This window comes from Pezoporus flaviventris, unplaced genomic scaffold (assembly GCF_033815535.1).
Source record: "Pezoporus flaviventris isolate CSIRO_AGI_PZ_B2104156 unplaced genomic scaffold, CSIRO_AGI_Pfla_v1 ptg000002l, whole genome shotgun sequence".
In the NCBI taxonomy this organism is placed as follows: Eukaryota; Metazoa; Chordata; class Aves; order Psittaciformes; family Psittacidae; genus Pezoporus; species Pezoporus flaviventris.
In genome coordinates, this window is record NW_026892550.1 from 60,442,764 (window position 1) to 60,514,852 (window position 72,089).

Sequence of the window (72,089 nt, forward strand, 5' to 3'; positions counted from 1 at the left end):
AAAGAGAGAAACAACACAGTTTCTTGGCTGAGGCTGGCATACTCCTGCCCTAAATCAGTGGGCAGGCAGAGGCTGCCCACCCTGGTGCTGCAGGTTCCACCTGGCTCCTGCCCTTCAGTGCTCACCACCATTCCCAGAGATCCTGTCTGCAGCATGCCTGTGCCATGAGCCGGCCCACACAGGAGCAAATAAGGATGCCTTGTGATTCCCTACATCCCGTTGTTTTCCTCTGTGTTTGTTCAGCTGTGAGTATATTTGGAAATGTATTGGGTGGTGGATGGGTTGCTTTGACACTACAAAAGGAAGAGTGTGGTAAAGGCACTGTGTTTTCCACATTATCTGATTGATACCATTCTTTTTTCCTCTTAATAGAAACAATCCACTATGACTTTGAAATTGCCTTAACGACATATGCCAAGAAAAAAAAACAACAACCACAACAAAAATAAAAAAGAAAAAATGTTCCATTTTGGTTTGCTATATCTAAACAGAAATCGTATTTTCAGTGGAGTTAATCAGGCAAAGGTAAATATAATGTATATTGCTTCAGAAGAAATATCATTCCTGTACTTTTTAGATTTCTATCAAGAACTATTTTTGTGTGGAAAATCTGTGATTTTGCATACTCTTTACCCAAGGGGAAAGGAGTAAAATAACTTGAGAAAACAGTGATGTTTTCTACCACAATGAAATTAATACCTTGCATAGAAAAAGTATCTGAATGCTTGTAGAAATGAGCTTTTCATTTTCCATTTTAAATAACAGTTCAATATAGTTCACTTTTTGTTATATTTGAAGAACGGGAGGCACAGCAATGGAAGCTGGGAGGATATTTTCCTGTTTTTAAAACTTGAAGCCATGTTCTGCTATGTGGGCTTAAAAGAGATGCCTTACAAAGATTGTATATTGCAGTGAGAGCAAGGGAGGACCATGTCTTAATCTTATTTTTACAAAGCACCAGTGGCTCTTTTATGTAATCCTCTGGGTTGTCCCTCTGAGTTCAATGTCATTGAGGTTAAGCAATGGATAATGGATGGAAAGTAGGATCTGCAGAGCTATATTTTCTGTGAGTTCATTATCCTTCAGATGTGAAAATTGAATTGGGAACTCTGCTTCTCAGGTTGCAAGGTAGGGTGGTTGCATATGGACCCTGGCACCAGGGTGTGACAGCCACTCATGAAGGCCAAGCAGACAATGAGGAGCACCCTGGCCCATACAGGACGGCGAAGCACCAGCCTCTATTCTTACACACTTACCCAAACTATACATTTGTAAGTGAAACCAGGATGAGATACTGGTGCTCCAGCAACTACTACACTGACGCAGCAGTGTATATTGTACCTTGTTTGTTAGGCAGAATATACCTATATATCCTCTCGCTCTTAGCTTGGGAAGGAAGTAATGGTACCTTCTCTGTCCTGGGCTTCAAGCAAAAAGTGGAAATTAAAGCATGTATAACACATTTATTATTTGTTTGCTAGGTTCTGGCAATCTGCTTACAGCACTGCAATACAGAAATGTGAATTATGACCTGGAACATTTTCATTTTATGGTCCAGACCTCAACTTGAGTATCTGCACAGGTCCAAGTGAGTTTTAATGACATGTGTGGGGAATCTCCTGTGAGTGAGTCTGTGCATATTGCTCTCTCTGAGAGATCAGAGAGGATGGAATTATACATGGTATTTTACTTCTATTTGCTCTTTCTTTTTCATTTACTTGTTATTCAATTATGATTTTTAAACAGTTACAAACAATGAGATTCAAATACAGAGTCCAACTGTTTTTAACATCAACCAGATACCTGATATCTTCTTGGCAATCTGGGATCCCGAAATCAATGAATAAATTGCCATCATCCAGTGAATAAAATAGTCATCTGAGTAAGTGCAGCACAGATGTGCCCTTTCACTAAACTAACATGTACTATATGCAGGATACCTTAAACATGATGCAATGTCATGTTTCATAATACATGGGTTTTTTTGTGCAGCATATGTCTTCAGTTGTGACCGCCTGAAGGTACTGCTATAAACTTGATGGCTGTTATTGTCTGTATATTGTCTGTTGCGGTTGGCTAGTCATTCTAGAAACCATTTTTTTCTCTGCTAGTAGAAAAGATCACTTTAATATAAATTAGCTCAATAAAAATATTTATTAAAACAACAGTCAACAATCTGCTCCTCCTAGCACGCACCTTCTATGGTATTAGGTAAAAGCACATATTATCATGTTGCTAAAAGGAAAACTACTGAAATAAAAAGATTTATAAAAGAATAACAGTAAACAATCTGCTCAATCAGACATCCTAACTACTTAGGTGAGTAATTATAGAAATGACACAATGTTTCTGCAAGTGTCTTCAGAGTAACAATAAAGTGCAATGTGTTTTCTACCAAGGAAGATTTACTTAAGCAAATACATTATAAGCTGAGCAGGGCTACTCACATGACAATAGAGGAGTATACAGGGAGAAGCATTCCCTAATGCACAGTCAAAAGGGCATGAAGGCAAGGCTATAGAATATGAAGTTTCATTAGCATCTGAAAGGTTAGTTCTCAGTTCCATTTTTCTTTCACCCTGTTTCAAGTATTTGTGCAGAAGTGGTGGGCAACGTAAACAGACCTTAAAGCTGTGACACTCAAGCCACTCCACCGTGCCAGGTGAATAAGAAGTTGTAAAGCTGGGAGGATGCCAGTTCGCATTTAGTGCTTTTGTGTGTCTTGTTTTATTACTGTCTCTGTTCCACTTTTTATATCTCGCTTGCTCGTGGTCCAAGAAAGCAAGCTAACCTCTATGTCTTACTTCTAGATATCTCTCCTAGTCACTCAACTTCTAGAGCAAATTCATCCTCTTTGCATCAAAATTGTACTCTTTATCTACCTATTTCATCTCTAATCTTCCCACTGTGACAGCAAAATTTGCCCTGCAGCAGTGCCTTATGATGTCAGAGTGAAAGGCTTCTGGCTGGATGAGCAAAGGAGTATTTAAAAGGTAATTTTAAATGTACAAATTCTGACTGCATAGTCATCACTGGCCTCAAAAGAGAAGGAAAAGGTCTCTCTATCTCGACCTACAGTTTTCCTTCTGCAGCTTCTAATAATAGAGAGTAGAAAATACTGCTGATTTGAAGGTGGGCCTTCTGCACCTATTCTGCACAAGAGTTCATGATGGCAGAGCATCAGTCCTTCCAACCCCAGTCAGGTCCTCATTGTTTGTGACCAGCCCGTTTTCTGCAGCATTTGAGCAGATCTGAAAATGGCCAATTGCTTTAATATCATAGTCAAAATAATTAGTCATGGTATTTGGATCACATCAGTAGCCTGTTCCCAGTCCAGTTATTTCCCTGCAGTACTATGGCCTGTTTAACACTCCTATCTGAAGTGGGGTCTTTGGTGTTTTTACAGCTGAAAAACCACTCTTTTAGGATTCTGGTCAGCAGGATGCAGGAGAAACAGCATATCACTCTAACATTTTGGCTGCATCCCACTCATAACAGACTACTCACTGGTAGACATTACCTTAAACCTTTATCGGGCATGGGGCAAGGTGACATCCTAACAGTGCTAGTAAAACTGAATTGGGATACCTCAAAGGTGCACAGAGATTTTGGCCACTTTTGCTGTAGGTGGAAGTGGAAAATGGGATCTAGGGTCAGTAATCTGGGTTAAAAGCTCCAAAGTCTTGGGTTCATCTTCTACAGTGGTGTGATAAGACAAATGGGCAGCAGCACTTGCTGCTGTGGGGAACAGCGTTTCTCATCTTACATAGGCAGTTAGCCTCTTCCAGGTTCTTCTCAGGTCTGACTCAGAGTGTTCTGCAGATCACAACTTGTTTGAGATTTTCCAAACAGGATTTTGGTTTTTGATTTCGGTTTTCTTTTTTCAATGTATTATTTGTATTATGTTATGGTATCAGATATGTAGGAATATTTTTGGCTCTGGCTTGAGGTAATTTCCTGGTTGTGTGCCCTGGGTTCAGCAGTAGCAGTCATTTTTCTCCTCCTTGGTAGCTGGTGCAGTGCAGTGTTTTGAATTTCAGCTCAGGAACAGAGCTGATAACAAGGATGTTTTGGTTTGGCCAAGGACTTTGTGAGCCTCACGCTCTGCCAGGGAGGAGGGGAAGCCGGGAGGAAGCAGAGACAGGACACCTGACCCAAACTGACCAAAGAGGTATTCCATACCACAGCACGTCATGCCCAGGAGGTAACTGGGAGTTAGCCGGAAGGGCTGGGGGACTGCGGGGTTGGAGGAGGTATGGGTCGGTGCTTGGTCGGGGCTGGGGGGGGCGAGTTATCTGTTGGTTGGTGGTGAGGTGATGTATTCTCTTCCCTTGTTATTTCCTTTATCGTTATTATTATTGGTGGTAGCAGTAGTGATTTGTGTTATACCTTAGTTACTAAACTGTTCTTATCTCAACCCGTGGGAGTTGCATTCTTTTGATTGTCCTCTCCATCCCTCCGGGAGTAGGGGGAGGGAAGGAAGGGGGGGAGTGAGTGAACGAGTTGCCTGACTGGGTTTAAACCACGACATTGTGGTAGAGTCTCTAACCCCTAAAGAGCCTGGAAAGTAACTCTGGTTCAAAGGAAGAGGATGGGAAGCTTAGTAGTGATTTTTAAAAACTAAGGCTTTTGGTTTTATCTTGGATAGTTTCCCATCAATTGTTTTCTTTTGCCCTTAAATAAACCTGATTTACTCCCACTTTTTGTAGCATTCCTCATGTTGCCCTAATGTTTCCAAAGGAGATCCTGGAAACATCAGCACTGTGTTTGCTTTAAGTTGTACAAGGGATTTAACACTCAGAAATAATCCAGGTTTGAACACAAGTACTATGAATGACTAGAAATATTTGTAAATCCATGCAGAACAGGGTTACTAAGGCACTTGATGTGAACAGTCAACTGCTCTTCACCCTCTGCTCACTGAGCTCAAAAGGGAAAGAAAACTCCAAACAGCCATTAATCAAAGAAGAGCTAGAAAGCAACACCTGTAGGTACAAATCCATGCTGAGAAGGACAAGCTCAGCAGCTAAGGGAGGATGCTGTTTCAATAACTAGTAATGAATCAAGGCATTCCTGGACAGGGACAGGGCTGTGTGCATCAAAATTAGCAAGATCCAGCAAACCAGCTGCTGGTTTAACATTCAGAGACACTGCCCCTACCAGCAAAGGTATCCCTCCAAAACACAGAGTATGTATCACACTTTAATATCCTTGTTTCAGATTGGTACATGTCACATCCTGATTGTATGGTTGCACCATGTTGTTGGGCCAGTTACTGGGGGGCCATGATTTTCTCCAAAGCAGGCTTGACTGGAGTGCTGGTCCCCAGGGGAGAAAGGCTTTCAAAGCTGACTATTTTTGCATTCAGGAGCTGGAGATGAGCAGTACAGAGGTCTGCATGATAGTGCTAATCAAACTGGGGCCCTCAGTGAGCCTTGTGAAGGTGTGAACCTGCAGTGTTGGTACAGCTAGGCAGTGCCAGCTTATGCAGTGCTGCAGTGGACCAGGAGCCTCTGGGTGCTCAACCAGCATTTGGCCAAGCTGGAGTCCTCCCAGGTGAACTAAGGGAAAGTTGAATGACTTTGTGAGCACTTAAGGAGGCTGTGGAAAAGTGTTGGAGGGCTGTCAGACTTGCATGACTTGCATAAATCCTCTCAGCAGAGTGAATGCTTGGTCTGAGGGGAAATCTTGCCTGTAGCTGTGTGCAAGCCAACTAACTTAGTCTGAAAGGACCAAATTAACCTTGGATAAGAGGTTTTTGTGCATGGATGGTTAGTGGATTAAAGGAGACGTCCAAGTGAAAGCCCAAGCTAAGCAAGGGGAAAGAGCAGCCCTGGCTGAAGAAATTCCCTCTCAGGGATTTTCTTGTCTACAAGAAAAACCTTGAGGTGCTGGAGCATATCCAGAGAAGGACAACAAAGCTGGTGAAGGGTCTAGAGAATAAGTCTTATAAGGAGTGGCTGAGGGAGCTGGGGCTGTTTAGCCTGGATAAGAGGAGGCTCATGGGAGAACTTGCTGTTTTCTACAACCACCTGAAAGAAGGTTGCAGCAAGGTGGATTTCAGTCTTTTCTACCGAGTGAAAAGCAATAGGACAAGAGGGAATGGGCTCATGTATTACTAGGGGAAGTTTAGGTTTGATAGTATGAAAAACTTCTTCACTGAGAGGGTTATCAAGCATTAGAACAGGCTGCCCAGGGAAGCGATTGAGTTGCCTTTCCTGTAGGTAGTTAAAAGAAGTGTAGATACTGCACTTAGGGCCATGGTTTAATGGTGGACTAGTCAGTGCTAGGTTAAGGTTGGACTCAGATTGTAAAGATCTTTTCCAACCTAAACAGGGCTGCTGGTGAAGCTCAACACAAAACTTGAGCCCAGAGTTCATAGTGTATTTACTGAGTCAGTAACTGCTTTTGGGGATTTCTTTAGGCCCAGCGCCCCTCAGTTGACAGGCTCCCCAGCACACGGGCACCTCTGCTGCACCTCACCAGGCTGCAGGCCCAAATTCCCACCTGCATTTGGAGAGCACAGATCAATTCAAGGAAAAAGGGTGGCACTGCGTCTGGGGGCCCCATACAGTCACCCTGTCATGCCTTGTTTTAAAAATCATTGTACCTTGGAAAGCAAATACTGCATGTTACTTTTGCAAGGGAGAAAAATTACATCTATAATTTAATCTCTTTTTAACAGTGTTCAGTCATTATGTTTTACATGGGAGCTGGCTGCTCATTTGACATCAGAAAGCGATGCATCATCAAGCTGGGTACAATTGCTTTATCTTTTTCAGAGTGAAAAACTTGCCATCAGGCCCCAGCTCTAGCATGATGACTGCACTGGGAGTTCATGAGTGCAGCAACCCTCCACTCATGGACACTGTCGTCTGCTTTCAGTGAGCAGCAGGACTAGTGTGAGACCCGCTTTGCTGTCTCTGGTCTGGGTGATACGTTCCAGCCATACCACACTCACTGTGGGGAGAATAAAAATGGCTTATGGTAGCTGGTGGCATTTGCAGGATGTATAGAGGTTGCTGCATATCAGCTTCATGGTCAGTGACTGCCTGACAGATTGAGATAAGACAATTTCTTGTCAAGATGATTCCAGGCTACTGAGAATGCAAAATCAAAAGCTGCCCAGAAACCCTGCTCAGTGCTGTTAGTATCTTGGAAAATGCCATGCACAGAAAAAGGACAACAGCCAGCATGCATATTCAGAGCAGGAACTGCAGGCAGGACAACTAAATCACTAGGTCTTTAAGACTCAAAATAACCTAGGAGCTACCTTAAACCACTTCTTTCAGGGTTCCTTTTGTGTACCTATGGAAAAGAGGGAGTAGCTGACTTGCTGTTGTACTGCACACTCTCCTGCTGCGCAAGAATGGTCTTCTTGCAGTCAAAGTCATACAGTAACAGTGTTGGATGTCTTTTAAGTTGAAATTTAGGTCCAGCCTGCTGTGTAATGAGCAAAGATCAGGGAATCACAAAGATGCTTATGACCATCTTTTGATTCTCTGAATTTGACTGGAGACTAAATGGATTAGTCCAGGATCTCCAGTCTACCCTCATTATTACACTAAAATATTTTACTTGTACATGGCAAGCTTGACATAATATCCACCCTATTACATTTAAGTTTTAAGTTTTCCTTATAAACAAACCTGTTACTTGCTATACTATAGAACTAACGCAATGCAAGGTTTTAAGGCAATTACAGTGATCTTATATATCAAGCAGCAACATGAATATAAAATATATGTATTTATGTTCTTTAACTAGTGGCTGGAGTTACTAATAATTGAAATTTGGAGTTAATTATAGCTGAAACTTGATCTATTCATTTAGGACAACCTCCCTGAGGTTTCTGTGACCAGGATTTTATAGCCAGAGACAAGAAATTTCACCACCATCACCACTGGAAACATGCAGATTTCTATCAAGTCAGTTATAGAAGAAAAATTATCATCTTGCAGGAACATATCCAGATAAACCCAAAAGGTATGATAAAGTTAGTAATGGAAAATCTTCTCTCTCCTAACTCCTATATATTACAGATAGTGGGAATCACTAGGAAAACTTGAAATTTTCAGAGACAGCAAATACAAAATAAATGATTACATTTATTAAAACCTACCTAGTTACAATTAGCATCCAGCAAATCAAGGAAATGCATGAACTAATTCTGGAGAGCTGGAATTTCACTAGCCTGGGTTTGGGCCGGTGGGGAATAAGTTTTTTTCATCCTGCAGAATTTAAGATTTGTGTTCTCCTTCCCAATCCTTTCACCAGAATCCAAAATTTACAAAGGCTTTTTGTGAAGGGTGAAGGTCATCCCTGGCAGGTAGGTCCATGGAGGATCTTCCCAGACTTAACGGAGCCTGGGTTGGAGTGGCTGTGCGTCATTTTCTGCTTCTCAGGTGGGAGAAGCTTCTGTAGTTGGACCCTTCTACTCTCTCTTTGGCAAAAATTACACACTGGACAAGAGAGATTATACAGGTTATATTTCAGTGGAAAATACTCTTGTGAAGCATTTTTGATGAAAAAGCATATCCTTTTTCTTCAATAAAAAGAAAACATGACCGCCACCCTGTAATAGCTCTGGTTTGCATGCAAGCAAACACAATTCCCACCAACAATAGCTCCTCTATTTTGCGTGCAAGTGTACACACATTTCCCTTTGTTATTGTTTGTAGAGTACTTTGAATAGGAAATTGTATTTGGTGCTAAGCATTAGTGCAGCTTGCTGTTAGCTTGTTTACCTGGTACCCCAAGTGCCTCACGGGTCCCAAGACACTTGGTGCTGCTATGAAGCAGCATATTTGTTTGTTCCCTCCATGCCTTGCAGTTTCTTGGTGTGTGAAATAATGATTGTACACTATGCTTTAATTTTAATTTTGAAGCAGACATGGTCTCAGCCATCCTATGTGACAAGAACGATTAGTTTGACCTTCTATATGAATCCATCACTGCCGCTTCAGCTGCCACCCTTTTGTCATTTTGTATCTTAGAGGAAGTGCAAAAGCCAAGCATCAAAACTGAAATCATTGTATTAATGTGTGTGAATAAATGACATGAGGATGCTTCAGAAGCTCAGATATTCTGCTTTTTCATTATTTCCACTGTTACAAAGAGATCTGTCACAGATGTTTGTTCCTGGAAAGAGTGCACAGGAAGGAGGAAAACGAGTAGGTAGACAGACAGACAGACAGTTACCTAAAGGAAAGGACCAAATATGGAAAGCTTTTGTTTGAAATGCACTGAACATCATTTCCTGGAGACATCCACAATGGAGTCAAAAGGCCTTGTGTCTAGGTAATTGTAGTCTGCTAAGGTTTCACGATGGAGAAGCAAACAAAAACATCATTCATAAAACACGTCCACAGTACACGAGTTACAACCAACTAGGTCAGTGTAGTTAAGAGCCAACTGACAAGACCTGGGAAGTCAGAGCACCTGTGCTCCAGGCCTTATTACTATTTATTATTTATTTTCTTTTTTCCTCTTAAGCTAGGACAGGAAGACCAACACAAATTTGTTTTGCCTTTCAGAGTATATTTGAACAGACAAAATGGGTGTCTTTCAGTGGATTTACCTCATGTGAAAGCACTTACTTATAATAATTATCAAGGGCATGTGTGTCAGGGCACGACCTGATAGGTTTAATTCAGAGCCATCTAATGCATGAGCTCATGTGAAAGGGCATGTAGCCCAGCGTCCTACTAAGCAAGAAGTCTATAGCAACTGTGTTGATCTTGCTTGCCTAAAGCCATCCCTGAGGGTAAGTCCCCTGACATCAGCCTTGCTAACTATAATGCTGCCAGGAGTCAGGCTTTAACACCCAACAGAATAATCTACACCAGCAGTAGGACTTTTGGTTGCCTGCAGTACGATTTCTGACTGTATGAAGACACAATTCTTTTCATGCTCCCAGCCACTACTGTTTTTTTTTTGCAGGAAATCATGATTTTTTTTTCTGTTTGTCCTGCAGGCCTTCTCTGAAGGAGAAAGCATATAGTTGCACTTAGCTTGGAAATAAACGTGCTCTGGAGTACAAAAGCCTGGGATCTGCACTAACCACAGCAACATGGCTTCTGTTTTGGAGCTGTCTGACATCTGTCCGAAGAGAAGCACAGGCAGCTGGAGTTCACATCTGTCTGGAAAATAGCATGTAGACATACCCATAGTCATGCTTTCAAATCTTTTAAGCATAGACAAAGCCTATGAGAAATAAAAGGGAATGTATCTCATGCTACGTGCAGCTAGAGAAGTTTGATGCTGATCTTTACCCAGCTATGAAACTAAGGATTTAGGTCTGTCATCTTGCTCAGGAACTGGAGTTTGAGGCTGAAAAGTTGATATAAATGGTGCATTCAGAGAAGATTGTGTGTGTGTGTTGATTAAACTGTATGTTTAAAGGAGGGAAGAATGCTATATCCCATAATTCTGCATGGCTATTTCACAAGATAAGATAGGCTTGAGTTGGGTTCCCAGGTCTTGGACAAAGTTAACTTCCAGTCTATTCAGCTTTTTTTCCTGAGTTGGTTTACTTAAACATCAGTGCCAGACTAGCAGCTGTATGGTGGAGGGTTAGCCGACCCATGGAGTCTGAGAAAACTTCCTGAAGGTCTGTAACTTAACAAGCCATGCGAGTTGTATCTTCACAACTGCAGTCTCCAGCAAAACTCAACACTGCTGATGTGTTTCTATCTTTCTCTTTTTGTAAGTGAGCTGTGAAGCAGAAGCCATAGTCTGTGAAGGAGATCCTGCAAGTATTTCAGCCATGAATTACTGCCATTTTATTGCTGGGCTTCGTTTTTTGTGAGCTGCAACTCTGTGGTGTTGTCCCTGATAAAGCAAATAATGATACTGAGTAGCGTCTTTTCAATTGTGTCTGTTTCTAAAAGAATTCTAGTTTATTTCCCAGCATAATACAGAGCCTTCATCTAGTTTGCTTTTGTTTTATATTCTGTTCAAAGATATAAGCCTTCATGAAGCCTACCAGCTAATAATGAATTAAGCTCATTTTAAGTCATTAATCTATTGTTCTACATGATCTTTCCAGAACACATTTAAGATGTCTGATGCAATGTTTATTCTCAGTCCTTTTAATGCAAGTCTTCTCTATGACTGACTGCCTGCCTTTGTTTTCCATTTGCATCCTGCAAAGGATTGTCTATACAAGCCTAATGGTTTACAGTAACCCTTTAAAAATTAGATATTTGTGGTGAACCCATTCAAGATAATTTTTACAAAAGCCTATTATTCCACCCAAGCCTCTTCTGAGCAGAAAGCCAAGTGCACTAAATGTATCAGCATTATGATAGCCCAAACCCATTTGCTGTGGTATTGAGGACTGACACACAAATGACCCTGGGTCTCAGTACATGGAAATTACTTGTAATTATTCTATATTTTCCAGCCCTCAACCTGTTCATCTCGTAACTCTTTGGTAGAGAGTCCTTTGAGCTGGCTCTAGCATTATCAGGGGAAATTCTGAGATCTCTGTTGGAGCTCTCCAATTTGCAGCTGAGTAGCTGACCCATTTTTGTTTAGGGCAACGTGTCTGGTTATAAAATCATCATTCTTTCTAAGCCTCTTGCAGGGGGACAAATGGATGTATTTTTTTACTCTATGTGATATTTTTAAACTGATAGAGAGACATTATTTGCTCAGCATTTTTTTCATCTTCATTTCATGAGAAATGAAGGTCTTTGGCCTAGAATTTCAATTTGATTTATATTCACAATTTCTCTCAACATAGCTGGTATCAAAACATGAACATTAGCTTTAATCACTACCAAAGGTTTCCATGTGATTTCATAGTGTGAGAGGATGTTGGTTTTCCTCATAATTTTTTAATTTCTCATAAACTGAATATCAAATTCACTAACTTTCATCCAAAAATCAATTACTTCGAAAACCTGTAGGAAAAGAGACCTTGAAAGAATATCCTACCTTAATTTTTGTCGCTCTATCCAATCTTGGAGCTGTCTCTTGTTAGTTGGGATCATTACTATATCTTAAAAGAGGCAGCTTTGTGCAGTAAAATGGCACCATACTGCTCAATCTATCTGCTAGGTAGGAGTCCTCTGTATTTTTGCTCCATGTTCGACCGATTTTTTTTTTGTGTGTGTTTATTAACACTACCAACTCAATGGAGCTGTGAAAGTATGAACATTTCTCTATTCCAAGTCATCAGAAAGTAATTCTTTTTCTCTTCTGAGGCCGGGACCTTTAAGAGTGGGCAGAATGTAAATCAGGAATGAAAAGGATTTGATTCCCACTTGCCAAGGGGAGGTTCCCATCTGTTCTTATTGAAGTGTATGGGGATTTTTGCGATTGACACTCTTGAAAAAAGGGTCAGACCTTAATTCGAGGGAGGAGAGAGCATTTAGCTCTTTTGTGCTGTTATTTATCTAAAATAAAAATGCTTCAGCTAAACAGGCTTGTGACCATCTGAAGAAGCTGCTTAGTAAAAAATATTCTCAGTTTTGTAAAGGTGTACACCCCTAGAAATTAGGTGGTCTTGACCACCACACAAGCAAATCTGCATAGGTTAACGAGGTGTATCAGTACCTCTTTTACCCTATGGAAGCCATATCTAACTCATCAAGGTCTTTTCCATTGCTAAGAATATTCAAACATTTTACAGGTCATCAATAATGTGCCTGTTCCTACCACCAGCCTGAGGAATCTCCTGACAAAGAGCCAACCAAACATAACTTCATCTTTTACCCCAAATCTACATAAGCAACTTGATACAGATGCTGCATTCTGGACCATATTTTTTCTAGTAGTTTCTCTAGTCCAGTCAGTCTGAAGAATCACATATTTATGCTGAAATATTTCTTTTGTTACCTTCAGGACAGAACTGGCACTGACTCCAGCTCAGAGTGGGGTGGGCTGCACAGTAGACCAATTTTACAGATTTTTACAGCTCCTGAGTACAAAATTGTTATCCATTGCCCTCCAGCTTGCTCCCATAGCAAAGTAATTGCAGTATTTATGTTCAATGTGCAGTTTGTTACTTTCCCCTTCATGTCAATCTAGTCCCTCTTATTCTCTTTTCTTTTTTCCTTTGCAGTGGGTAACATATTTGGTGTTAAGACTGCGTTTAGCATCAGATTCTGGCTGCTCAGGGAAATGAGTATTAGGTTCATCGTGTAAAACAAAACCATAAAGTAGTCCTAACAAATTAGTTTATGAACAATGGAAATTAAGACATATTGAAAGAGGAAGTTAAGAAAAAAAAAGGAAACACTTTAAAGCAATTATGAAGCATAAACCATATCAATACCACCCAACTCAGTGTAAGATAAGAGCTCACAAGGGAAATTTTCTAGTCCATAGGTAAATGTGCATGCACGGAGCTCTCTACTCTACCTAGTCCCAACAACCTGTTTCAGAAGTATCTGTAGCCGTCTTATTGAAATTAAGCATCTGGTGTGGGAAATCATCAGGTGGTGTTAGAGAAGCCATAGTCTTCACTTACTAACCAGAACTCCAGCGGACATCTCTTGTGATTGTCATACACACCTCTGGTTTCAGAGCCTCTGCCCATCAGGACACACTGAAATGTTCACTTGTGTACATATATAGCACACATATACATTTTTCAGCTGGCCTTTCTTAAGACTATGTCCCATCAAATTGCTCAGCCTTTTGAAAGAACTTGAAGTTCTAGTTCTCAGTAAAAACATCAGGTGTATCATGCAATGTAACTTGCAGCTCAGCTGCCGGCAGAGAATGTAAAGCTGCCTGAAATCTATCTGTATCAATATAGGAAGATTTGTCACTGTTTTCATACCATGCTAATTACTGCTTTGACTTTAAAGAGCAGATAGTTTTCTCTTGCTTTGCTCACTACTGTCTGAGGTAAGCTATTGAACTTCAATGGAGTTATGCCAATTGAACCAGCTAAGGATGCTGCCTTCTATTTACTCTTGCACCTCCCGAAGCATGCGTGATTCAAATTCCATTGGGACTGCTCTTTTATCTTTGCAGTGAAAAATGTCCCTATTTTTCCCTCACAGAGCAACATAAGCACTGTCTGCAAAAATGTCTTTTCAAAAGTAGCTTGCAACTATCCGCTAGAAAAACTTGGATTTATTTCAGCTACAGTTCCAACATCCTTAATTATATTTTCTAGTAATGTCCATAGGAGCTCATTCGCAAAGAAGTAAGCTGATATTGCAAACTTTCTTGTAAAATCTGGAATTTCTTACATATTCCTATAAAAATGAGCCAACTAGCTAACAAGTTTTGAAGCAATAGCTATGGGGCAAAAGCTATAGTATGTTAAATCACACAATAAGAACAGTGAATTGTCACAGTGAACAGTCCCAGACACATACAGCCTGTAGATTGCTCAGAAAAAGCTGTTCATCAGAAAAAGAGCATAACTACACAAATATATTTTGTAATCTATTAAAGATGTGAGGAATTCTATCTGTAAAGGACTTTTGATGTAATACAAAGGCAGCTGAGCAGAGACAATGAGTGGAATAGATCTGTGTTAAACACCGTACCTTCAAGTGGTTGCTGAGCACCACATGGTACCAAGAATAAAAATATCCTAAATAGAATGGAAAATTTTAAATCTCTATCAACCAGAGACAAAACTCTACGGAAATAAGGAAGACAACAGAAGGAAATTCAGTAGGCGCTTCACTCTGTGTCTGTAAGCAAACGGTGCCAGTAGAAATGAAGGCATTCATAAGATATCTTTTTTTCTGACAGCGGCTGGTTCTGAAAATCTTATTGCAGTTAATAATTTTCTGTTAACTAGAGCAGAGTCTGACTGTGAAGTGGTAGTACAGAAATGTGAGGAGGCCTGAATTCCATGTAAAAATTAAATGTGTAAGATTGGCTCAGAGTAAGCAGAGGCTTGCAATTTTGAGGGCTAGCTAAGAGGAGACTGGGTCCTAATGGGAGCTGGGAAGAATATTCAGAGAAACTACTGGAAAATCAAGAATGAAACGAAAAAAAAAGCTCTTATAAGGTGCTGGTTAATGCATGTTAATGAGGAAGGAAGTCACTTGGCACAGTCTGCTGAACGAACTCCACAGTTCTTTAACACTGCAGGCCTGGTTTGGTATGTTAAAATGTCACCAAAACCTCAACTCTGTAAGGTTAAAAAGGATGCAGAGCTCTACCTTAGATCAAAACAAGAACAGAGCAGCTTGCATATATTGGACAATCACCACTTTAAAAGATGGTGTCCAGAAAAGGAAATACCTATCCAAAAAGGCAGTGGTTTGCACCATGTATTTAATTGATTGCAGACATTCCCAGAGTATGGCCAGTGTGGGCAAAGGATGACAAGTACGCATTTAGCTCAGATGAACTCCATATAGCAGCCACAAATAATGCTCTGCAAAATATGAAGACTGTTGACCTGAAAGTATATATGACAGCTATTATTTCAAAGCTGCACACCAACACATAAACCACTCTTCATAGAAACTCTACTAAAAGATTTTAAAGAAAAGACTCAAAAATAGAAGATAAACTGATGAAGAGTGTTATTTACACATCACCAAAAGAAATATTTGGGGTACAGCCACAGTTGAACTGTAACAAGGGTAGGAATGCTACTTCTTGAGTTAGAAGGATGCCATTGCTTTTATCTTATCCAGGGGTATCATGCTGAAGTGATAGAAGCAAAAATAAATAAGGATATCTTTAGAATATCTCAAAGTGGAGTGCTTTTTCTCCTGCTGGACTACTACAGAGCTGACAGTGCACTCCCACTTCTATAGCAGTGCTGCATGCATTCCCCTGCTCCACTTTGAGACTGTCACATCAGAAGGATGCATGTGGTATGATATGGCACTGTCAAAACAAATTACTTGCTGCTTCTTGATGTCACTATCCATGTGTCTGAGGAGACATAAAAGTTCAGGTGTCAATAACATCACAGATTAACTGGACATCACTGTTAGGTAGTTTAGCAGACAGGTTGGAAGTTCCACATTACATGAGCATTGCTCACTTGTCATTCACCAGCTACCCTGGGGAATAACTACATGACTTCTGGGTGGTGCAAAGACACATGCTTGGCACCGCCTGCACAGTACCTACAGCACGGGGAAAACAGGAAATGAAACAGTCTTTGTCAAGGTCCTTGCTGCAGAGTGGTAACTGAACAGCATGGGGAGCTTGAACTCATACAATTAGCCGTTTCTACTTTTTACAATGCCCCAGTCAGTATTTTCCTGTGGTCAGAGTTGGGATTTTAGAAGCCAGATCTTTTATGCAATAAAGCACCACAGTGACTAAAGTTCCTCTGGCAGACTTGGACAGCAAAACTGACTGGAAGAAGTCCACCTTTTTCTTTTTGTCTCCAGTATGAAACATTTCTGCGAAAATATATTGGAAATTTTGTGTCTTCATCAACAACTGGAAAGTAGAAGTCCAGCTTTCTTTTTTCAGTTATAAGTTTTGGTTTTCCACTCTTTTGAAAAAGACAGTTCTTTTTGGCTACAAAAGAAATTGCAAGAGAAATCATTAGCAGAGTTTTCCACCTAGCTCAAATGTCGTTCTTCAAGCGACTCTATCCTTTTCAGCTTTCTTCTGATGGTGTTGTTAGACTTGGCAATTTGGTAGCTATTATCATTTGTGATAGGAATTACCCTGAGACATCGTATTTGTCCAAAGATCAATTTCCTCTTTTAATTAGGATTGAGGTACAAGTTGCATCCTGGTGTTGAATCAGACTCCAGCTGGCTCTGAACTTTTTCCAGTTGATTACAGTGATTGCAGTTCTTTGGCTGGTTCTTCCAGCATAACTTCCCTGCTTTAAAGAGAGTGGGAGTGGTTGGTTTGAACAGAGTAGACAGCTGAGGGGATGTTTGATAAGAACTGCATCTAATGTAACAGAACTGATCAATGTCATTTTCCTTTTAAAGAAATGGTCGCTAGAAGGTGCTGTTCAGCAGAGCGCAGCTGACATAATGCTCTGGATGGCATAAAGGGATTTAAGAAATAGCTGGAAAAAGCATGCATGTGCATGGGGTAGCTCTCAGTTAGAATGTGTCCAAGCACAACCTCTCTATTCATAGCCACAGAAATAAAAAAGCCACCTCCAGGGCTTAATATCACATCTCTACCAAATGTGCAAGATAGGACATGTTGAGCTTGCTGGACTCTGTGTTTCCTAGGAGCTTAAAGAGCCTGTCATGTGTCAGCCAGTCTTGCTGCTGCTTCATTTCCAAATCAATGTGAAGATGTTTTGATGAGTAAAAGACAAATGATTTGTGATGTACTTGTTTGAGAAAGCCTCTCTCAGTTAGCGATAAACTCATTGCAACTGCATCATAAAGGAGATAAAGTCACATCTTTATAAGAAAGAAGAGGTAGCTGTCAGGTCGCTCACATTTGGGACCCCAGATTTTTTTAAGTCTTTTCTTCTCTAGATTGGTAATAGCCTCATATCTTTAGATTTCCCTCTGAAGTCCCACCTAAATTTACTACCAAGAGGAGAAAGGTATGGTATGGTCTATGCTGGCACTGAGGAAGGTGAGGAGAGTGGTGAGCACCAAATACAGGGGCCACTGTACCAAGGCATAGATTTTTGTCTTCAACAGTGTGAATAAAAGCAATTATTGTATATTGCTAGCCATTTTTTTTTCTGCGTAAAACAGGTCATATGTGACTCTAAAAGGCAAAGACTTAGACGTTATAATTTAGTAGCATGACTGAATGTTGTGATCAGGTATTTAATCACAAAGGCCTAGCTGCATACCTCATTGACTAGAAAAACATTGTCTGTGTGTTTTTTTGCAGAGTGCCACATATTGCAAAGCATATATTACCCTGTAAATATTAATGGTAAGTATTTTAAGATCAGTAGTTGCCTTCTTTTCAGAACTGCTCAGACGTGATGCTTACATTTCTGCCTTACTGAATTTGCTCTTTTGGGACCATTTAGTCAATCCTGTCTTGCTATATTAGGAACCTCTTGAACAAATATAGTTCACTTTTTTTCATTTTGATATACCCTCAAATAAGTCATTAATTGCCCAATGAGCCCCACAGACAATTAATAGTTTCTGTGCATAATACATCAAACTGACTAGATATGGAACTTTTAACTGGATCACAGCATAAAGTTTAAAGGATACACACAGGAGTGTGGTGTTCTGTTTTCTGCATCCAGCTTTTCCACTGACTTAAAGTAAGTGTGAGGGTTGCAACCCTGAAGACCAGTTGTAGCAGAGGGCTGGAAAGCGTGGCCCTCCAGAATGGACAACCCGAGGACCTGGCTACAGCATGCTAATAAGATGGATGTAAGAGTGAAATATGAACAGTTTTGTGGACATATGTGGTTTATTTTGTATTTTATGGAGGTTTTTTATATCCCTTGGTTTTCAAGAAGTCGAACAATTACAACCTTGCACTCAAACAGCTAAAGGAAAGCTCTTTTGGTTACACAAGGTCAGGAAGTAGTATAAGAGCTGAGAAAGAGCAGCTGTTCACGTGTAATAGCCCTGCAGTCCACGATTTGTGCCAGCAGTGAACGAGCCAGCTGCCAGGAGGCACTCCATGCTTCCCCAAGAGCATGCCCAAACCACCAGTTAGGGTGTTGTAGGCCATGCATGAATGTTTCATGGAGTGGAACTAGAAAGGGGCATGCCTCCAGTACAAGTTTACTGCCTGAAGGAGGTCCCTAGCCAGCTCTGCTCCTCTCTTTCTTCCTTTTCAACCCCATGAATCTTAAGATATTCAGCACAGGGCATCCTGGGTTTGGTAAGAGGGCAGTGTTCCTACCCAAATGAACTCATAGGGTGCTCTCACACGGAGACAATGCTGGGGCTTTGGCTTTCTTAGGCCAGGTAAAGAGCTGTATTCAGAGCTCCTCCTTCCTCCAGGAACTCTCCAAACATCAGCAGTCAGTGCCTTAGAGACAGGCAGAGGAGCCATGCCATTCTGACTATTTTGCTGCCAGGCCCACCTTGGGAGCACTTTGGCACCATATCAAATTTGTCAGGAATGTGGAAAAGGGAAGCTGTAACCTTGGGTCTCTGCTTGGACCAGAGGGAAGTACTGTGGCAACAGCAGCAGGATCAGAGGGGCTGCCTGAGGTGCCTTGAGCACATTTAAGCAAAAAACCCAGTTTAGGGATTCATAGCATTTGAGCAGGAATGCTTAGGACACTGCTGTTCAGTCACTCTTGCAATACCTAGGTCCCTTCCTGAATTCAGATCTTCATCTTGGTTACTCAGTTTTGCCATCTGTTGGCATGGAATAGTAATTCCTTTATATATAGGCTTTATATGAAAAGGTCTATGGAGTTTAATTTATAATCTTTCAACAAAGTAGTTACAAATATGTTGCACTTCCTTTTATGAGCCAATATTTCAATTAACATTTGCCTAATTCTTCTTTTTTACTTGTTTTCTTGTGATGGTTGGACTTGATAATCTTAAAGGTCTTTTCTAGTTGATTCTGTGATTCTATGACTCTACTTTTATCAACAGCTACTTGGTTGTCACAAACAAAAGGTTTGATTGGTTTTCCCCTGCATTCGGTTCCACTGAACATATACTGCTATGCTTCCACCAAAATACCTAGATGTAATTCACGCTAAGACCAGAGAACACAGTAAAGAATAAAGCACAATATTAAAAAACCACCATTCATTCAAAGATGAATAAGTAATTAATTGCTTTCAAGCTCTGAATGTCACAAAATTCTGGAATCACAGAACATCCCCACCAAAGGTAGAACAACCTTTTTTCTTTTTTTTTTTTAGATTTTTAACTAGAGTATTGTAGAGTGATTCAAGTGATTCTACAGACATTTATATAAAAAAATGACTTTACACACATGTAATCATGTTTAGTTCAAACAGAACTAGTGAATTCATAATGTTACCCTAGTGCATATTTAGGAGTATGTTTTCACTTTTATATGGAACATGTGTTGTCTTTTGTCAAAAGAAGAATATATGCATGCCTACATACATGAAAAGAGATAAGGGAAAATATGCAATCTGAAAGCAAAATCCCTGCTTGACCTTCAGTTTACTAAATAATGTTTGTATAATACATGTTAAACAAAAAAGCCAAACCATGTTATCTTACAGTTGGCTATTTTCCTAATACAACACAGTTTGTCCTCCTCTGCCTTTTATTCTGAATTTGACAACCTGAAAAACGCATCTTCAAAATTAGAATATCTTGTCTTTGAAAAAAATATTTTCTTTGTGTATTAAAGGGCAAATGTGCCTCCAATACAGAAGGTGTTATAACTAGGATTACTGCTAACTTCTTTTGTTGGCTGCCATCCCACCAAATGAGTCACATTTAGACTAGATTTGACCTTATTACATGCCTGGGGTCAGTATCCTGGAGATTTGGTGGTTACTAATGGTTACTTCGCCAGAGAAATGAAGGAGGAGGTAAGACAGAAAAAAAGCATACACGTAAGGTGTATTTTTCTAAGTCCTGCTGCAAGAGTGAAAGCTGAAGATATTCCCCCCACTGGGCTGAAAAATGTAGGTTTTTATGGTCTCAAAAAAGCAAAGTGATGGTAACCCCCTTTTTTGAGAAGTCTTATAAAAAAATTGTGATAGAAATGCAGGAAAAAAAGAGCAAAGAGCTTATTTAGGTCTAGCACCTGTGAAATAGCAGGCTGGGAAAAATATACTGCGGGTGCTCCCCACTTCAGTCCCACAACATCCAGCTGTATAACCTGCGCTGTAAACAAGAGCATTAAAGGATGCAGCCACTATTAAGACAGATTGTAGATACAGCTACATTCAACTATTAGGCTAATCATTTAAGATTAATTTTTCTGTAGTTCATGTAATTGTCTCTTTCCCAAAAGTCTGCTCATGTATCTGTCTGGAGCTCAGATCATATTGTCATTTTGTGTCAGTCTTGTTTAATCTAATACCCAAAATTTTATTCATGGTTAAAGGCCTAAGTGAAATGGCCACTTAACCAAATGCCTGCATTTCAGCAGCTTCACCAAATGACCAGTTTGACAGAATGACTGTGATAGGAATTAGAGCTAGTGCAGCTCACTTATTAATCATTGCTCAGTGACCTTTAACAGTAGCCAAATTGTATCTGAGTGTAGTTAAGGTGTCCCAGAGTTTGTGCATCGCAGGAGGAGGTGATGGACTGGAAAGCAAGGAGGGAGGAGAGAGCGTTATTCTTTTTTTTTGGGGGGGACACTGTCCCCATTGAAATAAATTACAAAAATACCACAACTCCAAAGGTGCGTGGACCAGATCACTGAATCTTGAATGTTGCCATGCAATTAAATGCTGGGTCTTGCTATTTGAAAGGAATATATATTTCTCTAACTAGGGCACTGAAATGAATAATCCCTGTTACCGAAAGAAAGTTATGTGGGCGGAAAATAGTCCTTGGGACTGGAATTCAGTTGCCAGCTTAGCTTTCTGCTGCACAGTTTTGCAGCTAATCAGGGCACACAGAAAGGGTTTCCAGCTGCTCTGTGCTTCCCCTGGGGAGGGATTTTATTGAGTGCTTGTGTTTATATGTGTGGCAGCAGCTCTTTCAACAATGTATGCAATAGCTACACTGCAACAGCTAGGGAGGCTTATTGGTGGGTCTGGTTTCTTGATGGGTTTTTGTTTCTTTTATTTGAGGTTTTTGTTTGTGTATTTGGTTTTTTCTTTGTATCCCAGAGGAAACAGCTGGGGAAAAGATCCTGGAGAAGGCCTGCAGGCCTCTCATGCAGTTTATTTGAGTTTGTTATGTTTGAGTTAATTTGTCCCATGATTAAAAAACGTGGACTCCTAAAGAATGTAGATGTGCATGAGAAATATTAAAAATAAACAAATATTCCAATCCTACCACCCAAATTGTCCTAATGTTTCTGGATAAAATAAATCAATGTGGGTATTTTCAGTGTGATGAAATAACACTTGAGAATCAATTCCTAAAAGGAGCTCGTTCAGCATTGGCTATGACAGACTTTGTTACTTTGATGAAAATACATTTGCAAGCAAGGATTATTCATACATCAATGGTCTTCAGTGCTGGAACTTGTGCCAGCAGCCCACAGAATGAGGCAAAAGTTCCGCAGAGTTGTGTTAAATGTTGGGTTTGTATTTGCTACAGGAAAGGTGAAAACTGATTTATGTCTAACAAAGTTAACCTAGAAGTGCAGTTTTTAAATAAGTAAAAGTTCCTTAAAGCAATTATGTAAAATCTTCATCTTTAATATGGTTTTCATTTGCTGTGTGGCTTCTTCCCCCATTGCTATGTTTGAGTTCAAGGCTTCAAAATTTTGCAAGAAGCCCTCATTTTTCGAATAATCAACAGACAAAAGGAGCAGACAGGCAAAATGACATCCTCTGTGCCTTTAGTATTTTTAAATAATTAGTCAATATGATTTCAATGTAAGATAGATTTTCTCAATTTTATTGTAAGAACATGATATATTTATGGAAAAATACCCTAAGTACAGCTTTTTCTTAAAACCAAACCATCTATTTCTCAGTTTTTTTTTTTTACTCTTGCTTCTATCAAACCACCTATTTCTTGGTTTTTTTTGCTCTTGCTTCTTAGAGTATTTCTTTACCCTACACCATGGAAAAAAAATTAATCAACTTTTTATGTTGAAAGCTACATTTCACTATATTAATGCTTTGTTTTCCATCACTTTCAGGGACAGATCCTCGGCTGGTATAAGATGATGTCCTACGAGGTTAGTAAGCTTGTCCTAAGTATAGTGCTGAAGATCCAGCCCTGTTTTTTTCGATGCCATGTGACTGAGTTTTTTCATGATATAATTCACAGATTGTCTTTCAATTTGTTGATAATTCTGCCACTGTCACTGTTGCTGTCTTATTTACTCCCTCATATATATTGATTTTTTAAGTTACTGGTTTAACTTTTTTTCTATCTTCTTCCCCTCCACACTCCCCAGGTTAATCTCACTTCTTGCCACAGGCTGGCTTTAGATAATCATGAACATACTTTGATACTTGCTTCTCAAATAGTTGCTGTAAATCTTGTGGCCAAACCATCCATTTTTCTTGGCAGCAGAGGCTTTGCTCCATTTTTGTATACAGTTTTTGCACACAGATTGAGTCATTTGCAAACATTGGTACCATCTAACTAAAGGCATTCCTGAGACAAAAGCTGATTTTTTTAGTCAGTCATTATCATGGTTTAACTTACAGGGAAGAGTAGGATTCCATCACCCCAGATGCAGTGTCACTGTAAAATCAATGCATACTGTTTCAGTGAAGAGCCAGAAATACAGTGCATGCAGTGATTTTGCTTATGTGTTTATACCAAGAATAACTCTGATTTTCTGTGTTGATATGAGATACAGTGTCCAGTCTGTGGAAAAGACTGGGCTACCAAGACAGGAACCCAAAATAAAGCCAGCAAATGGTGCCAAAACTGAATGCACTCTGAGGCTGTCATGCAAGATAGAGGTAGGCAAGAGGATGTATTTCCTTCCCAAATGGGCTAGGTAAACATCTGTAGCCTGTCAGATGGATACACAGGAGTAAAGAGCAATCTTTTAAATTTATTCTTAGTGCAAATAGATTAAGTGCAGCCTGCTTTTGTTTCTGTCATCTACATCTATGTAATCTGTGTCTTTGCATTTGGTTATCTTTTTTGGATTTTGGAAGTATAAGTAATCTGCTTTCGGCTTTCACCTAACTTCAGTGAAGAATCATTTCAAGGTCACTAGCTAGCACCAAATCATTCTGTGGCTGCAGGGGTACTTACAGCCAGAGGTCTGAACCACCCTTACAAGAGCCTAGCAGTTGCCTCCTTTGCTCTTTAATACTCAAAGAGGATATATGCCCATGTAAGATGCAATAGGCTGCATTGAGAGTTAATAATGCAGTCATCAAAGATGAAAAGGAAAGTCTGTGACCAGAAAAACTCTGACATTTGACAATTAATGGAGAGCATGCCTGAACCTGCAGAGTCCCAGCAGAGCTGGTCACCACTATTCAGGGCACATCGATAATACATCAATATTTAATATTGATCAGAGAGAAAATCACCAGCTGAAGAAAGAAAGTCTGCATATCTGCTATTATCAGCTCAGACTAGAAATACGTAAATGCAGAGCAACAGTAAACTTGTTTTTTCTCATCTTTGTTTTATATTATTTATTTTATAAATATAAGCCTTAGGAACAAAATCTGCCTATAAAATCCTTTGTCATTATTTCCTTCCTATTTCCCTTCCAGCCTATCTAGTGCATTTGCAGGAAGGTAAGCTGTTCGAAACAGTCCTCCCACATAAGAAACTATGAGAACTATGAAATATTACTGCAGTCCAGGTATCTCTGAAATGCTGATCTGCCTGGCTAACATGGAGCTGAAATGCAGTTATTCCCTTTGACATGAAGTCAGTTGTGAATTTACCAGATGAACTTCTTTGACAAATGGCTACCACCCACTCAATCCATCACTTCAGGGAAGCTAGGCTGCCTCATACTTTTTCTTCCCTGTGCTTTCATCTTTTGTTCTGCCTCTCAGAAAGATCAAGGGGTAAAATCCAACCCAATATTCAAAAGTATGTGATGTTGAGCACCAAACAAGTTACAAAGAGATCTTTAAGAAATGCATATTATACAGTAATCATGTACTTCAGAATTTCCTCCTTTTTAATATAAAGAAAAAAATCAGCCACAATCCTTCATTAGTATTTTAATTGGCATAACTGTTGAGTTTCCAACTATCCACATGGTAATTTACACTTATACTGAAGCTAGTGGGAGTTGGTTTATTTTTCTTTGTGCTAATCCAAGGCTCTCACTTCCTGCAACAGGAAAGCTGCAGACAACAGTTGTACTGCATGGGTGAAAGACACAAAAGGAAAGGTAAAATACATATGTAGAATAATTTTCCTAAAAACTAGGAGAAAAAGATATGTTAACATATTATGTATATCAGCTAGATTAAAGTACCTAATAAGCATTTTGTGTCGAGCAACTCTCAGCCTTGTTTTACCTAAGCAGTCAATGATGGAAAGTCAATGATTTTTAAAGAAATAATATGTAAAAATATTTTTTTTCTGTTCAGAACCTAGTTTGAGAAGAGGGAGGAAAATGCTCAGCACATATGCATCATCTTAAACAATTAGGTAGCAGAGCAACCTGTAGATGTCCTGATGTATGCATGTGCTATTTTCACATAAGCCCTGGGGTTATCTATGAAAGCCACCATCCCAGTGTCTTCTCCTGTGGAGCGTTCGCACAACACATTGCTGTGTATGAAGAGGGGCTGGAATGGGGCTTCTGAGGGAAAACCCAGTCTGGGAGAAGACTTCTCCCTATGGGTGCATAGGGAGAGTGTGGTGCCCTTGGTAGGGCTCAGTGGATGGTGGGGAGAGAGCTTGGAGACAGAGAAAGCCCAGACCCACAGCTGGTGTGAGCCTGGAAAGGGGCTACCAGAGGAAAAGGCAGGCTGCCAAAATTGCTCTCCTTGTCTGAAGCAGGGCATCGTCTGAAGCCCAGGACTCACAGGTCACATGGAGCTGCTCTCACGTGTCCCCCTCCCCTACATGTCCCAGACAGGATGCCCTGGTACCTCGTGGCAGTCCCTGATGATGGGACAGTACCTCTTAATGTGGCTTCCCCCTTCTTTCTTTAAGAATCATGTGGATTGCTTTAGAAAGTGTGTGATCTTTTTTATTCTGCGGTTTAGCTGTTGTCGGCAGCATTACTGTTGTTTTTTAATTTGTATCTTAAGGGAATAAGGCTTATTTATAGGAGTGTGGGTTTGCCTGCATGTCTGTCTCTTACTTTTTTTCTTTTTTTTTTTTGAGCCCAGTGGCAGATTTCAGCCAAATGTGACAGAGGGCTAAAGCTCTCCCAGATAATTAAGTTACAAATGTCATGAAAATAGACAAATGGGTAGAGGAGAGAGATGCTGTAAATGCCCATACTGTGGGAAAAGCTGCAGAGTGGTGTCTCACACCATTAGGCACTAGAACAGCCACATGGGAAAAGGGCCCCTCCAAATGCCTGAAACACAGACAGCTTCAGCTGGGTTTGTGTTCCATGCATGCCAGAGCTGACCACTTATAAGACAAAGCTCCACAGAAAGCAAGATTAATTCCTTCTGTGCACAAATAGCTATTAGTTTTTTGACTGGAAGTCCCTCAAAATGTTGTTTGGATTTAACTATTTACATTTTTAAGAAAGATATTTTCCACCAGTAAGTAGGTATGCTGAGGTGCATATGACTTAAACAGAAAAAAATGCCAGCTCCCTTTTTCTCTTCACAACCATTTTACCTTCACAGACTTATTAAAATGAGCACAGCTAAGGCCACATTGTGTTGTATCAGAAAAGCTGTACCTGTCGTGATAATTGAATCAACAATGTTAGCAGGGCTGCATAGGTTTACAGTGTGCAGAATTCAAGAACAGAGAGTAGAGCCCAGCTGAGAAAGAAGAATCAGTTCATACCATAGCATAGTCATGTCCTATCCATAATGGAGATGCAGCACAGCCTCCAGCCAAGATGGCTGAAGCTAGAAAAATCCAGAGCTCCATACATTTCAAGTTAACCACGTTGTTAAATATGCCACTGTCATGGCATGCTGGAATAACACGGAAAGATACATGGGGACAAATAAGTCCATGTGGCCAAACATCCCAGCTGTTTGTGGCCGCAACCAGGGCATGGTTGGGAACCAGCACCAGATGGTCCTGGTCAATTTTAGGAATATGGTGAATTCCAGCTTTGGACAAATTACCTGAAAATTTGGAAGGTGACAGGAAGGTAATTCACAAACCCGTTCCTGGGGTTCTGAATTTGACCACCCTTGCTCCTAGCTTTTCACTGTGCTGAAAAATCATGATGGGTTTTGTGGGACTTTAGCCACAGTCCAAAAGAGTGGAGGTTAGAAAATAGACACCTCTTGGCCTTTGTAGCCCATAATTTGGGGGTTGGTTTAGACCTCTGGCTCAGCCCAAAGTTCAAGGGAGGCAGTAGAGTCAAACTTCTTTCCAGCTCTATTTGAAGATTCATTTTAAAATAAAAGCCTTTTCTGAATAGCCTGTATAGAATTTATTACTAAGCAGATGCTCAGTTGTCTTTATACTATCAACCACTTTAATAATCTGTGCTGTTTCCAGTATGTCTGCTACTATCAAAAGAGAGAGAAAGAGAATAATCTTCTAAGTTTTTATTTAAACTCAGCACTGGTTGTGCACTCCTCTGGGTGATTTCAGGTTACCTGCCCTCTGTAGCACGATGTGGAGACTGACTGTGGGTAAAGTGCCATAGTATTTTAGCACATGTTCAGTACCAATAAGCCAGCATAAGCAAGTGCAGAAAACAGAAGCCTAATCATTACTCCATGTTCCTGGTGCATAAAGAGAGATACTGTCCACCCACTCAGTCTGTGATCAATGCCAAGTCTTTTGCAAATTTAGGGCTTTAGTTCAGCTTCTCTGATTTACACTTGTGCATTCTTCCTGGCTCTCACCTTTCTGGGGATGTAATGAACTGGTTGACCAGTAGCTATTCTGCTACAATGCACAAAAAAAGGGACGCAGGAACATTAAGATGAGCTATAACTGCTGAGGAAAGTCCTCTCACTCAAAGAGGCTAAGAACAAAGCCTCTTCAAACCTTTGTGGGCTTCATGAGATACCACAGTGGTTTAGGCTTAGGATTTCTCCAGGCTGTACAAAGTCACACAGAGCTGCTTCCCTAGGACACATTTACCTCTGTTCCCCTGGCTTGTCCACTAGTGCCAGTGTTTTAAGAGCTGCTGCATCTTTTTCCTGTGTGGGTGCTCTATAATCTGAACAGGGAATGGGTCTCTTTTGAATGAGTTCTGAAATACAGCTATAGTGGCATCATTTCATTAAAAAGGTGCCAATATAAGATGCCCAGGAAATTCAAGAGCATTTATTTACTGTCCCTGTTAAAAATAGATCACTTGAAATATTATGTTGGTTTGTAATTAAAGGTAGACATGTCTCAGCCATGGGCAGATAGTAGAGAGGTTTCTGAGGAAAATAATCCACCCACTGCAGACACATCTATTCAGAAAATGCTTTTTAGTTTACCAAAAAAAACCAAAACACTTGAGAGGTGGACATCTTCACATGAAAATCATGGATCTTATGTCAAAGTTACCTAATGACATACAGCATGGGTAGCAACTATTCATTTTCAAGAGTCAAATACCCTAGCAATATGAATAAAGGAATATTGTAGGGGAAGTTTAGGTAAAACGGTGGGTATGAGCTAATACATCTAAAACTGACAGAATACTATGCTTTCTTTCCTCTTTGGCAATTCTTACAGTTCTGGTTACATTATAAACTGGAGCATCATCAATTCCACCAAAAGCTCAAAATGAGCTGAGAACTTGAGTTTCAGCGAGAGCTTACTGTAGGAGACAGACTCTAATTCAGACTCATATTTGTTACAACAGCTACAGAATCTTTACTGTTTAAACAAATGAAGATAGTCTTGGGAGAAAAGCAAACAAACAAACAAACAGTTATTAATAAAACTTTACCCATTTGTCCCATTTTGTCTATGGAAAAAAAGTGAAGATAGGCTTTTTATACTGGAAGTTATAACCAGGAAAGGAAGTGATGAATTAAAACAGCCTTACCGAAGGTTAACATCTGGTGTGTTAGAGGACTAAAGAACCTAATCTACTTGCTTATGAATATACAACAGCAATAAAGATTATCAGCAAGGGCAAAGAGGAGGGATTGTTAATCTGAAATAGGTATTATTCACAACTCGGCTGCCTTCTGTGGGGTTGTGTCTGTGTGCAGACATGTACATGTTTGCTTAAAGTTAGAAACTGCTCCGAGGATTTATGAGAGTAGCGTAGTTTCCTAGTAAGTAAATAGGGTCAGCCACGCAGAATTTTTATTTCATTGTTTTCCTACTTTCTCCTTCCCTATTTTCCTATAGGGGAGAATACTTTTGTTCTTTTGTGGCTCCTACCAAAGTTTCTCCCTACACTTTATGGGTCCTTAACGATACCAGGGTAAATTTTGCCACTGATGTCACTGAAGAGAGGATTAGGCCTTTATCTAGAAGTGTATTAGTGATATAGAAAGATAAAACTAGGAAAATAACATAAAATGTCACAATACTCATATTCTTTAAAATATAGTTGTAATAACAATAAAGAAAAGAATTTTAATTTTAATTCCTAAATTGAAAAAAAAGTCTGCTAAAACACTGATTAAGCAATACACGCCATTAATTTCTACATGATAACAGAGAGAGATTATGAGATCACATACAAGTTAGGAGTTTTTGAGATTACCAGGAGTGGCTGATGACAAAACAACAATCCAATTTACTATTAATTGGGTTTAATGAGTGCTCAGTCTATTCTACTGCAGGGCCTCATCCTTTTGTATGCAAAGTAGGTGAACATTGTGACAGAAACAGGGAAATTATAACTCTACTTATTACTTAGCATCTTAGCAAAGAAGACACTAATGACTGTACATTGTACAGGATGGTAAAGAATTGTTTTGATGACATAGATATTAAAATTTTCATTTCTTATAAATACTGTTGAAAGCATCCTTTTAAAACTGTCTGCATTGTTATATTCAATTAACTCCAGTTTACAAGATTCTTGACACATTTTCTTTAAAATATATTAATATTATGTATTTTGCCTTTTAAACCTATTATGAATAGAGTACTTTTGACAATTATGAATTCATTAGCATGATGCAATTTGTATTCAGAGTGTACAAATTATCTCTGGCCTCAGCAGAGCTGAATGAAAACAGCACCATGTAACTCTCAAGGCTATGCTGAAGAGCAGTATTTTTCTGTAACTAAGATTCACAATCAAGTGAGAAACAGGGCTGCTCTCCACAAGGAGCTATATTCAAACAAGGGTAATTATCTAGTCATATTTCCTTTCTCAGGACGTTGCATTTCTTGTCATTAAAGGTTAAGCCCAGACCTTACTGTGGTCCAGTCTGTGGACACTCACTGCAGCAGGGCTGTCTCCAGGTGTGGGGAAAATGTGCTGCAGAAAATAGCGTGGAAAGAGATGCTGAATTTAAATAGTAAATATAAAGGTGCAAATTTACAAACCATTGCCTTCTGTAATTAATACTATCTGGAGACTCATTTTACTCTGTACTTAAGGGTCATTACTCCCAAAATCCCAAAGACACCGGTGTGCCCTGTGCTTCATTTTGGGATGTTTCTGTGCTGCAGGGACAGTGCAAGGCTGAGTGGATCTTGGGGGCAGCAAAGAGTCTCCTCAGCCTGAGGAAGTGCCACCAGAGGGTGATGTGAAGCCAGGTTAGCTCACCCTGCACACCCCATTTTTGTCCTTATCCTGAAGGGTACCTGGAGGGACCTGAAGGGCCCTGAGGCTGGTGCCTGGGATGCAGGCGGATGGCAGTGCTTGTCTCCTCCACCAGCTAGCTAGCACAAGTCATATCCTCGAGTATTTTAAGACAACCTTAAACTACGCCAGAGCCTGTTCTGGCCTGTGGCCAGGGAAGAGCTGTAGTAATCAGAGTAGGAAAATGCCTCACAGTGACATTTCCCTCAGCTGCCCTCAGCTGCGCTGCGCAAGACCATGGCACAGATGGAAAGAGGGGGTGGGAAGGTGGTGGCCACTGCAAAACAAATATATATGCTGGGCAGCTCAGGGGCTGAGGCTTCAGGTTAAAAAAAGGACTCGGAAATATATCGCTCAGGGCTGTTGAGCTGGGATTTACCATGAAGGTTTAGTTGTCTCTCTCACCCGCTGGTTTACTTCCATGAGTGAAAAACTGGTTTTAACCTTGTGTGGTTATTTTTGCATAGATGATTAGGTGTGAAGCATGAGCACTTTCATAAGCCAGATCCGAGAGGCCTTTGTGCCAGCCGTGCTGAGGGGGTGCAGCCCCACAGGGGGCAAGAAAGGAAAATTGAGCCCCTGTGGCTCTCTTTTTTTTTTTTTTTTTTAATGAAAACTCAATAGGCTCTATAAATTGATCAGGGGAAGTGCTCTTTCCTGACAGCCCAAGTCAACAGAGCAACAAAAGGTTATTTAGATCCTTCCCTCTGGATCCTGAGATGCAGCCATCTTGTGTTTGCCTTCATATCTAGAAAAATTTCATTATCTTAAAGTCGGTTCAACTGAACTGGGCTTGATTGGGGGAGTTTTTGGGCTTAAAGGAGAAATCGATACTGTTGGGGCAGCACAAGTTGGATGATGAGTACCTCACACAGTGTATGGCATCAATGGTCATGCTGGTTAAGATAGACTTTGAGGTCAGAAATGGTCCAAGTTTCACTCATTATGTAATATAAATAGAGGAGCTACTAAGGTAAGTTTAGCTTGCACTGCCCAGGCTACTACACCTCATTTTTTTAAAAAGGGAAGTGATCCCCAGGGATGACTTAGAAGCACTAGAGAAAACAGTATTCTTTAGCATGACTGCTTCCTTCACTTTTCACTGTCTGTCAAGACACCCATGAGTGCTCAGTAAGACATACTGGGGGGAGGGAAGACAGGGAAATACTCAAAACATGAAGAGTGGAAAGAGGAAGAAAGTATTATTAAGGTAACATTTACTCTGACTTTTCTGCATCAAGGAAGGGGATCTAACAGAGAGTGCAAATGTGTGCTGCAGTCTGAACCCAAGCAATCATTATGGTCTGATACATGAAATGGCTGCTCACAGAAGATGAACTTGTTAAGTATCTGACATGCTTCCAGAAATAGACTCTGTGAAATACATCTTTTGCTGACTTTTTTTTCCCCCGGCTTGAAAGGACAGAGCTGACTTAAACATAAAAGACTAGTTAATAAAACATACTTTTTACCAGAGTAGTGAAATGAAACAGGAGGATCTTGGGCTGAATTCTTTATCTTCTGAAGTCTAAGAAATAAGTTTATTCATTATAATGCTCTTTCTGCTCCAAGGAGCATGATTCCATATTGTTCTCTCTTGTTCTTGATCTTTGACCAGCATGAAGCTGATGTTGAATCTATGCCAATCTTTGAGTACCATTACGGTGAAGGTCTCAAGATCACAGAATAGGTCTAAGCCAGATTCAAGAGCAGAGAGGTCAGTTCAGAGCCTACTTAAACCTCCAAGTTGTGTGACCAAGAAACCAATGAAACAGCTGTGGGTGACAGGCCTGCCAAATGAGGCTTCTGGAAAAGAAGGCAAGCAAAGAGGATGCTGATCTTCTCATCCAAACAGTTGCTGCAAATAGTGTTGAGTGGATGTGTAAGATGAAAGACCTAGCAGGAGACATGCTTTTTGTGCTTTTTTGGCTAAACTTCTAACAGTAAGCCATGAAGTTGTCATTCAGCCCTTGTCAGATGTAATATGTAAGCCACATGCAAGGCAGCTCCATACAGCTAAAAGAAGCACTGCTGTACAGAAGAGTTGGATTTGTAGTCTGCCATCAGGACAGCCAAACATGCATTGCTGAGGTGTGAATTATGAACGTCAGTTTCCAAATGGCCAAGGGGCAATAAACATTAATATAAACTAGACATGGGCCCATGCCAAATAACCCCGTCTCTCAGAGCGTTTAGATTGCAAACATTTGATCAGGATCCAAGCCTTGCAGCTGGCCTTATCTCTGCAGTGGCCAAGCCAAAAACCCAGGGTTTGTGGCCACCTGGCACATTTAGCAATCCAAGGATGCAGTGTCTGATTACCTGCTCCTTTGCCTCCTCCAGCTAACAGTCTCTTTTATCAACCATCCCTTGTGCTTCCTGTCTTGCTCTGGTATTCTTTCTTCAGCTTCATGTTTTTTCTCTCTCTTATTCATACTGGAGGTTCTCCAAATAAGGGACACGCTTTAAAACTCTGGGTAGAGTTATGCAATATAATGGAGAATTATCAACGGGAAGCTTGGAGTCTGAGCATGAACTTTGCACCTTCCATGCAAGGCTGACAAAGTGCACTAGGCTGCTGTACTTGTGAAAAAGAGGTGGGCAAAAAGCACATAAACATATTCAATCCAACTCGGAATACCTTCTGATGTTTTAAAAGACATATTAAGGCTGGTTAGCAATAGGTGCCTGTGGGATCTGAGCCAGAAACTCCAACCGTTCCTGGGGTCAAAGACTGGATTCTGTAACTGTCTGTGTTTATTCTTTCCACTTCAAATCCCACTGACTGGGCTTCAGTTGGAGATTGGCAGTCTTAATGTATGTGGTTTTATTTGTTGGGATGTAATGCACAGAGAATCATTTGGACTTGCCAAAATACACAATTGATCCGCTTGTTTCACCTCCAGTAGCAATAGCCATGAGAGGAGTTGCGTAATTACCTTGTTCTTGGTAGACTCTCCTTTTCTCCCTGGACCCTGGTCTTGCCCCAGACATTAAAGCATGACCAGCATTGTGATACTATAATTTCGGGGGGGGTTCATGTCTTCTGTAAAAGAAATTGTCAGACATGATCTAAATATAAAAGAATGCTTTCACTGAACTCTAAGAGGTTAATTGGCATATTAATTATCAGTAATTAATATATGCATATACAGAGAGAAGTGGAGATTTTATTGGTATGAAATGTGTCCATTAGCTACACTTCAGACTCATCAAATCCAGTGTTTCTGAAACATTAAGACTATTGATCTACATTATAGATTTGTGATGTGTATTTAATACTCTCATCTTAAAACAGAACAAGGGGATGCTGAGCTTGCATCTGCAGTTGTCTCAATTTCCTCTTCTCACTTACTGCCTGAAAAGCACATAAAATTTCATGATAATTTCACCCCTGGTTATAACCATCTCTGGTTTTGGCTGAACAGATTTCCTGAGCCTATATATCTGGCTATAATAGTTATACTGTTGACTCACGGTCATGTAAGGAAAAACTTTGTAGATTCCACACTGATAAAATATCTCCAGCAATCTTATCTGAACTTCTAGAAAATCAAAGTTTAATAATATTGTTTTAGACAGTGAGGCAAAATTTTCAGTTTCCAAATTTTTGAGAAATCACTCTGTTCAATGACATTTAAACCTAGAACTGGTGGCAAATCTTCATGGCTTTATATCTGAGCAGTGTATATATTTTCCCTCTGTTTCTTACTGTTGCCATCAATGTGGGAACATGCTAGACCAAGTCTTCTATACAGCCCTTTCTATACAGCCCTCCTGGACTAAAAGTGTGTCCTGGACCTAGGACATTTCTGTGTGTCTACACTTCCAGGGGTAATCTTGAAAGTAGACCCATCTCTTCTCTGTCCAAGCCCCACAAGCATCAAGGGCCACCATCATCAAAACAATTCCTTAAAATGTGGGTGTAGGTATAAAAACTACTCCATTAATACCACCCAGCTTTACGTCTCCACTTATGTGGGAGTGCAGAATATGTCTGACAATGTCTCCAGCTCTTCAGGGATAAGCACAAACACTCTTGTGTTTTCTGTTTGGTTATGGGGTTGGAGTGAGTGGGAAGGGTTCTGCTTCTTTTTCAGCTCACATCTCACAAATCTGCCAATACGTTGTCATCATGTTCTCCATCCAGACTGCTGCAGGAACTTCAGTTTCACTGCCTGTCTCATTGCTTGACTTTTTTTTTCTTTTAATAAATTATTTTTTGCTGAGCAAGATTGAGAGGTGATGAGCTTCACAGGGGCTGTCCTGGCACACATGATCCTTGATAGTCTTACTGAGACTATGGGGCAACCCATTATTAGTATGAGGGATACCAAGTAGGCAAATTATAGTGCAGGTCTACCATAATGCAGCTCCAGGCAGAAACAGACAGCTCCAGGTTTTGCAGTATCACCTACTGAGATGCCAGGAAAGGTTGGAAGGTCAAACTGTGAGCTGTTTCACTTTCTTCTACTTGTGAAGGCCATGAAATTCTTTATAGACATTTTAACAAATAATGCTTCAGAAATATACTTTCTCCTAAAATCCTGCTCCTTTTTATTTCTCAAGTATAAAAGCCAAAAACAACTCAGCACGCATGTTTCAAGTTGAATAAAGGAAGCTTGTAAGAATACGTTTCACCCTTCCAGAAGGGTCATTATAAAAGAAGTAATGTTAAAAATAATTTTAACATGATCTTCATTTTTCTGCATCTTTTAAGACTGAAATGTGCCCGAATGAAGCCTTTCCTTATCCTCCTTCTTTTCCCTTTTGCCCCACACCCAGCCTCTCTGTCTCAGTAAAAGGAAGGTTTTGGCACCTCTGGCTATAACTGAATGTTGGGACTCTCAATGTTTACCAGCTCCATCTTAGGATGAAGTCAAGATGCATATTTTCCCTCCTCATTTTTCCCTTTTCCTTCTGGTACTATGTCACCAAAGGAAGAAAATCAGGTGCCCAATTTTAATGGTCAAAGAGATGTTGCAGGATGCACCCCTCTGCTGCTCTAGTCTCCATTAACTATAGTAATGGAGATCTTAAGTGACTACCACTGAATTTTTAGGACATTTGAAATTATATTGTTAGTGCTGTGTCCTTAAAAAGCAAATATTACTAGGTATTTCAAGACTGTACCTGAAGAAGGATTAGGTATTGAACCTGGAGCTTCCAAGATGGAACCCATTTGTTCAAATACACCTCAGAAATTACAAGCACAAATTGCATTTGCAAAACAGAAGAAAATATCCATTGAAAATTTGACGTCATGCTTCCTAAGGGTCACAATAGTACCTGTGGCTATTTCAGTTTATGACCACCTCCCCATCACCTTCAGGCCTAGATCTAAAAGAGAAGTAAAGGCTGGCAGGGGCTTTTTAATCACCATTAGCACCGCATGGTATCATACATGCAGTCTCACTAACACAACTACAGATGGAAGGTGCACACAGGCATACATGCACATCCAAACAATCGCTGCATCTGGTTCCAAATTTACCCATGTGCCGTCTCACCAAAAGACATTCCAACAGACCACAAGGTGTATGAGACAAGGACTGCTTTCTTAAAATTTATGTACTTTTCCAAATAAGCATATGCACACACATACCTAAGAAGAGAGCAGGAGAGAGACACCACAATATATAGGTAAGTATACACACATATTGCCTAATAAAAAAAATGACCCTAATGGTTTCACTAGGTCTTGGCAATTACAAAACTAGCTAAAGATAATATTAATGATGTATAAACATTCTTTTTTTTCCAAGTAAGGTTGTTTATTCTTATGAGTGCTCAGAAGAAAAAAATAATAATGAATTCTAAAAGTGATTTGAAACAGTGCCAACAGCAACATCTTTGCATTTCCTAGGTGTTTATAGATCAGGGACCCTGTCAAGCCTGGCTATTGTGAGGGTAATCCCAAAAGGGCAAAGTGCAAAACTTCACCTTTCCCAGTGGGAATTTTGTAGAGGATGCTGCCATAACTGTGACTGAATCCTACAACCACTGAAAAGGACAGTGAAGAAACAAGCAGTGCCTGGCTTCAGCAAATGTGGAAACCTGCCATGTATTCTGTGCATCACTTTTATAGTCCAGATCATGGCATATGATAGAAGCCAGAAAACAGTCTCTTATCATAATTCCACAGGCAGCCTCTCTTTTATATGTGCCCTGGGCATGATCCTGCCAGTTTCATGGGCACAGATATGGAAGAAATTATTTGCTTTTCTCTATAACCTATTTACAGGGATTTCTTCTGAACTCCCAGAATTTCCCCTAGAGTAGGACAGCCCCATGCTGTTCTCAGTTAGTGTCATGAATAACATTTTCCAACAGAAAAGATGGTTGAGTTCAGCCTGAGAGATTTCTGACGCAAGCCCTTTGCCAAATACAGCCCAGGATTTAATTTGGAATTTTGACTTTTGGGGCAGCCTGCTCCTAAGCTGGGGAGTCCAAGGTCATCATCAACTAGCTCTTCCCTGCTTGGCACTGGGAGCAGAAAAGCCCAGGAAGGCTTGGCTGTAAAGTAGGCCACAAACCTTGGAGTTGCAGGCAGCTGTTCAATAGAACCAGCTTTCTCTAGCACCAAGGAAAATGAAGAAAATGGCAATTTTGTTGAGCAGATGTAGGTTCTGGGAAAATATTTAATCTGGAAAGTGTCATATGTCTTCCTTTAGGAAAAAGAGAGTTCTCAGATCTTCTGGCTCATAGGAAATCATGAAGCCTTTTAGGTTTTGGTTAAATTTGGTTAAAGTGAAATTTGGAAAAGAACATTTTTCGCACACCTAAAAAGCTACTTTACCACCAGTTTTCCTTCAGCTGCAAGCTCGGTCTAATTAGTCAAAGAGGTTACCAAATAAGAGGAATAGCTGTGCTACTACTCTTTCTCACATCAGTGAAACTTAAAGAAAGTTCACAGCATCATTGATGTTATTGTAACTAGGATTTGAAAGCAGGATAGGAAATAAATGTCATTGCCTTGTCAAAGAGATGTAAGTCTTATACTAGCTGTATATTTGCCCTCTGGCCAGTAGAAAAACAGTGAAAAGAAGGATGAAAAAAAAACAGACTCGCTTGGAAAAAATATAATGGAAATATAAGGCAAATAACCCAAACTGTTTTATACTTACACCTAAGACTTTAAATTTTCATTTACCCTACCCAGTCTTGAAATACTAGGATAAACTTCACAGGGATGTTAAGGAACACATTACAGTAACCTCACTATCTCTTATCTCTATAGCTCTCAGAAAAAGAGAATGATCCAGTGTCACGTAATAGCCTCTTCAATGCTGCAAATAAGCCACTAGAACACTGGCCCTAAAGTGGGACATACAGAGTACAATCCTGCCACCTGAGACACTCAGATTTGGCCACTGGAGAGCAGGATATGAAGGGTTTCTGAGCTGTTGCACCTGGTCCAGGACTTCCAGTCTGTGCAGATCACCAGAATCTCTATCTTCTTCCTACACAAGGAAAACAGGCTTACCCAGGCATGAAAAGGGAAAAAAGTTACCCACCTGTCAGTGGACTGGCAGGCTTTACATACAGATACCCTTTTGCATACACATGCAGCAGTAAGTTGCAGTCCATTTGACTGCACAAAATGGTCAATAATGCCATTGCAAGCCAAATGAAAACAAGGAGTTTGTCTTGAATCAAGCTTTTTATTCTAAATAAAATGAACCTGATCAGCAGGTGCTTTTAAAGAGGTTCCTTCTGTATGGAAATACAACCCAGTGTGGGAGACACATGCTCCATGCAAAGGTAATTAAAAGGAATGGTTTAGGTGAGAATATGGGACCCTGTGTCTTTCTTTGCATACTGTATTATAATGAAAGAGTGATTTTCTTTTTTATACTTTGTGGAACATGAACCAGCAGGTCAGTTGCACAAGATGTTTGCTGCTCCCATTTTTCCATTGCTCGTACCTTTGGCTTGGATAGATTCCTCTGAAAACCAGCTTTACAGAGCACCAAGTCAGGCAAGATTGCCAGAGACACTGCATAGCCCAGCTAGTCAACAGCCTGCAGCAGCTGGCCCATGGTGGTAAACCGCTTCCCCTTAAAACTAGTGTCTTGAATTACTAAATAAATTCATCCATTTCTAAAGATAGATGCGACAGAACGACAGCTCCAGGCAGGCCAATTACTTTGTTATATAAGAAACTTGGCCTTCTGGGCAATGTCAGAATTTGCCTGCAAAATATCTGGCCCAAGATCAACAGTAAAATGGAGCTGTGATTGCTTCACTTTGTCTGACATCCACATGGTTTTCTCTAGTATGTGGCAGTCTAATCTGGTCAAGAGCTACATTTTGCTTGCATCTTAGATTTTATCATCATTTTACATTTACATTAGCGTCCCTGTGAGAACGAGGTTGAGATAGTTTTAAAGAGGACTGAGCAAAGTGGAAGGAGAAAGGTATCAAAAAAATATAGCCTGAGATTACTATTTTAAATAAAATTCTTGTGTGAATATTGAGCTTTCATGGTGAAGAAGGCAGAAGGCTGTGAAAACACATCCTGCCTGCCTTACTGAGACCTGGAAGTGGTAGGATGAGCATTAGCTGTGGTTGCAGACAAGCTATGGGGGAGCGGTTAGGCCCACCAGTCTTTTGAGTTGCAAGTGCAAAGATCAGAACTCCAACCGAGGAGGGAGGTTTTTATAAAGAGATCAGCAGGAACCATGCTGCTGAGAGCTCTCCACTGTCCCACACTTGCAATCTGGCACATGAGCTCATCAGAAAAATAACTGATTTAACACTTAGCCCAAAGACTTAATCAGTTCAAAAGATTTTGGTTTTCTCTGATTACTTTATGCATTGTATTATTATGGAAGACAAATTCCAGTGGAAAAAAAGGAACGGAAGTATTAATGAAATGGTTAAAGAAATCATTCTACTTTTTTCCTTTTGCAAATGGTCAGTCCCAGGTTTTGCTTGTATATTTTGTAGCTCTGGTCTCTGATTTACATGTCTTTGGCATATTACCGGAGAAAAACACTTTTAAAACCAAATAAAAAAATTACCTTTTTTGTCGCTGAAAATGGCCTGGGGGACTTATGACATAATCATACTGAGACATGTAACTACAGAGAAATCTAACCGCCTTAAGTGTAGAGGAAACGAAGTTCTTCAAAATCGTAAAGTAAAATCCATCTTCAAACAAAATCATAGTGCAATGACCTTTATCTGACTCCAGCTTCTGTTCTGTATATATTGGGAACCAAATCGTGGGCTAACAAAGAACGAACTTGTTACCTTGCAAGTGGTCAGTAGAAGGCCTTTTCCTCACTTCTGTCTTACTGAAACTTTCTACTGTGTAAGCAGGACAGCCTTTGTGAATCAGCCCTGTGTTTGACTTATGCACAGAGGTGAATGCTATCCTGAAAAAAGAGAGAATAAAAGAGGTGATTCAGGCTGAGACTTGGTAGACTTAAATAATGGTTTTAAATTTTCAGAAGTCAGAGTGTAACTGATTAAATCTGCAGCTGTCTAGAGGAAAGCAAGTGATAGGTGGATCTCAGAAGATTTGGGACTAGATTCACCCATATGGTTTGACTCATTCTGACAATAGAAAACAGCTGTAAAACTGTTTCCCTGGCTAGAAAAAGTTGGGTTTATGGTTGCTTTGAGTCTCCAAGCATATGATGAATATAGACCTTTGTCTCAAGAAGCATCCAAAAACTCAGAAGCTTATCTGCATTTCACAGCTAAATAAATTGTGATAGTAAATTTGAAGTGATAGTCCTCTGTGAGCTTTTTCAAGTCATATTTGATATTGAGTAATTGATAAGAATTTGAATATAAATTCTGTCTGTGCCAAGAGGAGGCTATATATTTTGTGAACTCCATTTATTAAAAGGAAGACCCTGCTCTGGGAAACTCTAGGTATAGAAGAGCAGAAGGACAATTAACAATCAATCTAGGTAGACAGAACAAGACGAACAGCGTGGGAAGAAAGTTTAAACAGGAAGAGTGACTGAGCACTTTCACTCAGCTCATTTTCATGTCTTAGTAGATCTGCGGGGGGGGCATTTGTTTATTTACCTCTCCTTCTTTGATGGACTCAATGGGAAGACTGGGGGACCGGGGCTTTCAGGTTTCATGAGATGAGTATTTTGAGAGGAGACTTTAAAGAATAAGAGGTGGGGCACAGTGGATTGGGTCAGGAAGGAAATTTCAGGCAGGGGGAGCTCTGTTGAAGAACGCACCAGAGAAAGAGCTGGTGAAGCAGATGTGTGCAACTCGAGCCAAGTAAATGAGGCAAGGGTGAAAGGGTGAGAGCAGAGCTCTTCCAGCAGACTTTCCATACTTCCACTCTTGTTTCAGGCCTGAAATGGAATTAGAAAGCAGGGCAGTGTTGATGGAGAGAGGATTGCAGTGGCAAAAACTAACTCAGCATCCTCATCTTTCAAAAATGACATATTTACTGTTCTGAATTGAAAGTTTAGATTAGATATTTTTTCTGTTTCCACTATCTTGTACTGAGAGGTAACAGCATTTTCTAATTCTTTTTATAGATTCATATGCAAGAAGTCTGCTGTGTTTTCATGTTTCCTTGAGACAACTTGCACACTTGTGTTCTCTGAATGCAGAGACTCTGGAGACTGAGACCAAAAGAGATGCTTTATTGTTTGCTGTCTTGCTCGGTCTCTCTCCCCACCACCCCCCAAAATTGTTTCTCTTTTTCCTCTTTCCCCAATCTCTAAATGAAGTATTTCCAAATGTGCATTTTCTCAGTCTTGTCTGAATGTTCTTTAGATTAAAGGTCAAAAATACAATTCTTGTCATTGTGTAGATACCAAAGAGAATGGTAAAAATGGAACAGTATCTGTTCTGTGGACTACATTAAAAATAACCAAAAGCAACAGCTTTAGGACTGATTTAAAAAGTCATGCAAATGTGTAAAATCTAACAGCCTTAGGACACAGTTTAACACTTTGAGACATATTTCATACTTTTATAAAGATCCTTTAAAAGTTGGCAGGAGATAAATCACCTATTCCAATTATTTTGAGATTATGCAAGCTAGGCATATTACAGCGTTTGATCACAAGTACTTACTGAACTGCATATTCTCCAAATAACCCCTTTCAAGGTCACACTCGGATCTAGACCATAATGGCTTTCAGTGCATTGATGGTCTGAGGGCTTTCTGCCCTTCCACTGGCAGCAGTGGGAGTTAGACAAGTACAAAGAAATAGGAAACTCAGATTGCTTTGGGGCTAGTAAGATTTCGCACCCATTTTAAGTAACATTACATCAATTAAATGGCAATGCATTGACAAAAGAGGCAAGATCAACATTTGAAGGGTTTTGTATTCATATATGCCTGTTTACCCATTCCTTATGGCCATAGGATCATCTTGAAATTTCACCAGGTTAACTAAAGTACTCGCTATTAAGTGGAATACAGAAGGTAAAAAAAAAATAACCACACAATAAGAAGAAAATCCCATGTGATAAATATCAAATGCAGGGTATTCTTCAGCTGTTCCTCTTGACACTATAAAAAGTGTTACGCTCTTTGCAAATATGGGATACACACCTATAGGCCATGGGAACAACAAAAAAAAATTGGTCATTTAGTTGAAGTGATTCAGTAGACAATGACATTTTATCAGTAAAGGGAAAAACTTTTGTGCCCTTCTTGAAATAAGCGTTACATAGATGTACATAGTAATATATTCACCCGCTGCTGAGAGTTAGTGCAAAATCAACATTCTTTGATAGGGATACTTCTGAAAAGGTTATTCAGTGCTTAAAAGAGTATTTGTCACTTGCATAATTTTAATAGAATTAGCAGACAGTTTGATGGGATTACTTCATCTCATGATAATCCATCTTCTCTGTAATACTGGAAGGTTTTGGTGACAAATGTGGCTACTGGCTTAAACATTTTTTTAAACCTCATTTTTAAAAGTCATTGTGTCATTGAGTGTTGTTATTATTAGAACCGGACACTTGCCAAAATCCAGAACTGTGCAATCCCAGCTCAAGAGAAATTTGGGACTGCACAACTTTCCATTTTGAAGCTATCTCTCATTATTTGTAATTTATTATTATTATTTCTTTTTTATTGTTGAATGTGAATTCAAGCAAGAAGAAGTATAGAGAATTAGAGTGCCTGAAATGTTTATAAAACAGAGATGGCATTGGAGGTGCAGATGAAAGGATAGGCAAGGAGAACTGGGAAAATAGGGTAGAGGTTATCAGGAACAACTTTTACCTGGCAGTGCAGTAAAATGTTTGACCAAGCTGAATGTCCTGTAAAACTCCCACCTTCCCAGGAGTTTTAAGGTAAGTACTTAAGAAGGCAGTTAGCAGGGAACAGTGAGAACCAGCATAGATAGTTTCCTAGGATCTGTCTGAACTTTAATTTCTAATACTTTGTACAACCATATGGTGGGGAAATGCCTTCTTTGCTTGGAAAAAAGAATGGAAAAAACATGGAAAAAGACCACCATGGTACAAAATTAGAACCAGCGCAACTTCTGCTACAACAAATCTTCTGCTCCTGATTTAGAGTGTGTATCTGAAGCAGAAAGGGGAAGGCAAGAACCCGTCTCTGCCTCCCTCTTTTTCATCTGCCATTTTGGCTTTTAGGAGTTTTTGTGAGCAAGAAGAAGAGTAGCTTCCAGTGTTGTTAAGTGATGCACAGCTGAGCCAGGATGGGCAAGGACAAAAGTGACCCTCACGCTATGCAGTCATCACTGACTCTGGCAAATCCTTTGGAGGGATGGAGTGTAACAATTGGCACAGAAGAAGGAGTCTTAGAAGACCATGAAGATATAAGTGATGAAATGGACCCCAGTGGTGTCTATGACAAGATAACAGAGGTTTCTTATACCCAGAAGTAATGTTTCCATGGCTACCTCCCTATGGGAATACCGTATACTCTTCTTGCAGGTCTAAAACAACTGTCAAGCTGGAGGGTATAAAGTAGTAAAGTTGCTTTTGAGGACTTCATGATTGCTAACTTATTTATCAGTTCTCTGTATGTCCTTTGACGTTTAGATACAATTTTCCCTCCCATGTTAGATCATTAAGGCCATTCAGGAACCTCATTTCATTTTGAATAAAAAAAATGAATATCAACCTGGGATATCAGAGATAATCTAAGGCAGAGGCAGTACCTGCCACCAAAGAAAGAGATCATTTAAAACCATCTCAACCTATAAACATGTGAATCTTTCTGAAGTATCTTCTCTGATTTAATAGAAATAGTTTCAATCACACATTTGAAATTCCAGATGCAAAACTCTGGCATTGGTGAAAATCACATTTATTATGAAAAGTTACATTAATTTGTAACTGATTTCTACATGAACTTGTATACACAGAAATAAGATTGTTCCCAGACCTGGGCATAATATATGTAGTCTAAGAAAGGGTAAGAAAGAGAAGTGTTGTGAAAATATATAAGTAATATAGTATTCCCAGGGAGCAGAAACAATCTCAGTTTTTGCAGTATTATTCTTGTGTAGCCACAAGAAAGTAGAAAATGTACTTCATCATAGAGACAGAATGTCTTACATTTCTTAGGTATTCCTTAGTATGATCTTTTATTCAGAGACAGTCAAAACATGCAAACAGAAAAGAAAAAAAATATAAACTGGATGCTGAAGACTGTGACAGGTGAGGTTCTATTGAAAGTATAGTGAAAAATGAAGAAAGCAAGGACAGCTTTTTTTTTTTACAGTGAAAAATGAAGAAAGCAAGGACAGCTTTTATTATCTCACTTGGACTAATGCACATTTCAGTTGTATGTGGTGCATAGAATATAGATGAGATGTATTTGCAACAGAGAGCAAAATGTAAGAAAAGCAAGAAGACTCTTCTTACATAGAAAATGTGGAACAGGCTTATCTGTGCATTATCCTCACTGCAGTGTTTCTGAAGGAAGGAATCTTTACAATTAGAAATCACTTCGGTGAGCTGAAACACAAATTTCTCAAAAGACTGGCTGGAAATCTGAACAATTTTAAGTCTATGTAGCACTTGGATTTTTATACACATTTTTATGTATTTTATTTTTTCTCTGGATGCTCTCGAGTGTAACAATCTGAATCCCTAGGAGAAACCATGCTGGCAGACCCAGGGGGCTAAAGCAGACTCAGCAGAAAGTGCATTCCTGGTGCCACCAAAGTAAGAGAAAGCTCCCTTCAGTCCTTCTCTCAATGCAGCCCTACTTGCAAACCTCTGGACAAGGTGCTGTGAGGGTCCAGGCAGAGCAGTAAGAAAAACCCTTGAAATCAACCCAAAACCCTTGAAATCAACCAAAACAGGAATGAAAAGAGAAAAAAAAGGGGGAATAAACTGGCGAGTGATCCCATGTAAACATAATGCAGTACACAGTAGGTGAAAAGGATTCAGTGAATAGGAATGGGACACAGATAGTCTAGCAAGTTCATGCAAATATCAGAGAAAATACAAACAGTGGTCATAATTCATGTCTCTTTGTAGCTCTCATTCAGTTTCTGAATATGTATGGACCTCCATTAGGCAATTTTATGGACTATGTTTAGGGAAAAGTCAGCCTGCAAAGAGAATTAAGCAGCTACAGAAATTCATGCTAACACTCTTCCTAAGAGCATCAGCTGTTTGGCATCTTGACCTTGTAGACAGAAGGAGAGCTTCTGAGTGACATATCTGCAAGATGAAGAGCACTTTGTTTCTGAAAAGTTGCTGTTTAAAATTGGGAAGAAGTTACATAATTTAAATGCAATAACTTTGATTTTCTGCTTATCCATATGTGTCTGAGCCAAAGGCCTGAGAAGGAGGGTCAACATGTTCTCCCCTCTGCTTACCACTTAATAGAATTTGCAACCCTGTTTTCAATTAATTTGGAAAAGAATGCTAACCATATGCGGTTTTAGTAGGTTTGAGTTCTTGATGAGTTTGGTTCACAACATAATATTTGTGTTACTGTGTTAGAGCACAACCTTTTCCGGGGCTTGACTCTTTTTTCTATAGCCCATGGTGTGAAAGAAGAGTCCACAAGGTTAACTCACAGATGCTAAGAAATTCTATTTTTTGCCTTCAGAAAAATTTGAAACCTCATTTTACATCTGAATGGCTTTTTTTTTAGACATATTCTGTCTTCATTATTTGTGTGTTATTGTAAATGTAACAGAAAACATCAGTGAACACTGTAGCTCTCCTTCAAGTGATTCAGCCTTTGAAGAAAATCACTGCTTTATCTTTGTTCCTGTAACTTTTAAAATGCTATCTTACTTGAATTTGTAATTGAACTTAATTTGATGTTTAAAAGATCTAGATATTTAACTATAATTAAATGTTTATTCAAGATATCTAGATGTTACTTATTTTACTAGCTATAAGGTTGTAGATAACTGCAGCTGAACAGTTCTTTTGCAGTTTACAGTATTCGGTACATGAGTAATTATTCCAACATACATGAATCAGAGAGTAAATGAATATAGGAACAGTCTTTCCTGCGGCTAATTTTTATGTGGTGAATATATCCTCATGTTAAGGACTTGATAGAATACATAAGGCAGAGAACATGTTATACATTACCACTCTTGGGTGGTCTAGCAGATCATTTCTACAGCTCAAAGCCCCTTGCCATTTAGTGAAGATACAATACAGTATTCTTCCATGACTACTTACATTCCCTTTTTTTGCAGCAACTTCAAATGCATACATTAGGCATGTCTTCCCTCTTGTCTTTTTTTGATCTCCTTGAAGACAGATTTTACTATGGTGTCAAAATATAGTACAGTCCACTCATTCAATAGACACAGATCTTATTTACAGAAGTATTATTTATTGTAGTGAGAAAGAGAGCATATTCTTGAAGAATAGTCATGGAAAAAAAACTGAAAAAAAAAAAGCATGAATAGCAAGCTTTAAAAAATAAATCATTGGCTCTTTTATCTCACCGCTGTCTCTGTATGGCTGGGGAAATGATTAAAAAGATATTCTAGAAGAGAGAATCTCAGAAGTCTTGCAAAATGCACTGTTATTATTTTAGGGCTTTCTGAGCAGGCAAGTTCTGCAGTCCTTTTGAAACTCAACTATAATTTAGCAAGAAGAGGCAAAAGAGAAATATTTTAAATCCTCACTGGAAATGGAAGTTATGGAGGGACTGTATGTAGGGTGAAGATAATGAGACCTTTTTGTCATGGGTCTATCCAGGGAAGATGCTGCATACAATTCTTAAATAAGTACTTAGTTCAACCATATTTTAGAAAAAGTCATCCTCAATTTCTCATTTGTAAAATTAGTCTTGATTTTCATGGGGGAAAAACCCTCTAGTTCTTCAAAACCAAACTAAAAAAACAAAGAAACTCTGGCACTCTTTGCCATGGTACTTAGGTGCTTCCTCTTAAAGACACTTTCCTTTAATGATCTCAGAGCACGGTGTTCATGAATCAAACTTCGTGATGACTATACAAAATACTTTAGATTATTTCTGGAACAAGCAGAATGACTTGCAGTCAGAAAATGCTGATTTGTCAAAATGAGAATGGGCTTTGAAAAGATTTGTCGAGATAAGGTTGAGTGTGTTGGGTTAATAAGGTTGACATGCATGTTTTGACTTTTGCAGCTGTCAGATCACATTATATGCCCATATAGGAATGATGGAAGTTCAGCTGGGGGTCATACAATTGTTTTGACCTTAATGAAAGCAGACACTCAATTTTTTAAACGTTTATTTTGAGGTTTGGATAATGAAAATCCTCAGATATTTAGTCTTGTGGGAACTTAGATCTACCAACCTTTTGGTACATTTCAAGATGAAAAGAAAGTGCTTTTAAATAAAATATAAAATTCAAGTACTGAAATTTAACAGGATTTGAGATTTTAGCAAAGTTAGTTATGTATCAGGTTTTGACAACTTTGACCCTGGTTCAATGAATGTTATTGCATATGTTAAACTTTAAATATATAAGCACCCAATATGCAATTAACAAAGTCATGATCTTAATTATATATGTGTTTGCAGAGCTGGGGTTTTACAGAAATTTAAAAAACCTGTCCATCTGAAAGGAAATCAATACTTTCTGGTGTGATTTTGCAATTGTATATAAGCCATACATCCACCATGTCAACTGTTACCTGCAAGATTAGAGACACAGAAACCTTGAACACACTAACACTCTGGATAAAACAGATAAAGCAGATTTACATACACTATTTCTCACTGCAACTAGCTATTTTAGATATGTTTAACAGATTTAAAATATTCAGGGAAATATTTAATATGTAATTACTGTAAACTGGCCAGTATGGATAATAGCGTAATACCAACCAGTGCTGAACTGTGAATTATCGCATTTAGAATCACATTCAAAATGAAACCAAGTGAAAATATTTATAACTAGTCTATACAATTTTCAAACTATCCTTAGAATTAGAAATACTATACTTTTTTTTTTTTTTATACATATCTAAAAGCAGTAGGATATGGTCTTTTACTCCAAAGAGAGCCCCTGCGTATCCAAAATTGAACAGCAATTTGTTTTACAGGTGGGTCAAGTTTTAGGGACAGAGTGGGCAATAACTAAAAGCCACTCGTAGTAGCAAGGATGGTTTCATATAAAGCAGGAAACAACTCCAATCAGCTATTAGAGAAAAAGTGATGTTAGTGGAGGATAAGGGGGAAAAAAGGCAGGTAAAGTCAAAAAGAAAAAGGAAGCCATCATTAAAATTTACACAGATTTTATAGCAGCCTGATAGACAATACAAGGTGGAAAAAAGGCTAATCATCTACACAGTCAGCAAATATGATGAAAGGAATTAGCTATTTGCACAGATACAAAATAGGCTTAGACGCCAAAGACAGAGGATAATTTTGAACTTCAGAAAGTGGTATGCAACTAATGAACCTCTACAAGGGTAATCATTAAGGATGAATCTGTTCAATTTTTATACCAGTGACCTAGAAGAGGTAATACAACTCACTGACAGTGCAGGAGCTAGAGTGAAAGACCAGTTATCAAGTGAAATTTGACTTAGACTAGAAACTATGTGGGTTAGAGTAGAGCTGAGAATATTAGTGACAGAAATTAAACACAAGCATCAAGCAGATGTGCAATAGAAAAATCTAATAAAGAGAAAAATCTCAATGAAGTAATTTAGAATATAAATTTTGTTTATTAGATTCTCAAGTTAAATGACTGACAAAATTACCATAAATACAAGTTAGAATAATCTTTTCCAGAAGACAAATATTACTGAATATTCCAACAAATCTTTGAATGCATCTTACAAATATATTTATGTAAATATATCCACACTAGAAAAGCACTCCAACTGTAAAGGTAACTATCAGTCAGCCCAAAACTTAAATGAGAGTTTGGCAGTTTTCATTTCCTTGTTAACAAGATAGAGATTAGATGTGGCACTGCATACATGCAAGGCTTATGTAAGCACCCCAAAAATGGAAAAGTCAGATTTTTCTTGTACAGGTGTATGGGTTATCATTATAATACATGAAATAACCAATTAGATAACCTCACAGTTATGTGGATTTTTGGTATTTCTCATCAACATTGTCTTGTTCTACATTTTGTGAAAGTTATAAATGCAAAGTTTTTTACAAATTATCAAAAACTGAAGGTGAAATTATACTATCCATGCTTTTACCTTTTAGATCATTTGTAAAGCCAGAATATTTTTATGCTGATAAATAAAACATCTTAATTAATACAGTGACTCTTATTAATCTGAATTTATATGCAAAATGTAACAAATACAATTCACATTATATAATTACTGCATAAGATAATAACAATTTTGTTATCCTGGAAGCTTCTAAATCATTATGAAATTTTCTGTACTGCAAACTGCTCTTGGCTAAAATCTTTTCTTTTCAAATGCATAAGATGAAAATTGTTTCACTCCTTGACCTGTGAGCCAAGTTCCCCACAGTCTGATGCAAATTAAAGTGGCTGAATTATAAATATCTCTGAAACTAGGTTTATAATGGAAACCCAACCAGATCCTTCACTACAGCAGTACTCATGGGGGCTGTTAGGGCAGTTTATAGAGCTATCAGCAACAAACCATAAGTTAATGAGGAGGAGCAATTGACTATAATAAAGCACCCCTAAACAAAAAGAGAGCATTAAAAAATTCAGGAGCATTTCCTACTGGGCTTTCCATTAGATATGTCCCTGTATACAGATTCTTTGCTCCTCATTCTGCTTCAGGAGAACATTGACTTGGCTTCTTATATTTTCCTGTGCTGAATTCAGCAAGTATACTTTCGTAGGGCTGAGGAAGGGATGTGTGTGAAATCTAAAGTTAGAAGATAGTTGTCAAAAAACTATTTATTACTCTCGTCTAATCTCAACCTTCTGTCTTTTCTCCTTATTGTTACATGACTGGGAATGCACCATAGGATGACAGTAAAATAAAGTTAGAAATGGCTCCATTTGACTTTTATGCCTTTCTATATCAATCTATTCCTGCAAGGTTTATTGTCAAAATTTGAGCATGGCATAGAGTACAGGTGTCTAGGCCACACAATCAGTGCTTGCAAAAAAAAAATGCACAAAGACATGGCTTAGTTAATGTTAAGGAATGGGGGCAATATGGACAAGGGAGACAACTGACATTATTCCAGTTATACAAATGTATCACTAAGTAAATTTAATGTGTGTTATGACTGTCATTATAAAGCCAGCATTCAATGTAGAAGACATAACAGAAGTATTCTTCTCAGTTGAGAGGTGATTTGTGACAGCTCACAGTGATCAGGGTTTTCTTTTCCAGTCAGAAGTCATTGCACTCCATTTTGGAAAAGGTATTTAAAAGATCGAGATAGTGTGAAACTCACTGGTGAATAATGGTGCTGAAGGTAGATGTGAGCACCATTGAACACACCTTGATTATTTTACACTGGGACATACATGCTGCAGGAAGTGTTAACTACATCCCATGGCTTGGCTTGAGACATATACATCAAGAAGAAAGCAAATGACAAAGTAAGCCCCTCAATAATTTTTTTTTCTCTTTTTATTGGCTATGTGAATATTCTTTTCTGCACTGCATACATAGACAAGAATAATGAAAGATAATTTGAACAAGATGCATGCTTCATAAAAAGATGCATATAGTTTTCATGTGTCTGGCTTAAATTAGTGAGTTGTTTAAGAATGTGAAATAATTCATTCCCTCCCAAATACTATTGTTTGAAATGCAGTAGCATAATGAACCCTCTATAAAATTAGACCTCCTTTGTGACTGCATATTCTACCTGTCGCCTTCACTTACAGGATTGCTGCCATGTTGGTTTTCTATTTCTGCATAGCCCCCTGTGACATTGAACTGTGATAGGCAGTGGGTAAGGCTAATGTTAGGCTGGCTATGGTGTTTCACAGTTTTGTTCTAGACTGCAACAAAAATGCAAGCCTTCAGAGTGCAGGAACTGAAATCCCCTTTTCACAAATGGGGTTGTGCTGAAATCTGTTTTCTCCAGTGTAGACCAAGACATGGTTTGTTACAGTCTCCTTTCCTGTACACAGGGAATGAAAAGTGAAAGTACAGAAAATAAGCAACCTACATTTCCCAATATTGTTTGATCACATTCCACTCTGGTCTTCAGCTAAAGATGTGACAACAGTTTACACCCTTAAAATACAGACAATGTGATAGCTTCTGTGGTGCTGTCAAGTTAGGTGCCTGCTATATGTCTTCTTGGGACAGCAGTTATGGGAAACCTATTAACCCGGTCTTTCATCAGTGTGCCTGCACCTATTATACATTACACTGGAGGACTTGCAGATGCAGACTGAGATTGCTCTGCACCCGTGATTGCAAATGCAGACCTTTGCCCTCTCCAGGAACAGGCACTACCTGCTAGCAAGGGACATGCCCAACATCCATCTTCTTCAGCTTTTCATGCTCCTTTGACATGAGCGGCCACAATCTGCTGAGGGATTAAAGCACCAGTTTGGAGGAGTGTGAAGGGGAAATGCTTGCTACCCTCTGAAGAAGGAAGACTCCCAGTGTGCCTCCTCTCTCACCACTGCTGTTAACGAGGATGCTCATACAGCAAGGATACCTTGCACCTCTGCTGCGTGCTGGGAGCTGTGCATGATATGGCTCTAGTGAGAAAGGGTTACGCATCAGTGATACATAAATTTCTGTATTGTATACAGCATAAAGAACTCCTTAAGATAAAGAATCTGACTTAATTCAAGCATCATTTTCATCCTGCTGTAACTATAGGAAGTCTAAAAGATCAAGCCACAAGACCCTCAGATGTTATTACAAATTCTTTTGATTTTTAATCCTACAATTATTTGTATAATGGTGAGGAGAGAGAGAAAATAATCCTTTAGCATGTCTGCTGGGCTCTTCGGGCACAGCATATTCATAGATTTACTGTATATACCTCATATGCTGTGTAATTGCAGTAGAGCAAAAAAGAGAAAATTTCACATTTAAACTAAATTAAATTCAAAACCTCTAATATGAAAGGTTACAGAAGGCATGTACACATTTAAATATGACTGCTGCTTTGGAAACCAAGTAGCTCTGAAGTACATCTACATGTTGGCTCTAGACTCCATGGAGCTCCATTAGGTAATGTTTTAAATATAAAGCCACTTAATGAGGAATGTTCATAAATGAAAAATGCACACTGCCTACAAAATGCTTGTCAAACAGTGGTGCCCACCTATGTTTAGCACATGGAAAAAAAAATCACATTAATCCATATTAATACTGGAGACCAATAACGAGTGGCGTCTCTCAGGGATCGGTGTTGGGACCGGTCTTGTTCAACATCTTTGTCGCTGACATGGACAGTGGGATTGAGTGCGCCCTCAGCAAGTTTTCTGATGACACCAAGCTGTGTGGTTCGGTTGATACCCTGGAGGGAAGGAATGCCATCCAGAGGGACCCTGACACGCTTGTGAGGGGGGCTGATGCCAACCTTATGAAGTTTAACCATGCCAAGTGCAAAGTCCTACACCTGGGTCGGAGCAATCCCAGGCACAGCTACAGGTTGGACAGAGAAGAGATTCAGAGCAGCCCTGCGGAGAAGGACTTGGGGGTGTTGGTTGATGAGAAAATGAACATGAGCTGGCTTCAGTGTGCACTCATAGCCCAGAAAGCCAACCGTATGCTGGGCTGCATCAAAAGGAGCGTGACCAGCAGGTCGAAGGAGGTGATCCTGCCCCTCTCCTCTGCTCTTGTGAGACCTCACCTGGAGTATTGTGTGCGGTTCTGATGTCCTCAACATAAAAAGGACATGGAACTGTTGGAACAAGTCCAGAGGAGGGCCACGAGGATGATCAGGGGACTGGAGCACCTCCTGTATGAAGACAGGCTGAGAAAGTTGGGGCTGTTCAGCCTGGAGAAGAGAAGGCTGCGTGGAGACCTCATAGCAGCCTTTCGGTACCTGAAGGGGGCCTATAGGGATGCTGGGGAGGGACTCCTCATTAGGGACTGTAGTGATAGGACAAAGGGTAATGGGTTAATACTTAAACAGAGGAAGTTTAGATTAGATATAAGGAGGAAATTCTTTCCTGTGAGGGTGGTGAGACACTGGAATGGGTTGCCCAGGGAGGTTGTGAATGCTCCATCCCTGGCCTTGTTCAAGACCAGGTTGGACAAGGCCTTGGGTGATACGGTTTAGTGTGAGGTGTCCCTGCCCACAGCAGGGGGGTTGGAAATAGATGATCTTAAGGTCTTTTCCAACCCTAACTATTCTATGATTCTATGATTCTATATTGTTGTGAAACTCCTGGTCTGTCCTTGAGAGTCCTTTCTAAGATTTTATATAACAGGCAGAATTTTAATTTTATAATTTCCCAATTTTTTAATAGGGAGTTAAAAAGTAGGGGAGCAACAAATGCAGAATGGCTTAGATTTGAGGTGTTTTAATAACAGCATAACATTTCTTTATTGGGAGCCATATGAGTAGCTGTTAATAGTTATTAATTCCCTTAAGGAAATTTAAATGTTGGATTGACAATAATATGCCAATTACAGAGCCAAAATTTCTACAGTGACAGACCAGGCAGAAGGTACTCTCAGTAAGGGACCACTGTTATTAAATACACTGTCACAGAAAATTAGGCCAAAAGGAGATCACACTTAAAGAGGCTACACAGCAAGACACACCCTTTTAAATGAGACTGTCCCCCTGCACTCCACAGAGCTCGTTCTGCGATGAAGTTTAATTTAATTCAATGAAACTCTTGCTGTAGTCAACCTTTTGGCTTCCACCATCTTTTCTCCCATGTTTTGCATCTTATGGAGACTATTTTTAAAGTTAATTAGCTTATCCAAAATAAAGCAGAGAAAGATGCATATCGCAAACTAACGTTTAAAAACATTATCATATGAAATAAACTACACAATGGTAGTTGTTATTTTTTTTCTGTAGCAACTGCTTTTCTAGGAAAAAATAAATGGATTTACAAGAAAATTATTTTGAAGTCTTTATTTATGCAAGTCCCTTAAAATTATTTTTCTTTTTTCTTAAAATGAGCTAGAAATTATGGAAATGAAATATTAGATAATGAGAAAGAAGGCAAGTAGAGGCTAGTGGAAACATAAGTGCTAAGCAGAATGATTTTACAAAGACAAAATCTTGACCAACAAATGAGTTGGTCAGTCTGCTGTCAGGATTTCACTTGGTCCCAATCCTGTAAACTGCCACACAAAAAATCTTCCAGATAAGAAGATATGATAATTTAGGAATTATCTTAAGAAAAGCTATGGATAGAATGATACATGATCCGCTTAATAAGACCTGGCAAAACGTTTGGAAATATACAGTACAGCTGATTATTATCAATTCATCATTTGAGTAGTATTTACACACCTTAAGCAGTGCTGTGAACTCTGCACTAGGTACTGCACAACCACCCTGAAAAAGCTGGTTTTTGTCCTCAGAGATTTACAATCCCAACTAACAAAATAGGGCTACACTAGAAGAGAAAAACTTGGATGAACACCTAACTGCAGCTAAAAAGGAAAATGATGCATCAAGACCTCAGCAAAGGGCCAATTTGCTGGACACACTTTCTTGGGAAGTCTGTTTTTATGTGTCTGCCATTCCCATGGGTATAACGCAAAAAAAAACCTTGCCAAAATGCAGAGTTTCTGCCATTTACATGCCAAACATGAAAGCAATAAAGTTAGACCGGCTGTCCTGTGTAAGCAGAAGAGAAACCTGCTAGGAGAACCTCCAGGGCCAAGAGGTACCACGCAGAAAATGACTGAAGTATAACAGAATGAATGCTTATTTCCAGTTTCAGAATCTCTACCCCATCAGGTTGCCTCTTATAGTTAATGTAACTTGTCTGTGAATAGGGGGAACACCTGACAACATTCTTCTTAAGAAAGCTGAATATTAATGACGTAGTTGAAACTGCTGTGAAATAAAACCAAAAATTTGAAAACCAGCCAACAACAAGTTGTTCACGGTTTGTCATGAAACGTGTCAAGACATATTCTAAGCAGACCTGTCTTGCATCTGATACTGAAGAATGTTTTCATTTACTGCTCATGTAACAAAACACATTATTAAACTTTCAGACAACACAAAAGGGAGTAAAAACTTCAGAGTATAGGATTAGGAATCAAAGAGTTCTTGTCAAATTATATAAATGGTCTGAAAGACAATAAGAAACATTTCAGTAGAGATGAGTGATAAGTATTCCACTTAAATAGGCATAATCAGCTGCACACAATTACAGAAGGAATACTGATGTGGTAGGCAGTAACTGCAGAAAAGAGCCTGATGGATTGCAAACTCAACATGAGTAAAATAAACAATAGTTACAGTTGGAATAAGACAAGTTTCATGCTGAAGCGCATAAATAGGAGTGCTATATATACCAAATATGAAGTAATTCTTCAACTTTACTCCTCACTGATGAAATCCATGCCCACTTTGAGGCACCTCTTCCTAGGAAAGATATTAAACAAACACAGAGACCAAGGAAGAAATCATCAGGGACCTAGAAACATGGTCTAGAAGAAAATACAGACTTTGCTTTCCTCAGAGAGGGCTGAGAGACCCCCGATGGCTATCTTCAATCAGGAAAAACATCAGGAAAAAGCTTTCATACTCTGGAGATTACACCATTTACCTTACAAACAAGTAGATGTTTCAGGACTAAATCTAGGGCTCTGCTATAGGCTGTTAGGGAAGATGCTGATCCTTTGCAGTACTTGTTTCAGCTGCCAAGGGCTACATCCCTGGAGCTGATCTCACACCTGCCTGCCAGCTAGTCCAACTCCTGTGCACCCTGCTGAGAAGAGGCAAAGCAAAAAATGATGCTGCATGTAGGCAGAAAAATGCTTTGAAAGACTGTCTCTTGCAAGGCTAGGTAAAATTATCCTCCATTTCATCTGTGACCTTGGTGGCTGTAGACAGCATTCTTTATTGCTCCTTAGTGCATAGCATTCTTTTTCTTTCATGTCACTGAACTGGCTTTGCATTCACCTTTGTGAGTATGACTGGGCAAAATCCCTATCAGCTGTGCCTATGCACTCTGTGCAACTTCTGTGCCTGAGACTTGCCATACTGTAATGTTTCTACCCACTTGAATACACCAGATACTGCTCTGCTGCTTTAAACCAACATTTTTTTAACATGAGACTATTTCTGGAAGGCCTAAAAATGTCCAGGGAATAAGGTTCACTTGCATTCACAGGCAGGCTGTTTGTACATGTTTATTAATCAGTTTATAAAACACAAAATCAACAACAAAACATTTCTGTATCTTGTCAGCTTCACCTGGCATTTACAGAGAAAAACCCAGGTATGATAGGAAATATCTGTTCAAGTGGAAAGCTTTTATGTATTCTTAAGCAGAAAATATACAAGTTTCTGCAAATGCTTAAGGTTTTCCATTGATTTTCTAGCAAATCTCTGTGCTGTTCTCATTTCAAATGGCTCACACCAGGAAAAGTATAGATTAGCTAAAATTTTTTTCAGTCTTTAGAAAATATGCTCTTTTAGATCAACATTTTGATTAGAAAGAAACAAAATCTGAAGAGATGACCTTTTTGTGCTTTCCATAAATCAAACCCAAGGAAAATAATTGAAGTTTGTCTCTTTTTCAAACAGAAAATGAAGAAAACTTTCACAGTTGGTAATTGACTTTGGGACACTGAGGACCTGACTTCTAATAAGTTTTTTTCTACATTTTTTCATATTCTTATAATTTGGAAGAGTAATTAACATCTGGCCTATATTTGAATGAGAGAAATGGGCAGTCCAAAAAAAAATAAAATATAGAATTGTGATTTTAAGCACACATGAATCCAAATTCAGCATAGCACACCTGGAATAATTGTTCTGTATATGATAAAGATATTCAGCTCCTTCAAATGTGTACATTAGCAAGCTTGACGTCTGCATCAAAGGTGGTCTCTTTCTAGACTCTTTCTAATTAGTGGAAGGAATCACATCTGGAGAGAAATTAAACCATCCTGTTAACCACCTACCTTCAAAATGAATACTGTTTTTCATTATGTTTGCTAGCTGTGGAAATGAATAGTGCCTGTTTCTTCCATTTGGTATAAAAAGGAGTCTAAAAAAGTATAAGCACCTTGATGTCTACACTGAAGAATTCTGAAGTGTTGAAGATGAAACCCAGCCAATAAAAGTGACCCACAGAGTGATGATGTGCACCAGATCAGAGCCTATCCTCCAGGTAGAAGTCTTGACAAATTTCTTCCCCTCAGCTTAGTTAGCTACACAAATAAAAAATGGTGACTGTATCCGAATTATGTCAGCTGAATTGTATTTACACTCACAGTTGCAAAGTTTTCCAGTTGCCTGTTGGAAAAAAAAACCCTAAGCACTAGGCTCGCTCTGAGCTGTAAGCTGTAAAATGAATACTTAGTGTTAGATAGGACTCCATGAGTGTCCCTGTGCAGGGCAAAGTAACAGACACTGTTCAGGACAAGCAGTTGCAGAATTTTAAAGCACACCAGGTAAATATTCTGCTTATTCCATGTCTGCTGACACAAGAGATAATTGCCAGTAGCTGTAATGAGTTGAGGAGTTACAGTAGATAATTCAATGTGCTGTACAGATATATGTGTTCTTCTATTATTCATACTATGACATTTGTTGGTTGTCTCAGGAGTAACAAGTGAGGCCTCTATGGTTCATGAATTACTTGAATTATGCATGGTTATGGGTAGGCATTCGGCATGTACAAACTGGTTTTGAATCATGCATTTCCTGGGGGCAATATTTCTCATGGTAACTAGCAAACTTTTTAGGTCCTTTGGAGTCTGCTGCATATTAGTAATTACTGCTATGGCAGGGATCCTAGCATGTGTGCTTTCTGGTAAATGTGGGAGAAAATAAATGTATACATGTTGATAGATGGGAATCAGCATTTGTATTTATTCACATTCAAAAAGCTATCTACCTCACTTGGAATATAAATTATTGCATCAAACTGCTAAACAGCTATCTGCCATGCAATTGTCACTATAAATAGTAGTACACAAGAGGGAGGTGGCGGTAGATCATACTTTTTACATTTGGAACTGTTCAATCATTTCCTAGCTAACAATCGTGCTTTGGGAAGAGAACCTATATTCTCAGCTTTAGGCTGTTGTTTCTAGGTAGCTCTTTAGTATCTTTTAGTAGTTTGTTTTTATGAACAATACTGCCCATCTATGGGGGAAATGTAGATGAAAACCCATTAATACACTATTTGCTTCATGAATACAGCACAATGGCTTTACCAAAGGACAAGACTTTTCTAAAAACGCTAATAAAGTTTCTATTGTTTATTAAAACCCCATTATTTTCCCAGAATCCACTTTTACAAAAGGAAATTCAAATGTTGCACAGTCTGTTACTGTGCATGGAACGTTTCACATCACTGAGCTATCTAATTTCAAGTTTTCTTTAGTGTTTTTTATAAAGAGGTATAAAATCCTGGCACAAACCGACTGTTGAAGCCTTGGTGCAGTAAATGGAGATCCTGCTTCTCCCTGGCTTGAGCAGAGTAGCACACCAGGCGCATCAAGTCTGAGCATGGAGCAGGCTGGTACTGGGGTTCCCAGGCTGCCAGCAGCCACTGCCTGAGTTAGCCCACTGGAAGGGATCACCCAAAGCATCTTTGTCGACTCTTTGGAATCCCTGTGTTAAGACTAAATATTCATGTTTGGTAGAAAAGAATAGGGCAGGCAAACTTCATTACCCTGGGGAAGCATAGGTTAAATCATGACAGTAGTTCTGCATAAAATGTTCTCTCTGCTGGACAGGAAAGGTTCTCCAATTTTCTGTGCTGGATAGTGCAAGTGCCCTAACACTGTGAACTAACTGACCACTCACACCTGTAATGTCCAGAAGCTTCATCTAAATCTCACTGAGTTGAAGACATTCCATGAACTAAGTAAATGGTATTCTTTGCCCCCCACCAAAAATTTGCTGTATGTAAACATGCTACCAGAGAAGCTGGGGATTGGCAAAATACATTAGAATTGTCTCCTCTTCTTCCTGCAAAGACAAGAGTTGCTTGTTGCATCATATTTTCTAGTGCTTTGTCCAAGTGCAGCCTAAAATTTTGAAACACTTTGGAAAATGAGCTGAATAAACCTTGTAGTCTGGGTATGTATTACCCCACAAAATAATATCTAGTGGATTTAAGCACTGATTTATCCTTTGTTTACCCGACTCACAATGGATGCAAAGAGGATAGGAGTCCTGTTAGGAAGAAGGCACTGTTAGGATTTTTTTACCATATTGATTCTTCATGCTTATTCAGAACTGATTTAAAAATCCATTGTTAATTTTTTCCCTGGGAAGGTATTTAAGAACATAGTGATAAAGGAACATACCACTACTTGGTACAGGAACTTGCTTTATTTGATAGTCATTGTGATAGGAGGAAAATTAATATCTGTTGTAAGACATTAATCTGTGTAAAAGCAAATAACTATTGAAGCCACCTCAGAAAAAAAAGTCACAGAAGCCTAGCTTGTAGACCATCTTCCTGTTTCAATTGCAGGCTTTAGATTTTATGACCATAAACTCTGAAAGCATTTTGAACACTCAGCATTTGTGTTTCAGCTGACTATCACTCCCACACTTTCTACCTTCAAGCTGGAAAGACTTTGTATGGGAAAATAGGGAAGATGTCTTCCGAAAAGAAAATTTAAATGCTTCTCTGTTATAGTTAGCAGCAAATCAAATTAATTCCTTTACTATTCATTGTGATAATGATATTAATCAAGCTGCTCCCTCGATGCTCATGTAGATGTAATATATAATTCTATGGAAGCTCCTTTATAATTCACCGTGAATTAATGTTCACTTATTGCAATGTGTTGCAGGAAAAATACATTTGTGGACTTTACGAAGGAACATATTATTCTACTGTGAAAGCGGCTGAGCAGATAAAGCACATGCTGGAATAGAATTCAGGTGTAATGAGTAAATGCAGTTGTGTATAGAGTGCACTTAACAATCTCATGGTGTAAAAATGCAAGGCACACAGAGCTGTTATATTTTCAATGGCTTAATCAAGAAAATGTTGAAAGACACTGGCACTGCGGTTAGGATTAATGGAATCCCTTGGTGTCCTCATTAAATTTAATAAACCTGTGTAACAGAAATAATAATAATACTGCACATGTATATTGCATTGCTTTTTTTATCATGTATCTCCAAGACCATTGTGCGCATATGTGAATGGAGCATCACCGTCCATATCAGTAGAGTGACTCTTCCTGCTGCAGATGCCACCTTCTCCTAGGTCACCTAGGAGACCCGTGGGAGAGGGTCCTGCAGGATCACACCTGGCCCAGGCAGATGCATGTGGGTCCCTGCTGCCTGCAGTTCTGCTGGCTGCATGGTGGGATGTACTTTTTAATTTGTATTCCTTGAGGCATTTTATTGAGTAATTTCCTAAGGTCCTAGTGCTAGGATTTAAGCCTCTCTTCCACCATTCCTTTTTGGTGGCTTTTTTTTTTTTCCTATTAATGTCATAGTATTCATCTACAACTTGCAAGTTTGCACTCCTCTAGGTTTTTAGTAGTACTTTTATCCTGATATTTGTTCCATATTTTTTACTGTATTACAGGCAGATCTCTGTTGCTCAAGCTCTGCTTTGCCTCACCAGGACAGTTTGCTGAAGAAACCATGCAGCCTACCACCCCGGAACACTCATTTCAGAAAAAGGCTACTGTCCTTAGTTTTTCTGGGTTTCCAGTGACACACAGACCTCACTGACCTGTGGCCTGTCTCATCAGATCAGCCAGTTAGCGATTGCTCAGTCTTTGACAGTTTCTTCAGCTGTTCTGCTGCAATAGTAATTGCTGCTCCTGCATAAAACCTAAATCATTCACAGCTCTACGATTTGACTTTATCTGGTGAAAACTGGTCACTTATTTTTCAAATGTATTTCATTTTCTCAAATATTATTGTGCTACTTTTAAATTCTTTCCCCATTTACTAAGGTTCCAGCTCACTTCTGCTTTATTCATTTTTCCTAAAATGTGGATGGTGCTAAATCATTCCTTTTTCTGCTCACTCAGACTAGGAGAATGACTGGGCACTTCTTTTCAACAGAAGGCTTTGCATGGCTGGGGAACTGCTGGGAGTTAAATAATCTACAATTTTCTCTCTGTGCACTGTGTATGGTCCTTTGCTTGTTGCTGAAAAAGTTATAGAAAATGAACAGTAGGGAGAGGTCTTAAGGATTTTCCTTTTTCACCCTGAAATGGTAGATTCTTGCTTTACATTGTCCAGGGAGGACTAGAGTTACGTTCAAAACCTTGTTTAGAAGGAAGAAAGATCAAGCATATTTACTATTAAAGGCAACAGTACTTCTGAGCTGCTGTGGACAAAATATTACGAAACCCACCTTGACGTGCAACACTCTTCCCAGCATCCTTTCAGGGTTGCCACATTTCCGCTTAGTTCCTTGCTAATATGAAGTTGCTTTGCTACTTTTCTCCCTCTAGCTTTCCTTTTTTGCTTATCTAATTCTTTATTCTTGTTTGACACCTTCAGTCTTTCAGACTACAACTCAGATGCACATGTTCCTGCCTTTTCTACCTCAAACAAATTTTTAATATTAATTAGTTTTGCCTCCAAGCTCTACTATTCATGATCCAGTAAACAGAGACACATCTAATAGGACAGGAAAGAGTGGGAAGCTGGGATGTCCATCTCCAAGTTTCCCCTCCCCCCCCAATCAAGTATCTTTACTTACTTAATTATGCTCTGTAAAGTCTTTTTTAAATCATTGGCTTAAAGTCTATGGAGCAGTTAATCATATTGCATTTGTAATCAGGCCATAAAAGAGAAACCCTTGAACCACAGCTATATTGTTCCAAGCACTGCAGCCTGTGGATGTCTCCCTTAGAATTTTGTTCCATGCCCACCAGTGGTAATAGGTTTTTACTGTATCCAACACTCCTGCAGTCTTTTTCAGCCTGCCCTGGCCAGCAGCCCATTAGCCATTCCAAAAACAAACATATATTTTCTCTGCATTTACTTCTTCCTTCTTTTTTATCCCACTATGAAAGCAATTAGCTGTTGAATCCTCAATAAGCCAATCTAGTCCAGCCCACATGACTGGTTTGCTCCTAATCAATTTATTCAGCTTATATAGAGGGATTTATCATATTTACAATATCACAGCTATTTATGTAGGAGTTACAAAATGCAAGGAGTAATTTTAGGGAAAGAAAATCCAGTTGTAGGTTTTTGCTGGTTTTGTTGAGCTTCAAAATGTGGGGTTCATTTCACCATTTGGGAGGGGAAATTTTGAGTTGCAGTCAGCAGAGTTCAGATCCAGCAATGGAGGAACAGAGGTACATAATTAAACACGCAGCAAACCATCTGGAAAAGTGGAATAAGACTTTTGAAAACTGTCTTTTTGCAGGAGTCTTTTCTTCTGGTTTACCACTCTTCCCTAAGCCTTGGAGATGCACTTCACCCTGCACTGTTATCACTTTGAAGTTGCTTTATTAGCACAAGGGAAAAAAATCTCAAAAGACTCGGTGACTCAGGTCAGAGAAGTGTCTGTGCAGCCTGGATATTTATGCAAGGTGACTTTTAAGCACCTCTGCTGGTATAGCCTGAAGCCCCCACAGGGTGTGCACGCAGCTGGGTCACCACATTTCCTGGGCCCCATGCTCCTCACTGCGTGTGCTTGGTGAATACTTCTGGACGCAGGCAACCACCCAGCTCGAGATTTGACTGCAAATCAAACTAATAACTTCCTTGGCCTGTGTTGAAAAAGGATAATAACACTTTCCCACCTGGTTCATTTTTTGCTATTATTAGGATTTATTGACATAACAGTAGTATTAAGAGGCCCAGCTAAGGCTCTTCAATTGAGCTTCTCCCCTGGTTCTCTCAAACCCTCACCTTGTCCCTGTTACAGCAGCTCCATAAATTATATGACTCAGAGTTGAGCACATCATACATGTTATTATCCCAATGTATGACTGTCGTATTTGCATCCTACCATAAAAATAAGGTCTGTATACAGACTGTGAAGAAACAACACAGGGGTCGTGGAAGCAAATAACACACATAGGACATGTGCTATCTTTTGTGTGTGAGTTTTAGGGTATGAAAGGGTTAATTTGAGATTGGCACATGAGAACGATACGATCTCCTAAGACTTGTATATTAAAAAGCCTGATTTCTGCTGTAGCTGCCACATGCAACCTGCAGCACATCCTGTTTCATTGCTGAGGAAAAAAATTCTCCACTTAAGAGATTCAAGACCAAAATGCTTTTGTCACAGGCATTTTCCCTCCAATTCAAGCCTTCTTTCTCAAGAGCTGCACACTTACTTAAGTTTCCAGAAAGACTGTCTGCACTAATCCCAATGTTAATTCACATGCACCTGGAAGGTTTTAGTTCTCTTACCAATTGCAGTAATTTTTTATTCTTCATCTGAATATTGGATTCTCCAGAAAGGTAGAATGGGTCTGTTCCACCAAACAGCACAGATGAATGCTGTTATCCCATGTTTGCAAGGGTTGAAATTAAATACAAATATAGTCATTATAAATTAAATCCAATCTTGCAAAAGCAAAAATGACCAAATTTACATCTTTCAAGGTAAACACTGCCAAACTGCATGGCTTGTCATTACAAAGTTCTTCATTACAGCATTATGTGTTTATATCACAGTAGTTGCATTGGGCAATGCTTATTGCTATTTCCCCTTTTAGGCATAAAACTCATTAGTCTGGGTTAGTGCCTTTCCTCCAGTACTGAGAATGAAATCCTACTGGTGTAGCTATACTGGATCATGCCTTTACTTGTGGGGATGCTGACCAATACTGCAATCAATGCCCAGCTTCTGATAGTGGCTAGACTCCTTCCAGGTGGATGCTGCTCTTACTCTGTTGCTGTGGGAATGGGCAGAAGTTGTTTCACCCATCTCAGTTTGTACTTTACTAACTATTTGAGATTGTAGTAACATAGCATGTCAATGATATCACTGATTATACATCTTTTTCTCTAATTGAGTACTGTACCATCTCACCAGGTTTCTCAGCTCTATTTAGATGAAGTCAGATTCAAAGGGACATATAAGCTTTGTGAAGAGAGAGATACCCATAAATGGCATCTCTTTCTCTGTGACTATATATACCTTCCTGTATCAATTTAGAAGAAATCTATATGGTAAAGTTTTCTTCTGACTTTTTTTCCACACTCTTCGTCATACAGGTTGAGGGCACTCGTTTATTTAATAGAGAGAGCTTTGAAAAGACAGAAAAAAATCCAAGAATAAGAGAAGGGAGCATGAAACTGAGGAAGAGAGACTTGCAAACTGCTGGAAACAAAGAAAACAGAAGAAAGAGAGAAGCAAGCTCTCAGTAGTGTTAAAGTGAGGGAGAAAGAAAGGAGGACTGGGGAGGGAACCAATTTTGATAAGCCAAGTTTTCCTGGCTGAGGAGGTGCTGTTCTTCACCTTAAACTAAACCCTGTTTGTATCTAATGACCTTATTATTCTTGCTTAACAGTAACAGTACTCTAGCCCAGCCCTGAGCCTCATGTTGACTGCAGTTTGCTGCTTGCTTTCCAGATTTGTTTGCTGCAACCCCAGGCTTTACATATTATTGATATGCCAATGAGCCCTTTGACCTTTCTAGCCTCATCACAGATGCTCAGACAATGCTGGTTCTGTGCAAAAGTGAGCCGAGAGATGTAGGGAGCTGAGAGGTGTATGAGCTGGGGACTCCCCGTAAAGCTCTCAGTAAATTGAGCCCTGCAGGGTGCAGGTACTTACCACAGTGAGGCCAAGTCACCAATAGAGGATTCTGAAATCCTTTTAACCTGAAGAGTGAAGTATATAGAAAAGAAATTATAAGTCTTAATGAATGGCTGCTTTGAGTATGGATTATACATTGCTAGCAATATGCCACTGTTTATAGCACATCATTAGCCTGTAAGATGCAATTGAACTTTTGTGTTTGTTTCAAAAGTGACACAGTACAACATTTTAGTCTTTCTGCTGCAGTAACCACTGGTTGTTACAAATCCCTTCATGAATGCAGTATGGAAAACTGGGGCAGAGTTCTCAACTAGCTAGCCAAGAGCATGCCTGCTGGGGCTTTGTACTAGGAAACAGTGAATAATGTTTTTAAAGCCAAAGTACAGTAGAAACCCATTTTACACACATGAGCATGTTGCACAAAACTAATATTCATCAAAGTTCCCTGCTGGTATGTGAAATTTATATTTGTTTGCAATGCAGAATTTATTTTTCAGGTGGTGTTTTAAGTGGGTTCATTCTTGCACCATTTCATCCGTTCTTGTCCTCAAAATAACTTACCTCAGTAAGTCTATTATTTTATTGAGTATTCATGTAAACAGATCTCATTGAACTTCCCTCTATGGTCTGGTGCACAGAAAATTTATTCTCTAAGGAGAGGGAGCACACGTTTAATTTTGGTTTGCTTTACTCCATGGTATTATTGCAGGCAGAAAATTATCCTGTGACACCCTACTATTAGATGTACCATCTTTTGCAGCACACAAGGAACCTCTCTAAAGGGGTTAGGAGCTTCACATTGTTAGCAAAGCAAATGCAGTGAGGCCTGATGTGTCTAAGGGGGTTTCCTAGGAGTTGGGACCCAATCCATCAGCCAAGACCAGACACTTCTATGAAGACACAATGGATAAGCTTGTGCCTCTGCCTTTTGCTTCATTAAGGAGACAGGAGGTATTAATGACAGCAATTAAGAATTCTCAGTTAATTTAATGTATGACAATATAAGAGACCATAAGTAATTATCAGAGAAGTTTGTTCATTTTGTTTGGTATGTACAAATGTAAGGTACAGTTTAGAGAAGTGATCATACGATAAGCAGCAAAACACTTTATCATTAAACAGTAGGGAAGTGAAAAGCCTTGGAAAAATTAGTTGACATAGTTACTTGTTTGGCATTTAAGAAAAACAATAAAGCAGCAATATTTTAAGACTACTTCCTATAAATGTGTAGGTAGCTGGGTGACGGGAAAAAACAAGCAATTTAGTGCTTTGTGGCTCCTTTACATTCTTGGACCGGTCTAAAATTGAGTTGAGTGAGGATGCCTTCCTAGCAACTTTCACAGAAGATGTAGTTGCTCTTGCTTTTTGCCACTCCATTTACTTTTTCTACTGCTGTCCACCTAAAAAGTGAAAGAAAAGGCAAAAATTTTTATTTTATTTTTTTTGTGAAAAAGGAACAAATAAGTAGAAGCTAAGGCGTTTTATTGAAGAAAAATACAGGCAGCAAAGCAAAAGGAATTGAAAAGTAGAAGGAAGAAAGAAGAGTAAGGAAAATGGATTAATATTTAACAAAGAAAGGGGGAGCAAAAACAAGAAGTCTGAAAACAAGTAACCCCATAACAGCCTAGCTATTAATATTTAAATAACTAACCTAATTCTTTTATTACCTCAGTGCATGAATCTTTCTTAGAAATATTTACCCATTTACATTACAAATGTCATCTTCCTTTTACAGGAAAAAATGAATGAAAACCCTGATGACTGATCTAACTTTCATATTTTAAGTCCATGTTCTTGGCCACTCAATAAACAAATTAAATGATTAAGAGGATGAGTATAGAAAAGCAACTACAGTTGGGGCTAAAGGCAAGGCAGGAAGAAGATAAACATCAGTCCTTTATCTTTTAAATCACAACACAGAATTTCGCTCTTCCTTCTTTTTTTCTTATAAACCACCCCTCAATACCCACAGTGACAAGAAAATGAAGAACAAAATGCTTAAAAACTGTGCTGCCCACCTAGGATGGACAGTTGGGATCTGTAATGTACAGTAGAAATTATTTTCTGTGTAAACGCATAAGTTGGAGAAACAGTATTTAAGGCAAAGGACTCCAAAACAAATATAACTTGAAGACCAGCATAAGTTTTCCAACCACTGGAGCAGCATTCCTGTCAAGTTCTAGAGCATCACTCCATTAGCCGCAGATAGGGCAAGAAGCTGTTTCAGCTTTCAGATGGAGCTGGTATTTTAGCATGATCGATTGGCCAAGACAGTAGGCTGGACTTGCTAATTCAAGACATCCTTCTGAGCTCTAATTCATTTAGGTATTTTAAACATTCATCTTTGTTTTAAGTCAAGTGGAGTTCCCCAACATATTAATCCATTACAGCAAAGAACTCTATGCTTTATTTTTTCTTAGAGAAAAGCAACTGATTATAAAAAGTTGTATTATCATCAGTAATTAGGTCTGGAGCTACAAAATGCCTTTCAACAACAGCAGCAAAAATATATACCAAATCAATGAATATTAGCCAGTAAGCAATTTAGCATAATTGAACTTTCTGACATCCCACCACCACATCTTCTCAATAATCACGTGGAAAATATTCATCTACCATCTAGACAACACCTTGCTTTGAATTTTCTTGTTGCATTATTTGAAAGTCAGGGCCATGTTCTCTACTTTTGTACTTTTCAGATACAACGATAAGAGCAAGAAGACAGGATGTGGGAGAAGTTAAATTCAAAATGCTTCCTAGCATTCAAATTACTAGTCAAACCTTGTTTTTATAATACTTGTCACCAGAATCAGTGTTTTTTAAACTCCTTTTGCTGGTATGTAGTATTTAACATACTGTATCCACTACTGCAAAGGCAGCTGCAGAAATGTTTTTCTTCTGCCCCATAGGCTGCATGGAAAGATTTTGCCTCCTTTTATCCCATCAGAAACTAGTGCAGAAATAACCAAGCTGGCTGTTGCCAGACCTCTTGGGCCCAGAAAACCTTCCAGCCATGGCACCATGGAGCTTAGCCCTGGTTAACTTGCACCATTGAACTGCATTCTGATGCTGCTCCTTTCCTGATAGTACCTCAAAATTCAGTACAGCTGGCTTGGCTAAACCTTCATGACGCAGCAACCTGCAGGACAGACATCAAACTAGACATCAAAACCAAATGTTGGGTGGTTTAACTTTAACCTGATTACCTTCTATGATGATAAAAATATAGCCAACACTTGGGGATGAACAGTATGTGCGTGTTGTCTGGTTTACTGGGGAGTTGTTTTTTTTTAAAGGAGAGGGCAGTTATATATGAGGGGATGGTATATGTACATTATTCTGTAGCAATCTTTTAAATTTTCTGTAAACAGTTTGTAAGCCAGGTTTAGTTTAGTTTTGGTTTGTTTTTTATAAAAAGATATTTTAAGTTAGTTTTTGTGGTAAGTGCCATTTTTTACATTTTCTTAACAAGCTCTGGATTAGTTAAAAGCGCTTTTTAAGCCAAACCACTGAGTTAGCAAAATTCTTATTACTTTTTCGATACAAGTAACATGGATATGTCAATACCATATTTTAAAATCAAGGATGTGAATGTCTGTGTCTGACATTACAGTAACTGCTTTACAATTTTGAATATTGCAGGAAGTGAGCACGAATTGAAAAAAAAAATCAAACAAAACAACACAATTCTTGTTAGAAAAGAAGGGAGGTAGAGAATTGAGACATTGACCTCCTGACAGGCAAGGATGACTTCTAAAATCTGAGGTTTAGCTGAAAAATCTGGATCCCAAAAGATGTTGTAACACAGTATTTATTTGGCCTGAGACATCTCAAACTTCTGAATAAGCCATGAAGGTAGATGTGTTCATTCAGGGGCACACAATATAGTTCTCCACTATTTAAAATCCATGCTATTCAGATACAGTAAGATGCATTTGTAGCAAACCAGTGGTAGATGCCAATAACTTTTGCAATTTCCAAAAAAAAACCCATATTTTTGCCACTGACCAGAAGTATGTAACTGGGACCTGTCTATCACTGATACTAAAGGAGAATTTGAGTCAGGATTGCAGAGAAAACTAGTTGCTGATTAACCCACTTGACCTGTCACTTAAGAGACTTGTGATATAAAGTATTACTTGGGCTTTTTAAACAAATAACTATAATCTCCATATAATTGATTTTTGACCTTGCACTGCAATTATTCGATGTTTATTTATCTCAGGATAGAAGAACAACAACTGCACACAAACTGTAAAGAAAGATGCTGTAAAAAGATTTGCACAGGAGAAAGACTGCATTTATTATGTCAGCTTACATTTGTACAGCAGCCAGCTGAATACAGTTTCTTTTTCCCACAATGCAATTATCAAAAGCAACTAAATTCACAAGGCATACTTTGAGAAACACATGGAAGCTGGTGCTATGCAAAGCATAAAACCCCTTTTTTGAAAGCAGTTCTATTCCTCTGTTTTTAGAACTGGTTATTATTTATTACAAGACCTAGGAGTGTGCTTGGGATTTTAAAGAGCAAAGAGCAATAGCAGGTCCCTGCCCTGAGAAGCATGCAAGCCAGGAGAATGAAGAAAACAAGGATGACAAGAGGCCAAATTTTGTTCTTTGCCCAAAACAACAACAGTTTAAGAACAAGATAGCTGAAATTCTATCTTGGGTATTCAATCCATTACTCTGCAGTTGAGAAAAACTTCCTGATAACCATTCATCATCATCAAGGTTGTCTTACTGATCTGAATATGTCTCTATTATGTTGATCATGGGACAAATTAATCACAATTATTAGCACTGCTATTGCTATTGTTATAGCATAACAAGCTACATTGCAGTGATGCAAAGGGGCTCAAACAGAACAGATTCTTTTTACCCTTGAACCCAAACTATTGTAAAATGTAGAGAAATATGACTTTCTTAATAAGGCTATAAAGGGACTCTGGCTTTTGCAGAATAAACAGTAGAAGAAAAAGGAGAAACTGGACAGTGACAGCCTTGGGTTTCTGCTTCTCCAAGTGCAGAAGAGCAGTCAGTGTCACTAAAGAAAAACATTACTTACCTATTCGATAAATTGTAAATCAGTCATCCAGAATTTTAGCCATCCTGACTTTATTGTTACCTGTTAGGTCACACTTCAGGAATCTCCTTCTTTTGAACATTTATACAGTGGAAGAACTTGAAAAACAAATGGAAGCTTCATTGCAAAAGGAGGAAAAAAAGACCTAAATCCAATTACATAAATCATGGCCTTGATTTGAACAAAACCTTTTAAACTAACAGAAAGGATTCAGTGATACCATTGAAATCATCTGTCTGTCACAAGCCCGTAATATCTTTGCAGTGGGATAAAATTCAGAGAATAGGAATTACAGGAGCATTTAAGAACTGGTCTTGATGCTCAGGCACTGCCTATATCCCATTTTTAGATTTATTACCATGATAACAACTATCCTTGTGTGTGTACTCTGATGAGGAGAAGGGCTCTATGCAAGGTCCTTTGTTAAGCCTTCCCTTTTCAGCTCCTCTTAGGGTATTAGCTGTACAGAAGGTACCCACATCTTATATTGCTTCTGCAAGTGGTGGCAGAATATAGCAAGAGTCCTTGCAATTTACACCGCATATGTAATGAAGAGTCCAGGGTCAGTTTTATTGACACTGGCCAATAATACACTGTTTAACTGCAGCTTCTCTGCCTTTATACTAGATGCAATTCCCTGACACTTTGTACGTAACATTCACATTTTAAGTATCTTGGTTTGGGGTTTGAAAGTTCCTGGCACCATATCAAGCATGAATTATCCCTGTGATGACAGCAAAGAACACAGGAACATCCAAGTGTAAGTAGAAACGTGAGCTTGTGAGAAATATTAATGCCACCTGCATTGGTTACAGCCTGCCTGAAAGAAGCTTTCCATGAGTGGTCCAGGAAAATGATCGTGGTCAAGCATTCGACATTTACAGTTCCTGCTATGTCCATATCCAAGAAGATAATGATGTGAGGTTCATGTTTACAGCAAGAGAACTGCTGCAAGGAAATTAAAATATGAGCAAGAAGCAAATGCAGAGAACACGGACACATCTCATTGGAAATGAGATGTAATAAGAGAAATTCCAGCAAAACCAGGGATAAATTTAGTACAGATTATCAGAGCACAGGTCCTGAAAGAAGGGGAATCAGAGAACAAATCTGGGTTGTAGTGTCTTATAAATTCTGTAACTTTCTGAAGAGTCAGCTCATCCCTCCAAGTACTTAAAAAATGCACCCCTCTAACAATGATGTATAGAGCAAAAATAAAAGGTGACTGCAGAATGGTTTTTTTTAGCACAGAGAAATATATAAGGTGTTAAATATTTCAGGGTAAGTCAGGAAGATCAATGAATGGGTTTATAACAAACATCCATCTAGGAAATTATTCATCAGTGATACATGAAGATGTAATTGCAACTAAGTAGGACAGCTAGCTCAAAAACAGGGCATGCAATGGACAAAATTAAGTCACAGAGTGCCAGTTGTTGATGTAGAAGAGAAATGAAGGTTGCCAGGAGATGGCAAATGGATGTGATCACAGCATTTACCCAGACAAGACAGATGAGCTAAGTACAGGGCAGAGAAAAATTGCAGTAGCTCTCTTACTTTGTCACCTTGTATCAGCAGCCGCTAGAACTAAGATGATGCTATCTATGCTATCCATAATCAAAGTTTAATATTTTCAGTTGATTTGCAATACTAGATAGAGCTCCTGTGTAAAAGAGAAATGTGCACTCATTAGCTGTGCTGAGAATATGTTGTGGCAGGGCTTTGCAAAGAGAATTGCTGCTGGGCTTCTAGTATAGCTGCTACTGCTGGAGCAGAGCAGTGAACTAATGAATTAATTCCTGGTTTGAAATATTCCCCATAGGATCACTCATAAAACACAGACCTTGTTTGCACGAGGAACAAAAATAGGTAACAGTCATCTGCTGCCCTGAAACTCTACATACTTCACAAAACTACAATGTACTTTTTTTTTCTTTTTTTGCTGGTATAAGCCCATGAATGATTGCTGAGAAATTTACAGAGAAAAGCACAGAAAGTAGTAGCAACTTGAAGGAATGCCAAATGGGCTTCAGTGTCTCAGAAAGTGACAGTTTTTTCCCAACTATATCAGCTGATTAAATCAAGTGTTTTCTCTCCCTGGACAAAGATTGGCTGTCTTGAGGAATATGCAGAAGAACAAGAGTTCTGATTTGGATACTATTAATTACGTACATGTACATATGCATGTACATATGCAAATATAATAATCTTATATCCCATCCTCATATATGCAATCAGTCTGGTTCCAGTCATGCTGGCTAGGGAACTAATGCAGGTCTAGATATAGTCATTAAAAGACAAATCAAAAAAGGCCTCATCAACCAAGTTACAAGCCCAGGATGCATCCACAAAGCACATTTGTTTGTGTCCTTCAAAGAGATAAAAACTAAAGCAACCTGTAGTTAATGAATACCTGAGAAAAATAACCATAAAAGAGAGTTTGTTGAAGTAATTCTATGAATCAAAGTTCTCCC

General features: G+C 39.1%; 1 long non-coding RNA gene across 2 annotated transcripts; it reads right to left on the reverse strand.

The window, feature by feature from the left end:
• Window positions 1–8,179: 8,179 nt before the first annotated feature.
• Window positions 8,180–39,772, reverse strand: LOC133275579 (uncharacterized). Of its 2 annotated transcripts, none has more exons than XR_009745606.1 (3): window positions 39,568–39,772; window positions 37,722–37,772; window positions 8,180–8,462 (listed from the first exon to the last, which is right to left on the reverse strand). It is a non-coding gene; the product is annotated as an uncharacterized LOC133275579 (long non-coding RNA). The 2 variants fall into 2 exon arrangements; XR_009745605.1 differs by lacking the exon at window positions 8,180–8,462 and adding an exon at window positions 16,078–16,470.
• Between the last annotated feature and the right edge of the window lie 32,317 nt (window positions 39,773–72,089).